This window comes from Ornithorhynchus anatinus, chromosome 16 (assembly GCF_004115215.2).
Source record: "Ornithorhynchus anatinus isolate Pmale09 chromosome 16, mOrnAna1.pri.v4, whole genome shotgun sequence".
NCBI lineage: Eukaryota > Metazoa > Chordata > Mammalia > Monotremata > Ornithorhynchidae > Ornithorhynchus > Ornithorhynchus anatinus.
Window position 1 is genome coordinate 18,831,092 of NC_041743.1, and position 72,089 is coordinate 18,903,180.

Consider the following 72,089-nt stretch of genomic DNA (forward strand, 5'->3'; position numbering starts at 1 on the left):
TTGCCAGTGGGGAGCCATGCAGAAGACATTCAACGACGGGAGACATGGAAAGCGACAGAGAGGGACCCAAGTAATAATTTTATGCTGACCTTCCAGCTCCTCCTACATCTCCCCTACTCTTCCCCCCGTACTGAGAAGCAGTGTGGCTTAGTGGAAAAATCATGGGCTTGGGAGTCAGAGGTCGTGGGTTTTAATCCCGGCTCCACCATTTACCTGCTGTGTCACTTCCTTCTCTGTGCCTCGGTTACCTTGTCTGTTAAAATGGGGATTGAAACTGTAAGCCTCATGTGGGACAGGGACTGTGTCTAACTCAATTTGCTTGTATCCTCTGCTTAGTACAGTGCATCGCACATAGTAAGCGCTTAATAAATACCATAATAAATATAAAAAAATACTTGGAGCTTCTTCTTGGCTCTTGCCTCTTGAGAGAAGAGTCAGAGGTTCTGGGCTAGGATCAGGCTGAGGGGGAATGGTGGGATTAAACAGCCCACCTACCCCTCCATCTGTTTATTTTTCTCCGCCCTCAGCTATGTGGAAATAGGAGGCCTTGCATGCAATCTCTAATCCTAAAACCAACATGTCCACAGGCTGGACAAGGGCCAGGGCAATAAGGTTACACCATCTTCTTCTCTAAAACAAATGCAGACATGGCCCACCCCATTTGTCTGATTTCTCAATCATCACAGAATATTTGGCCGTTTCCTCAATGATTAAGAGAATTCTCTTAATTCTCTAAGAATTGGCTAAGAAAAATATATCCACAAGATGAAAAACCAAGTTAGAGTAGATGTGTTGTCTGTTGCTGCTGACAGTAATTAGAGCTCCGTCTGATCTCCCACATATGGAGGAAGACAGGGTTGGAAGTTATAGAATATCCTAAAATCTCAAATGCTAAAAATTGGAGCAAGTACATGGTTTAAAGCTAAAGATTCCTCCAAGTAGCAAAGGAATGTTTAAGAATGAATTAAATGATCAGTAAGGATATTTCCCCAGAGTGAGGAGCTAGGTTTCAATGCCAGAAATCTATTCTATTCAACTCTGGTCCTTGAGGGCACGGACTGTCCTCTCCTACTGTTTTGTATTCTCCCATGTGCTTAGTAAAGTTTTCCGCCCATAATTGGTGCTCAACAAATATTACTGATTGATTGATTGATTGCTGGATTGGTCATGCCCCAAAACAGACAACGAAGTATGGCGGGAAGCTTGGACAGTTGAGAGTCAAGGCCTCCAGCTCTCCTGGTGCAGATTCTTCCCTTAAATTGGGTACCATTCCTTGTCTAGCAGAGAATCCAGAAAGATTTCTCAAGGCCAATTGTGCTTCTTGCCCCATCCTCGAAGCAAACTGGGGATTCAGCGTGCCCCACCTCGACTAAAATGATAGGATGGCCTGAATATGCAAACTACTACTTTAGCATGCCTTCGACTAGGTGAGGCAAAATGTCTGTGTTTCTCACATTTCAGAAGTCTGCTTATCCTCTTCCCTAACCCCAGTAAGAATTAAGAAAGAAGAAAGGAGAAGGAAATCAACCAGTATTTCCAAACCTAGATAATAGTACCAATTATTTAAGCTAGTTTCCGGGACATTTAAATGACAGGGGAGATATTGTTATCACCTCTTTCTGTAATACATTGGCAATGAGATCTGCTTAAAGAAACCACATGAAACACGGTATTTCCTTTTCACTAAGATACCCCTCAACCTATAGAAAAGCTCATATTCCAGGGCACGGGACTATATAGCCCTGAACACTTGGGTCTGGACACTTACTCCCGAGGCTGGGCTGAATGGAGTCTGGCAGCATGGGGACCTCAATAGCCTGCATTTGGCTGCTACTTATAAGTACAGGTACTATCCCATAGATCTCCTTTTCATTCCATTTCATATTTCTTTTCTAGTTCTCAAGTGAAGCTCTGAGTCTATGGATTAATTTCCTTGGCGGTCAGCAAGTAGAGTTGCCCAACGGTGATTGGAATGTGGAATTCAACCAAGCAAAATGTCAGATTTAGCAACTGGGCATACATACCAATCTCTGGGTCGATTCTGAATGGATTGTTATTTTGTAAGCAAAAAAATGGACTTTAGAAAATATTCTTGTGTGGCTATAAAATTTGACAGTTTGATGAGAGATAAGGTGCTTAGTCGATATCTGGTATGATTTGAGTGGTCTTGAAGATGCAACTAAACTCCTAGCCTGTGTTGATAATTCTGAAGCAACTCAGAGAATTCACTTGCAATATATGAAATGCACTAATTCCTTGGCAAAGGGCAAATATTCCTCAACAAGTGTGCCAGACATGCCACATATATATATAAAACATACATATATATACATATATATATGTAATTTTATGGTTGATGGGGTTTTTTTTTTTTTTTGTGTGTGTGTGTGTGTATTATTAGTCAAGGACTATGTGTCAAACACTATACTAAGCACTTGGATTATACAAGATAATCAGGTTAGACACCATCTCTATCATTTATGAAGCTCACAGTCTAGGTAGGAGGAAAAACATGGGAACCTCACTCCCATTTTACAGATGAGTAAACTGAGGCACAGAGAAGTTAATGACTTGCTCAAGGTCATTCAGCAGACAAGTGGCGGATCCTGGATTAGAACCTATGTCTTCTGACTCCCAGGCCTGTGCTCTTTCCACTAGGCCACAGATAAAACGAGGTAAAACTGGCAATACGCAATCTCTTTCCTGATTTTACCTAGTCAGGAGCTGGGTTTCAAGTTTACAGCAGAGTATGGAAACAGATTAACTCAGCTCTTTTTCTCATTTCCCCATTTTTTTCTTTTCTACACTTCTGTCTCCTCTATTCCCCTAATCTTTCTTTCTACTTCCTAAACTGCCACTAACTATAGGATCTTTTTAATATGAATTTCCAAAAGTTGTTCCTAGTTGATCTGGAAAAGAACTAATTTATATGAGTAGGAAGATAGCATAAGGAAATACAAATTGCCACAATAAAATCAACTCCTCTATTACAATCTGCTGGACCATTTAGAGAACAATTCTCCTTTTGTGCATCAGAATTCTGAAATTCTTTAGTTGTACTTTTGACCTCACCCTCTCTCTTAATGTTCTTACCCCGAATATGGAATTGTCTTTCAGTAAAAGAATAAACAACGCCATCTTTTAATTTCTAAATAAGTGCTATCAAGATGTTCTTGAAGTTAGAGTTAAACCTTTGAGGGATAGAGTCACTTGATATTTACTTTGTAAAATATTCTAAGGGATATTAGAATTACATAGTAACCTCCTTGGGACAGCCATTTGGCTATCTATGTTAATGAATGTAAACTTTAACCTGTGTTCTGAAAGGAACAGGATTGCACCAAATGATTTGACAATTACTTCTGTAAATAACTAGTTTCCAACTCACGATTTCAGGCATGTCCTGGGTTAACTCATGAATGAGACGAGTTTATTCATTTACAAAAGTAACGGAATTATTGAAGAATATCCAGTAACTTTACTATTCCTCGGTAGATAGTTAATAAGCTTATAATAATTTAAAATATCACTTTCATTGTTTTCCTCTGGTGAGCCACTAAATGAGTGAGAATATAACTGATTTAGCCTATCTGAAGATTTCACTTCAGTTACTTTAATAGCTTCTTCATGTTAATTCAATTTAACATAAACTCTAATAGCTTCTATGTCCTCCTATTGCAGAACTGCATAGTAAACTGCAGGACAAGAGGAATTAAATAGAGAAGTCCTGTTGTTTGTTAGGAAGAGGTTTCCTGACAATGTAATTAATCAGTGGCATTTACTGAGTGTTTACTGTGTGCTTCGCACTGTACTAAGCACTTAGGAGAGTGTAACACAATCGAGGAACTTGCAATTAGTGGGGAACTTGCAATTAGTGGTTTTAACTTGATGCGTGTAAATTTCAATATACTGGGGTTGCAAATGGGCAAGTCATTATTATCCAAAGCATGTTTAAATGCTCACTTCTGTGTGGACCTACACGAGGTAAGAAGACCTCCTCTTGCCCACTTGAAACTATCCACTCAAAACAGGCAATATTAATATAGTGCTTTATCTCCTGTTTCATAAATGACCATTACATCTTTCATGTGGTTAGAAAACACTGATAAATGATAGCATAGCCTTCACTGAAGATAGTTTGATTCCAGCATCACATATGTTACTGATTCATTCATTTAGTTGTATTTATTGAGCGCTTACTGTGTGCAGAGCATTGTACTAAGTACTTGGAAAGTATAATAGAGCAATAAAGAGAAACAATCCCTGCTTATAATGGGCTTACAGACTAGAGGGGAGGAGACAGATATCAAATCAAGTAAACAGGCATCAATATAAATAAATAGGATTATAGATGTATACATATAAACATAATGCTTTGGGGCTGGGAGACGTGGTTGGGGGGGGGAGAGCAAAGGGAGAGAATTGAGGTGATGTGGAAGGGAGGGTGAGCTGAGGAAAAGGGGGGTTTAGTCTGGGAAGGCCTCTTGGAGGAGATGCACCTTCAGTAGGGCTTTGAAGAGGGGAAGAGTGATTGTTTGGCAGATATGAGGAGGGAGGGCATTCCAGGCCAGAGGCAGGACGTTAGTCAGGGGTCGGCAGCGAGAGAGACAAGATCTAATCTTGGTTCCACCACTTACTAGTTGTGTGACTTTGGGCAAGTCACTTAACTTCTCTGCGCCTCAGTGACCTCATCTGTAAAATGGAGATTAAGACTGTGAGCCCCTCGTGGGACAAGCTGATTACCTTGTATCTACCCCAGTGCTTAGAACAGTGCTTGGCACAGAGTAAATGCTTAACAAGTACCATCACTATTATTATTATTATTACTGGGGCTGAGAAGGAGAGGACAAGTTGATGGAGTGCTTTAAAGCCAATGGTGAGGAGTTTTTGTTACCTAGGTGGATAGGCAACAACTGGAGATTTTTGAGGAGGGGAATGACATGCTCTGAACATTTTTGTAGAAAGATGAACCGGGAAGCAGAGTGAAGTATGGACTGGAGTGGGGAGAGACAGGAGGTAGGGAGGTCAGCAAGGAGGCTGATGAAGTAATCTAGCCAGGATAGGAAGAATGACTATATTAACATAGTAGCAGTTTGGATGGAAAGGAAAGGGCGGATTTTAGTGCTGTATTGAAGGCGGGACCAACAGGATCTGGTGATGGATTGAATACATGGGTTGAATGAGAGAGAGGATTCAAGAAACATGTCAAGATTATGAGCTTGTGCGTCAGGAAGGTTGGTGGTGCCATCTACAGTGATGGGAAAGTCAGGGAGAGGACAGGGTTTGGGTGGGGAGAGAAGGAATTCTTTTTGGACATGTTAAGTTTGAGGTAACAGGAGAACATCTAAGTAGAGATGTCTTGAAGGCAGGAGGAGATGCAAGCCTGGGAAGAGGGAGAGAGGTCAGGGGAGGAGATGTAGATTTAGGTATCATATGCAGAGAGACAGTAGTTGAAGCCATGGGAGGGCATGAGTTCTCCAAGGGAGTGAGTGTAGATGGAGAATAGAAGGGGACCCAAAACTGATCCTTGAGGGACCCCCACAGCTAGGGAGTGGGAGGCAGAGGAGGAGTCCACGAAGGAGACTGAGAATGAACAGCCAGAGAGATAAGAGGGGAACCCGGAGAGGACAGAGTCAGTGAAGCCAAGGTTGGATAATGTTTCCAGGAGCAGGGGGTGGTCCACAGTGTCGAAGGCAGCTCAGAGGTTCGGGAAGATTAAGATGGAGTAGAGGCTGTTGGATTTGACAAGTAGATGTTTTAGTTTAAATTATACTTTTTTTTACCCTTTTCATTATTTGATGCCAACCAGGTGTACTTATGAAGCAATCAGGACATGAATATGGATTACAAATGCTAATTCGCCATTGCCCAGGGAGACGTCTGACTCCCCATCTAGATTGCAAGCTCATTGTGGGCAGGGACTGTGTCTATCAACTCTTTTGTATTGTACTCTTCCAAACGCTAAGTACAGTGCTCTACACATAGTAAGTGCTCAATACATACCATTGATGATGATGATGATGATGATGATCCATCTTATTCCCCTCTCTTCATTCCCCTGACCACAAGCAATAGAGAACTAAGAGCTGGGCTCACTCTTCTTCTGACGGAGCTCAATTCTCTCCATTCCAGTGGACAGTGAATATCCTCCAGGAAAGCATAGGGCAAGAACTTCCTGCATCTTCCTCCTGCCCCATCCAGGGCCTAGCTGTGGCCTGATGGGCCTGAACCTTCTCTTTCAGAATTTAGACCACACAGGAAATTGGACCCCACAGGCACCTGCACAGGCAATCCCACACTAGAACCCTGGGCCATGACCCCAAACACATAGCCATCCTTCCTTTGACAAGACAGTTGGGAAAAGGAAGGTCTCCCTGCTTGCTCATTGGAAGCCCAAGCTGACCATCACACAGCATCACGCGGTCTCACTTCTGCCCCCTGCAAGAAGGACGGGGTGGGGGTGGGGGGGGTGAGAACAAGCCGGATGGTTTTCAGTCGAAGAAAACCTGAGATCCTGAGATAACTCTGTTCACCCATATTTTGCCTTCATTTGACCTTTTCCTCCCTTGTGCTCTTATAGGGGGAACAATTCTACCTGTAGAAACAGAAGGTAAGCACCATGGCCATTATTTTCTATTTTCTTCTCACCTCATGTATGGATAGACTTTGTTCGTTTGGTGAAGTCTTCCAGATCCAAACAAAGTGAACCTACACAGATTGAACTCATTGCTCACTTGTCCTAAGAGCCTCCTTTTCAAAACAGGCCTTTGATAAGTCCATGTACATACAAAAGAGACAAAAAGTAGGCCACATTTTTCTCTGCAGGAGAATTTCCCCTAATGTTTAGTATTACTTTGATATCAAAATTCAGCCATAAATCTTTTCTTGCATCAAATTTCTAAAGAACAAACATCCCAAAAACAAAAACCCAACCGCCGCCCCCTCGCAAAACTTCCCTTTAAATGGGACTTCAGCCTGGAATTAGTATCATCATTATCATTTCTGACATTTGTTGAATTCTTACTTTGTGCTCAACATTGTACTAAATACCAGGGAAAAGTACAAGGATAAAAACCTGGGCAAGGTCAGAAGGTGGGAGATTAAGCTTAGGATGTGGAATTTGCTTTATTTATTTTAACGGCTATTTCTCTATGACTTGTTGTCTTCCCATTCTTACCGCTTCCTACTGAGACAATGACAGAATAGGTTTGTGAGTCAAAGTTAATGTGTGTGTCTGGGTATGTTCTAATGTCCCAAGGGAAAAGTGAGGAGGTGGGGGGCAGTAGCAAGAACGGGCAAGCAAACAGATGAGCATGTCTCACCACCGCTTCCATCACCTCTGTCAGTTATGGTGTTGGAGGGTGTATGCTGATGTGTCCGTGAACTGACATATTGCATGTGCGTTTATGAAATACATTGCATGTACATATGTGTTTGTGGGCAATAATGATAATAGCGGTCTTTGCACTTACTTTGTGCCAACTGCTCTGCTAAGCACTGGGGTAGATAGAGTGCATCAAATCAGACACAGTCTCTGCCCCACATGGGGCTTACAGTATAAAGGGAGAGAGACCAGGCACTTAATTCCCCATTGTATAAAAAAGGAAACTGAGGTACAGAGAAATTAAGTGACTTACCCAAGGTCACACAGCAGACAACAGAGTCTGGAATAGAGCCCAGCTCTCCTGACTGCCAAGTCCTGTACTCTTGCCATTAGGCCATGTTGCTTCCACTGCATATGTGTGCATATGAATTTATGTGTATATGTAAGCATACATATCTATAGGTGTGTGAATAAGTATATTTGCATAAGACTGCGTGGGGTAGGGGGGAAAAGCTTCTTGGTATGGGGAAGAGGAAATTTACCATACAAGAAGGATTACTACTTAGGCTGTGTACCTAAGGAAAGTTGAATCAGTGCTCTGCACACAGTAAGCGCTCAATAAATACAACTGAATGAATGAATGTCAAATCAAGCCTACTTTCTGGCCTAGGCTATAGATATGAGACAGACACAACCCTCCATTTTGTACCCTGTGTTTTTGCTTCATACTGGAGTTATGTTTGGCTTCACTGATACCTACGTCATCAGAGGTTATAACATAAAATTTTCTACCTGTTACAATACAGAATTCAGCCCCTCAACCAATACCTAATCTTGATATTTCTCGGTATCTTCTGTCTCCCCAAAAGCCTGAGCTCTAGAGCTAATAGCTCCTTATTGTTTTTACTGGCTCCCTCGAGAAAGAAGGGAAAGGCTCCCTAAAGTCTTGAGAAGGAAGAGTTTTTGAACAGTGATGGACTGGGAGGAAAATCCAGCCTCCCACTCTCTTTCCCCTCCCCTTTTCTCTCTCCTCCGCCAAAGGGAGGGATCCGGAGCTATTGGTTTGATGAGAGGCACCAGGTGTTTCTGTCTCTCCCTGCAACGGGTTAAATACGCAATATTCCCTTCAGAAGGCCTGAGGTGGGGAGGAAGAGGGTGGAGGAACGGTGGAGGTAAGGGCGAAGAGATTTTGACCTGCTGGCAACTGTCCTGATAGGGAATGGGATCAGAGAGTGTGTTGAGGAGAAGGGTGGGGGAGGGAAGAAGCAAGAAATGCATCTGTTCCACCTCCATCCCCCTCCAAGCAGACAGCAAGGCAACCTATAGATTAAGATTGAACAACCTATAGTTTTTATCTCTCATGAGGACCAGGCTACCATTCCTTGAATGCAGCCTCCTCTTGGCTTTTGCCAGGACAAATTTACTGAGCACATTTTCACTTCAAATCCATCCATCTGAGTGGCCACGTTGGTGATTAATTTATTTCAGGCTCCATCTATTAAGCAATAAGTTCTCTTTGAAAGTTCAGATTTCTGATAAAATAGATCAAACTTTCTACTTGTTTACACTCCTAAAATAGGGATTAGGCAGGAGATTATATTTATTAAAGTTGGATAGAGCACAGACCTGGGAGTCATAAGGTCATGAATTCTAATCCCGGCTCCACAGCTTGTCTGCTATGTGACCTTAGGCAAATCACTTCACTTCTCTGTGCTTCAGTTACCTCATCTGTAAAATAGGGACTAAGACTTTGGGCCAGATGTGGGACAGGGATGGTGTCCAACCCGATTTGTTTGTATTCCACCCCCAGGGCTTAGTACAGTGCGTGGAACATAGTAAGTGTTTAACAAATACCACAATAAGTGGATCTAAAAGTGGCTTTTGATCATTACTTTAAGTTCGGCTCTGTGACTTTCAGCAAATCCCTGGGCATTGGTCTAATAAGCCCCCAAGTCTCTTACAAGCAGAGTTGAAAGCAACCCAGTAGGCCCCAAGACATAGTACCAGTAAAACAACGTATCAAAATGCCCTATCTTTTTTTAAAAAATTGTATTTGTTACAATGCAATACCAGTTCAAATTACTTGGAACAGGATGCCATTATGTGCATTTTTTGTTTTCTGCTCCAAGCCTCCCTCTGCCATGGATCCTGCCTCAAGTAGGCCCTAACAATAATAATAATAATTCTAGTACTTGTTAACTGCTTACTATGTGCCAGGCACTGTACTAAGTATTGGGGTGGATACAAAGAAATCCCCGAGGGATCCAACAAATTCATATGTGAAGTTGGCTACTGTATCTGGCTCATTCATGAGACCGTGAGCGGAGCTGGAAGTGTCAATGCAAAGACAATACATAAGAGAATGGAAGAAGAGGAAGTGAGAGTTAAGTCAGAAAAGGCCTCTTGGAGGAGATGGGCTTTTAATAAAACTTTGAAGGGGGTAGAGTGGTCATCCCAGTTCTGCCACTTGTCAGCTGTGTGACTGTGGGCAAGTCACTTAACTTCTCTGTGCCTCAGTTACCACATCTGTAAAACGGGGATGAAGACTGTGAGCCTCACGTGGGGCAACCTCATTCCCCTGTATCTACCCCAAATCTTAGAACAGTGCTCTGCACGTAGTAAGTGCTTAACAAATACCAACATTATTATTATCTTTCAGATAAGAAGAGGGAGGGCATTTCAGGACAGAGGCAGGACGTGGATGAGATGTTGGCGGTGAGCTAGACGAGACTGAGATAGAGAGAGTAGGTTGGCATTAGAGGAGCGAAGGGTGTGAGCTAGGTTATAGTAGGAAATCAGGGAGGCAAGGTAGGAGGGGCCAAGGTGTCTGACTGCTTTAAAGCCAATAGTAAGGAATTTCTGTTTGATGCGGAGGTGGATGACCAACCACTAGAGGTTCTTGAGGAGCGGGGAAACATGGACTGAAGGGTTGTGTATAAAAATGGTCCAGGCAACCGAGTGAAGTATGGACTGGAGTGGGGAGACACAGAAGGCAGGGAGGCTGATGCAGGAATGAAGGCGGGATAGGATAAGTGCTTAAATAAGTGCAATTTGGATGGAGAGGAATGGGAGGATTTTAATGGTGTTGTAGAGATTAAACTGACAGGATATGGTGACAGATTGAATGGGTGGATTGAATGGGTGGGTTGGATGAGAGATGAGTCGAGGACAACACCAAGGTCTTGTTAGGGAGGATGGTGGTACTTTCTACAGTGATGAGAAACAGGAGGAGAGCAAGGTTTGGATAAAGAGGACAGGGTTTGGAGGATGAGTTCTGTTTTGGATGTTTTAAGGTTGAGGTGTCAGCGGGGCATCCAAGCAGAAATGTCCTGAAGGGAGGAGAAAAGGCAAGGCTGCAGAGAAGGAGAGAAATCAGGGCTGGAGATGTAGATTTGAAGATGTAGATGTAGATTTGTACTCCCCTTCTCCCTGATGCAAGATGCCCCCTTAATAATAATAATAATAATAATAATGATGATGGTATTTGTTAAGTGCTTACTCTGTGCAAAGCACTGTTCTAAGAGCCGGGGGGATAATAGGTGATCAGGTTATCCCACGTGGGGCTCACAGTCTTAATCCCCATTTTACAGATGAGGGAACTGAGGCATAGTGATTTGTGATTACGTGATTTGCCCAAGTCACACAGCTGACAAGCGGCAGAGCCGGGATTAGAACCCATGACCTCTGACTCCCAAGCTCTGGCTTTTTCCAATGAGCCACGCTGCTTCCCCTTGCCTTTCCCAATCCAGCTCTGACCCCCCAGTTCTGTCCCCAGAGGAGAGGAGATGAATGTGGGATGGTCACTATGAATCCCTGACCACCCACCCCTGGGTGTCATGCTGAGGGAAGCCCATCCTGCCTCCTCCCCATCTCTCCCCTACATTTTACTAGCAGGGCTGAAACCAAGCCTTAGTACACTTGAGAAAGGAAATAGTTGTTTTGACAGGTCACCTTGAAAACAGTCAGTCTTTGGGGACTTTTTTTATGGTATTTGTTAAGTACTTACTATGTTCCTGTAACACAGGGGTAGAACAAGCCAAACAGGTTAAACACAGTCCAAGTCCCATATTGGGCTCACAGTTTTAACCCCCATTTTACAGATGAGATAACTGAGGAACAGATAATTTAAATGATGATTTGTCAGAGGTCACTCAGCAGACTTTGCCTGAAATTTGCCAAGCAGAAGGCCCTCTGCACAAAAAGTCAGATTGACTTCATCTTACCAGTGAGATAGCCAGCCATAGCCAGCAGTATGTTTTTGCTCCCTGGGTACCTGAGCCAAATATGAATAAAGGATTAAATTAGAGCCTGGGGAAGAGTGATTATGACTCTTGCTTCAAGCACTCCAGTCTTGATGTTTTAAATATGCCTGTGTGTCAGTAAGAAAAAAAAATCTACTTTCACCACTGCTTACAAAACTTCTTCTATCAACTTTAGGATTGGCTGAGTGTGGTGGACACTTATCAAGCCCTTCAGGATCATTTTCATTTAATACTAAAAAATTTAACTCAAATGAGTGCATTTGGGAAATACGCTTGGAAAATACCAATCATCATATAAAACTTGAAATTTCAAATCTGAGGTAAGTATAGCTGCTGATCTATTCTCATGCATTCTTCTTGCCTAATTGCTATGTTTTCTTCAAATATCATTCCTTTCGATTTGCACTTAATTTAAATTCTGAATGTAATTTTAAATTTCAATTTTAATGAATTTTGATCACATTATTTTGGGCATTTAAATTTTTTGTTTGATATTAATATCACAAGCCATTTACGCAATGAGCTGGTGAAAATCTCAAATGAAATACTGCCTGGCCTGGGCAGAGGTGATTCCTCTGTGAGTCCTGAGGTGAGTCCATAGCTGCAAAGTACTGCTGAATGATGTAGGTCAGGATCCTGGGTACTGTGCCTTCACAACTTCACAACTGCCTAAACCCCTGTATAAAGTGGCTTACTTTTTAGACTCTGATCCTGTCAACCATAGAGAATTGACAAAGAATAAAACAGGGAAATGCTTGAATCAGTCAGTCATATTCATTGAGCACCTTCCATTTGCACAACACTACATTAAGTACTTGGGAGAGTACACTAGATTACCTTCCAGGGAATCTGGGTTTACAGAGTGGAGGAGAAGGGGGATACAAGGAAGGAGAGAGGAGCATTTTGGCACTCTGCAAAGGGACCTGGGAGAATGGCAAATTACAGCTGTCAGCAGCAAATAGGGGCAGAGAGCAACAGGGAATCTCACACCTATCCTGAATCTGTCTCTTGCTCTGGCTAGAAGCCCCAAGTGTGAGAGAGGAAGGAGCATTCATGAGTGCCTAGGGGGAATAGAGCCTTTGGGTTTTCAGAGCATTACTCTGTTAAATTCAACAGATTCTTATGAGGTCTGCATCTTCATCAACCCTTAAAAGGAGGTGCCAACCACTACCTTTTTGGATTTCTCTCCCCAGCCTGGACTGCTCTCAGGAGTACATTGAGGTCTTTGATGGAGAAGCTCACACATCACCTTCCCTTGGACGAGTGTGTCATGGTTCTAATCTTCAGTACACATCTTCATCTCCCAAGATGGCAGTTGTGTTCTCTGGAGCTCCCGGAAGATCAGAGAGTCACTTTGAAGCTGTTTATGGATCAGCTCATCAAGGTAGGCCTGGACCAGTCATGGTTGTACCAAAAAAATAGCAATAATAGTAGTAGTAATAGTAATTACTAATTACTACTAATATAGTAGTAATACTAGAAATATTTAGATATAAAGTAGTACTGTATTTTAAGCACATACTGTGGACAAAGGACTGTACTAGGGAAAAATACACAGGTGAATCTTGGAATTCTAATTGACTACCTTTTGCCTTCTTGACACTGTAGGGAAATTAAGCTTTGCCTGTTTTTCTTTCATTGCCAGTAACTGTGACCTTGGGTTGAGTTTAAGCTCTGAAGCTTTGACACAACTTTGACAAATGTGAGGCATGTTATGACATTGTGGATGTGGATGTCAATGGTGGTTTTTTTTCCAAACTGTTTTGCAAATCTTTCAGAGCTTCCACCTCCTTTTCCCTCACACCAGTCTCTTTCTCAGCTATAACATCTTTTAGTTGAAAGGTAAAATGCACATCTTTGCCCCAACACTTATCCTAGGGGGAGTCCATAGCTGCAGAGTACTGAATTACATAGGTCAGGATCCTGGGTATTGTGTCTTCACAACTTCACAACTGCCTAAACCCATGTATAAAGTGGCTTACTTTTTTGACTCTGATCCTATCGACCACAGAGAATTGACAGAGAATAAAAGAAGGAAACGCTTGAATCTATCAGTCATATTCATTGAGCACCTTCTGTTTGCAGAACACTACATTAAGTACTTGGGAGAGTACACTAGACTTAGTAAAAATGATCCCTACCCTCAAGGAGCTTATAGTCTAGTGTGGGAGATAGACAATAAGGTAATTTAGAGACAAGAAGAAGGAAAAGTGGTTATGTAGAGGATTGAGTACTAATAAGATATGTACATCAATAGGTACTAGAGTTCCATGGGTGATTGTGAGTGCATAAATGCATGGTTGGTACAGAAGAGGTGAGGGAATAGAACCAGGTAAAAAAGAGAAATCCAACAGAAAAGACCTCCTGGAGGAGATGAGATTTCAGAAAAGCTTCCAAGACCAGGAGATCTGTGGCTTGGCAGATTTGAATGGGGAAGGAATTCCGGGTGGTCAGGTGGAAAGGGGTGAGAAAAGGATGTGGGATGGGAAAGATGAAAATAAGGCACAGTTACTTGGTTATTTTAAGAGGAATGAAGAGCATGAGCTGGAGTGTAGTAGGACAAGAGAGTGGAGAAGGGGAGAGATCTGATTCAATGTTTTAAATCCAAAGGTCAGGAGTTTCTGCTTGACGCAGAAAGGGATGGGTAGGGTTTTGAAGAGAGGGGAGTTCCTGAAGACTTATCACTGAGTCTGACTCCTCCCCAGCACAGGTGTAGAAGAGGCTGCCTTGACTCCAGAGTGACCCCGTGGTACAATCTGGGTTCAGGAAGAAGAACATATTCCCTCTACTCTCCCCTGGAACTCAGGGCAGGGATGTATGTGATCATGATCCAAGAGAAGTCTCCCAAAGGGGAGATCAGAGGTGAGCATTTGTGCTCTCTACTGGTGACTTTGCTCCTGCTGGATATATTCTGAATATATTGTGTCTCTTCTGATTATATTGTGCCTACCCCAGGACTTAGTATGGTGCTCTGTATGTAGTAAGTGCTTAACAAATACCAAAAAAAGCCAAATTGTCCCTGCCTTCACCTGTGTGATAACCTCCTTTATGCAGCTTTTAAAGAGCTTGGCTGCTAGGGAAGGAAGTAAGTGCACCCTTTCCCTCTTGACAGAGGGAAGATAATAATGATGTGTGTTAAGCACTTATTACATACCAAGTTATGTGCAAAGCATTGGGAATACAATCAAATCAGACGTAGCCCCTGTCCCATATGTGGCTCACAGTCTGGGGGCAGAGTCTGGACACTCATTCAGTCTTTTGTGGGCTCCTCCTCTGCCTCCCACCGCCTAACCATGCATGTCCCTCAAGGTTCAGTTCTGGGTTCTCTTCTATACTACACCCATTCCCTTGGAAAACTCATTCATTCCCATGGCTTCAAATACCACCTGTCTATGGATGATTCCCAAATCTAAACCTCCAGATCTGATCTCTCTCCATCTCTGCAGTCTCACATTTCCTCCTGTCTTCAAGACATATCTTCTTGGATGGCCCTTGGTCACCTCACACTTTACGTGTCTAGAACAGAACTCCTTATCTTCCCACTCAAACCCTGTCCTCCCCATGCCTTTTCTACCACTGTAGATATCACCGCCAACCTTCCTGTCTCATAAGCTCATAGCCTTGGCATCATCCTTGATTTCTCTCTCTCATTTAACCCACATATTTAATCCATTACTTAATCCTGTTGATTTGACCTTCCCAACATTGCTAAAATCTGCCTTTTCCTCTCCATCCAAATTGCTACTACATTAGTCCAAACACTTATCCTATCCCACCTTGATTATTCTACCTGCCTCCTTGCTCAGCTCCTTGCCTCCTGTTTCTCCTCACTCCAGTCCATACTTCATTTTGCTGCCCAGGTCATTTTTCTACAAAAACGTTCAGGTCACGTTTCCCCACTCCTCATAATAATAATAATAATGGTGTTTGCTAAGCACTTACTATGTGCCGAGCACTGTTCTAAGCACTGCGATAGATATAAGGTAATTAGTTTGTCCCACGAGGAGCTCACAGTCTTAATCCCCATTTTACAGATGAGGTAATGGAGGCACAGAGAAGTTAAGTGACTTGCCCAAAGTCACACAGCTAAGTGGAGACAGGATTAGAACCCATGACTTCTGACTCCCAAGCCTGGACTCTTTCCACTAAGCCACACTGCTCCTTTGCACCTCCAGTGGTTGCCCATCTGCACCAAACAGAACCTCCTTACCATAGGCTTTAAAGCACTCAGACACCTTGCTCCCTCCTACCTCACCTCCCTACTCTCCTACTACAACCCAGCCCACACACTTCACTCCTCTATTGCTAACATTCTCACTGTACCTCAGTCTCTTCCATCTCACCGCCAACCTCTTGTCCATGTCTTGTCTCTGGCCTGGAATGTCCTCCCTCTTCCCATCTGAGAGATGATTACTCCCACCCACTTCAAATCCTTATTAAAGACACAACTCCTCCAAGAGGCTTTCCCTCACTAAGCCTTCCTTTCCTCTTCTCTCACTCCCTTCTGCATTGCCCTGATTCACTCCCTTTATTCATCCTTCCCACATCCCCAGTCCCTCAGCACTTATAGTAAGCGCTCAATAAATACTTTTGAATGAATGAATGAATGAATGTACGTATCCGTAATTTTATTTATTCATTTTCATATCTGTCTCCCCCTCTAAACTGTAACCTCACAGCGAATGTGTCTGTTATATTGTTATGTTGTACTCTCCTAAGCATTTAGTACAGAGCTCTGCACACGCTATGATTCTTACTTTGGCTTATAAATCGTGCCACAGATTTCTGAAAGCCTTGTATTTGACTAAATTCTCAAATACCCTAAGATTATTCATTTAAACATATTTATTAAGTGCTTAGTGCTTAGTGTGTGCAAAACATTGTACAGAGTGCTTGGGAAAGAACAATACAACAATAGAGACTATCCCTGCCCACAGTGAGCTCACAGTCAAGAAGCAGTGTGGCTCAGTGGAAAGAGCCCAGGCTTGGGAGTCAGAGGTCATGGGTTTGAATCCTGATTCTGCCACTTGTCAGCTGTGTGACTGTGGGCAAGTCACTTCACTTCTCTATGCCTCGGTTCCTTCATCTGTAAAATGGGGATTAAGACTGTGAGCCTCATGTGGGACAACCTGATTACCCTGTATCTACCCCAGCACTTAGAACAGTGCTCTGCACATATATACCAACATTATTATTATTATTATTATTAGAAGGGAGGAAGAGAGACATCTATACAAATAAATAAAATTAGAGACACCTACATAAGTGTTGTGGGCCTGGGAGGCAGGGAAGAGCATAGAGAGCAAGTCGGGGTGATGGAGAAGGGAGTGAGAAGTGAGGAAAAGTTGGGCCAGTCTGGAAAGGCCCCTTAGAGAAGACGGTGCCTTCAATAAGACTTTGAAGCTGGGGAGGCTAATCATCTATCAGATTTGAGGAGGGACGGTGTTCAAGACCAGAGACAGGATGCAGACCAGGGTTGGTGGTGAGACAGGCAAGATTGAGGCACATTGAGAAGGTTATCCAAATAAAGATGTCTTGAAGGCAGAGAAGATGCGAGTCTGGAGAGAGGAAGAGAGATTGGGGAGGAGATGTAGATTTGGGTATTATATGCATAGAGATGGTAGTTGAAGCTGTGGGAGCGAATGACTTCTCCAGAGGAATGAGTGTAGATGGAGAATAGTAGAGGACCAGAACTGAACCTTGAGGGACCCCACAGTTCGAGGGTGGAAAGCAGAGGAGGAGCCCACGAAGGAGACTGCAAATGAACAGACAGAGAGAGGGGACAGAACGGGAAGGGACTGAGGAGGGGCAGAGGTGATTTTAGAGAGCTCACACCTGATGGTGTTAATTTTCTTATAAAGTAGACGGCCAGATCACTGCTGGCAAGGGATGGGGGAGGCAGGGAGACGGGGGCCTGAGGAGGGAGTTATATGTCTGGAACAACTGGCGAGGGCTATGGGCATGGGTGTCAGTGAGGGAAGAGAAACAGATTATATTAGATAGTCAGTGTTTCTCAACAAATAGGCTGGCTGTATATTTCCAAATTGTTGGCATCAAATCAGTTTTGTTGCCTTGTGCCCAATGTATTAACAGCTGGAATATAACCTCAGGGAGAAACGCCCATTCTTTGTGTATGCTGAAGTTTGAAGTTTTTCTGTGTTCTGCGGAGCAGCTGTGATGAAACCCAAGTACAGAAAGTTAAGTAACTTTACCGTGGTCCCACAGCAGTCAAATGGAAGAATGGCCTGGTGGCAAGAGCATGAGCCTGGGTTTCAGAAGGATCTGGCTTCTAATTCCGGCTTCACCACTTGTCTGCTGTGTGATCTTAGGCAAGTCACTCAAATTCTCTGTGCCTCAGTTACCTCATCTGTAAAATGGGCATTAAGACTGTGAGCTCCATGTGGGACAGGAACTCTTTCCAACCTAATTAGCTTGCCTCCCTTCCGGTACTTAGTACAGTGTTGGGCACATAGTAAGTGCTTAACAAATACCATCATTAAATATCATTATTATTATTATCATCATCATCATTAGGACTCAGGTTTCCTGACCCTTAGGCCCATGATCTTTCCACTAGACAACAGTGCTTGTAACAGAACTGGGATTGGGTATAATTGATAACTAGTCATGGATTCCAAGCTTGTAATAAGCCCTAGTGTATGCCTGTAAGGTTCCACATGATGCAATTATCTGGGACTAAGATTTTGGCTTGAGATACTATTTGCAGTAATCCAATTTCACTTATTGGATATAGTCCACAAGTTTTCATTTTTATATTTTTCTCAATATAAATTTTTATCCACCAGAAAACACAACTCTCTTAGAGGAAACAATTGCCCCCATGGAAGCAACTACCTGGGAACTAACAAGTCCTCCAGAAGGAACAACTCTAGCAGGAATAAGTGCATGGGAAATGACAATTCCTCCAGAAAGAACAACTCCTCTAGCAGGAATAACTGAATGGGAAGTGATAACTCCTCCAGAACAAACAATTCCACCTGAGGAAAGAACTGCATCAAAAGAAATGACTGCACAGGAGTTAACAATTTCACCGGAGGAAACAACTCCAATAGGGGAAACAGCCACAGGAAAATTAGGAATAGCAGCAATCGAAAAAGGTCAACAGAAATTAATAACTATAACAGAAGAAACAACTCAATTAGAACAAACTACTCCCTCAGAAGAAAGAGTTGCACAGGAAATAACTCCAGGTAAGGGAAATATTCTCTAATTTCTGTCCATTTTTTATTTAAAAGATTAATTATTTCTCTTTTTATGGTATTTGGCTATTAGTCACACCATCAGAAGACTCTGAGGTACTCTGAGGACAGAAGACTCTCTTAGTCAATCAATTGAGAAGCAGCATGGCTCAGTGGAAAGAGCACGGGCTTAGGAGTCAGAGGACTTGGGTTCTAATTCCGGCTCCTCCACTTCTCTGCTGTGTGACCTTGGGCAAGCCACTTACCTTCTCTGTGCCTCAGTTACTTCACCTGTAAAATGGGGATTAAGATTGGGAGCCCCACATGGGACAACCTGATTACCCTGTAAATACCCCAGCGCTTAGAACAGTGCTTGGCAAATAGTAAGTGCTTAACAAATACCATAATAGTAATAATAATAATTTACTGAGTGCTTACTATGTGCAGAGCCCTGTACTAAGTGCTTGGAAAAGTACAATCCAGCAGAATTAGCACATTCCTTTCATGACCTCCTCTTTTGCATGTATACATGTATGTTCATACACTCCGTCCTCCCAGTCCTCCCATAAAGCATATTTTCACTACACATTTTGGTGAGAGCCTGACCAAAAATTAGCAAAATGCTTATGTTTCATGATAATGTGATACAGTAGTGGGAGAAATGATTGTGTATACCTCGGTGTCAGACATGGGATGGGTACTACGGTGTAAGTTTTCCTTATCAAAGAGTTCTGTAAAGTTCTGCACCCATGTTAGAGGACAGCTGGTGGTGTTATTGTTATTATTATTTTTATGATAATTGTTAAGCTCTTATTATGCAGTGGGATAAGCGATCGGGTAGATTCAGATTAGTCAGACACAATCCTGTCATTCATGGGGCTTTTAAGCAAAAGGGAAGGCAAAATATTGAATTTTTATTTTTCAGATGAGGAAACTGATATGCAGAGAAGTGAAATGGCTTACCCAAGGTCACACAGTAGGCAAGTGGTGAAGCTAGGATTAGAACTCAGGTCCTCTGACTCCCAGGCCCCTGTTTTTTCCACTATTCCTCATTGTTCCTTTTTCTACAGATATACCCTATAATATGGCCAGTCCACAATAGGTGCACCCCATGACTACATCCTATACTCTTTGAGACTCAGTTTCCAGGTGCCCTGCCCTGCCTTGACCTATCATCACATCCAATCACTGCAAGGAAGTTATTTTGCTCCCTGCTCCTCTTCTTCTGCCCTTGTTCTCTAACTCCTACTTCCAGTCGCTTTCTAGCCCCTATTCCCTATACTCCAAACTTGCCCCTCTCCCTTTTAGCCTTGGTCCTTCCTCATGTGAACTCCAGTGTTATTTTCTTTGTTTGAACCGTAATCATAACAGCAGTTGTTGTGCATATTGCCAGTTCTGGTCACGACTGCCCCTTTCCTCTCCCTTTCCCAGTTTATAGCCCCTCAGCCAAAGATTGAGGAATGGGGGCATCAGGATCTCCTATAGAAGATCTCTTCCAAGATGCTGCTGCCCTCACCAACTCACCCACACCCACCACCATCATCATCATCAATGGCATTTATTGAGCAAGTACTCTGTGCAGAGCACTATACTAAACTCTTGGGCGAGTACAATACAAAAGAGATGGTAAATACATTCCCTGCCACAGTGAGCCCTTCCAACTCTTTCCTCCTTACAGCCCCATCCCCTAATCCCAGCCAAAAGGGGCTGGAATGGGGATGAGGACAGTCCTGATCTACCCCTGCCGAAAGCCCCTGATGGCTTTTCAGTCAGAAGTCTTCACCATTACCAGCATAGCAGCAATCGAAAAATCGAATCCACAGGCTTAGTGGAAATGACACGGGCTTGGGAGTCAAAGGACATGGGTTCATTCGTTCATTCACTCAATAGTATTTATTGAGCACTTACTATGTGCACAGCAATGTACTAAATGCTTGGAATGACAGTTCAGCAACAGATAGAGATGATCCCTGCCCAATGAAGGGCTCACAGTCTAGTCGGAGGAGACAGGCGAACAAAAACAAGACAACTTAATCATGATAAATAGAATCAAGGGGATGTACACCTCATTAACAAAATAAATAGGGTAATAAAAATATATACAAATGAGCACAGTGCTGAGGGGAGGGGAAGGGAGAGGGGGAGGAGCAGAGGGAAAGGGGGGGAAGGAGGCTTAAGTTAGGGGACGTGAGTGGGGGGCAGAGAGGCAGCAGAGGGAGCAGAGGGAAAAGGGGAAGCTCAGTCTGGGAAGGCCTCTTGGAGGAGGTGAGCTCTCAGGAGGGCTTTGAAGAGGGGAAGAGAGTTAGTTTGGTGGAGGTGAGGAGGGAGGGCATTCCAGGACAGCGGGAGGCCTTGGGCCAGGGGTCAATGGTGAGATAGGTGTGAACGGGGGATGGTGAGGAGGCGAGTAGCAGAGGAGCGGAGCGTGCAGGGTGGGCAGTGGAAAGAGAGAAGGGAGGTGAGGTAGGAGGGGGCAAGGTGATGGAGAGCCTTGAAGCCCAGAATGAGGAGCTTTTGTTTCGGGCGGAGGTTGATAGGCAACCAGATGAGGTTTTTAAGGAGCGAAGTGACATGTCCAGAGCGTTTTCGCAGGAAGATGATCTGGGCAGCAGAATGAAAAATACGAGAGAGTGGGGAGAGACAGGGTTCTAATCCTGGCTCTGCCACTTGTCTTCTGTGTGACCTTTGGGCAAGTCACTTAACTTCTCTGTGCTTCAGTTACCTCATCTATCAAATGGAGATTAAGAGTGGGAATCCTATGTGGGACATGCATAGTGTCCAACCTGATTATCTTGTATTTATCACATGCTTACCTCAGTGGCTGACAGGAAGCACTTAAATGCCTTAAAAAAGGACATTACCTAATTGCAAACCTGAATCACCAGGGAGACACAACACATTCATTTTACTTTCAAAGTAAAAATCTGCTACCTTCTCATGGAACCTCTCTGACTCAATACAAATAACAGTAATAATAATATTAATAATGGTATTTGTTAAACACTTATTTTGTGCCATGCACTGTTCTAAGTGCTGGGATAGTTACGAGGTAATCAAGTTGTCCCCCATGGGGCTCACAATCTTCATCCTCATTTTACAGATGAGGTTATTGAGGCACAGGGAAATTAAGTGACTTGTCCAAGGTCACACAGCAGACAAGTGGTGGAACCGGGATTAGAACCCACATCCTCTGACTGTCAGCCCGTGTCATTTCCACTAAGCCACACTCCTTCTCTCATACAAATACCTCAGTGTACCTGCATTACTCATCTATAATTGACTGCGTATACCTTTTTGGGTAATTTTGATAAAAATGGCATTTCATAAGTTGTTTGAGGAGCCAATATTGCTCCTAGGAGATAATTGCTTTCAATTATAACAGCTAAATCCAATGGCCACCCTAATCCTCCTCGATCTCTCAGCTGGCTTTGACACTGCTGACCATCCCTTTCGCTTGGAAACATTATCCAACCATGGCTTCACTGACACTATCCTCTCCTTCTTCTCCTCCTATCTACTGGCCATTCCTTCTGTCTCTTTTGCAGGCTTCTCCTCTGCCTCACACCCCATCAAGGGTCAGTTTAGTCTGTCATTCAGTAAATCATGCTCATTGAGTGCTTACAGCGTGTGAAACACCGTACTAAGCTCTTGAAAAAGTACAATATAACTGTCACGTTCACTCCCCACAATGAGCTTACAGTCTAGAGGAGGAGACAAAGATTAATATAAATAAATAAAATTACAGAGATGTACATAAGAGCTAAGGGGCTGGGAGGGGGTGACTAAAGGGAGCAAATCAGAGCAACCTGGAAGGGAGTGGGAGAAGAGGATAGAACGACTTAGTCAGGGAAGGCTTTTTGGAAGAGATGTGCCTTTTATAAGACTTTGGATGAGGGGAGAGTAATCGTCTGTCAGATATGAAGAGGGATGGCAGTCCAGGCCAGAGGCAAGACACGGGTGAGAGGTCAGCAGTGAGATACATGAGATCAAGGTACAGTGAGAAGGTTAGCGTTAGAGGAGTGAAGTGTGTGGATGGGGTTGTAATAGGAGAGGAGTGAGGTGAGGTAGGAGGGGGCAAGGTGATTGAGTGCCTTAAAGCCAATGGTAAGGAGTTTCTGTTTGATGTGGAGGTGGATGGACAACCAATGGAGGTTTATGAGGAGTGGGGGAACATGGCCCAAATATTTTTGTAGAAAAGTAAATAATCTGGAGAGCAGAGTGAAGTATGGACTGGAGTGGGGAGAGACAGGAGGCAGGGAGGTCAGCAAGGAGGTTAATAGGATAACCAAGGCGGGATAGGATGTGTTTGGATTAATGTGTAGCAGTTTGGATGGAGAGGAAAGGGCGGATTTTAGCGATATTGTGAAGATAGAACCAAAAGGATTTAGTAATGGATTGAATATGTGGGCTGAATGAGAGAAAAGAGTCATGGACAATACCAGAAGTACAGGCTTGGGAGACAGAAAAGATAGTGGTGCTGTCTACAGTGATGGGAAAGCCAGGGAAAGGACAGGGTTTGGGTGGGAAGCTAAGGAGTTCTGTTTTAGACATGTTAGGTTTGAGATAATGGTGGGACATCCAAGTAGAGATGTCTTGAAGGCAAGAGGAAATGCAAGACTGTAGAGAGGAAGAGAGATGAGGGATGGAGATGTAGATTTGGGTCCCCTTTTATTTTTCATCTACACCCACTGCCTTGGAAAACTCATTCACTGCCCTGGCTTCAACTGCTATCTCTATGCAGATGTTCCCCAAATCTATATCTTCAGCCCTGATTTTCCTCTTTCTCCGCAGTCTCGCATTTCCTCCTGCCTTTCCACAGACACCTCAAACTTAACATGCCCAAAACTGAACTCCTTATCTTCCCCCCGAAAATGCTTCCCTCCCCTAACTGTTTTCCATTTTTGTTTCTAAAGCAGTTAAAATTAAGGAAGAAACTCCATCTAAGGAAACAACTGTACCACAGGAAAGAGGCTTCCCAGAAAGAGCATATATACAAGTATTAACACCACCGTCTGAGGGAAAAATTGTACCACCGAACATAAGTTCTCCCAAAGAATCAAATACACAAGAATTACCCACTCCCCCTGAAGGAACAGCTCCTCCAGATATAGCAACTACACATGAATTAGCAACTCCTCCTGAACAACTAATTTCACAAGAATTAACAACATCTAAAGGAACAATTCCAACAGAAGTAGCAATTACACAAGAATTAGCCACAATACAAAAAGAAACTATTTTCCTAGAGGAAGCAATGGAATCAGAAGGAAAAACTTCAACCAAATCAACTCCATTTGAAAGAACAACTATACAAGAGGGAACTATTACACCAGAAGATGTAAATTCTCTACAAGAAACAACTATACCAGACCTAACAACTCCATCTGCAGGAACAGCTACTACAGAAAAAGCAACCTCACAGGAATTAACAATGCAAAATGAAACAAATTCAGTAGAGGAAAGAATTACACCACAAGAAATAATATCATCACAAGGAACAACTCCAGGGGAATTGACAACACCACCCAAGGAAACAACTTCTTCAGAAGAAGCAACTACACAAGGCTTAACAAATCCAACTGGAGGAATAAACCCACTAGATGTAGCCAACACACCAGGATTAATTACTCCACTTGGAGAAACCACTCTACCAGAAGTAGAAATGACAACAAATTTAACAACTCCACCTAATGGAACACAACCACCAGAAGTAGCAACTACACAAGAATTAATAACTTCAACAGGAGTAACAACTACACAAGAGTTAGCAACTTCAACCCAAGGAACAAACCCACCAGAAGTAGAAACTATACAAGAATTTACTACTCCACCTGAAGCAACACCTGTGCCAGAAATAATAATTACACAAGAATCAACAACTCCACTTGAAGGAACAACTCTAAAAGAATTTACACCACATAAGGGGAAAAATTCCCCAGAAGAAACAACTGCACCAGAATTAACAAGTCCACCTGAAGGAACAAACCCACCAGAAGTAGCAAATACACAAACATTAACAGCTCCACCTGAAGTAGAAACTATAGAAGAATTAACAACTCCACCTGAAAGAACAACTCCACCAGAATTAGCAGTGACACAAGAATTAACTGCAACACAAACAGAAACTACTTCACTGGAGGAAACAACTACATCTGAAGGAAAAATTACTAGAAAGCCAACCAAACCAGGGGAAACAATTATACCAGAGGAAATAAAACCACCAAAAGGAACAATTCCACAAGAATTGACATTGTCACCCAAGGAAACAATTTTCCTACGAGAAACAACTACACAAGAATTAACACTTAAAGGAACACATCCAAGAGAAGTAGCAAATAAACAAGCATTAACAACTCCACTAGATGCCGAAAGTACACAAAAATTAATACCTGTACCTGAAGGAACACAAGCAAATACATGGGCATTAACAACACCTGAAGAAACACTTCCACGAGAAGTAATAACGAGAGAGACAACACCACATGAGAAAACAACTGCACTACAAGAAACAACTCCACCAGAAGTAATGACTACACAAGAATTAACAACTTCACCTGAGGAAACCAAGCTACAGAATAAAAGTTTCCTAAAAGAATCAACTGCACAAGAATTAACAAATCCACCAGAAGTGGCAACTCAACAAAAATTAACAACTCCCCAAGAAGCAGCAACAACACAAGTAGTAACAACAACTCATGAGAAAACAACTGGACTGCAGGAAATGAGTCAACCGGTAGTAGCAACTACACAAGAAGAAACAACTCCACCTGTAGGGATATCTCCGCCAGAAATAGTAACCACACAAGCATTAACAACTTCATCTGAGGAAACAACAGAACTGCAGAATAAAAGTTCCCCAAAAGAATCAGATATACAAGAATTAAGTCCAGCCAAAGTAGCAACTATACAAGAACTAACAACTCCACAAGAAGTAGCAACAACACAAGAAGAAACAATTCCACTTGAAGAAATAACTGTGCTGTTGGAAACAACTCCACCAGAAATAGCAACTATACAAGAAGAAACAACTACACTAGGTAGAACATCTCCACCAGAAATAATAACTAAACAAGAATTAACAACTACACCTGAGGAAACAACTGAATTGCCAAACAAAAGTCCTCTAGAAGAATCGTCTGCACAAGAATTAACAAATCTACAAGAAGTAGCAACAATACAAGAATTCACAACATCTTATGAGAAAACACCTCCACCGCAGGAAACTAGTCTACCAGTAGTAACAACTACACAAGAAACAATGCCACCAGAAGAAATAACACCACCGCAAGTAGTAACTACACAAGAATTAAAAATTTCACCTGAGGAAATGAGTGAACTCCAGAGTAAAAGTTCCCCAAAAGAATCAGCTCTACAAGAATTAGGTCCACCTGAAGCAGCAACTATACAAGAATTAACAACTCCACAAGAAGTAGCAACAACACAAGAAGACACAATTCCACCTGAAGAAATAACTGTGCTGCTGGAAACATCTCCACCAGATGTAGGAACTACGCAAGAAGAAACAACTCCACCAGGAGGAACGACTCCACTGGAAGTAGCAATTACACAAGAATTAACAACTCCATCTGAGAAAACAGCTGAACTGCAGAATACAAGTTCCCCAGAGGAATCAACTCTACAAGAATTAACAACTCTGCCAGAAGTAGCATCTACACAAGAAGAAACAACTCACCTTGAAGGAATAATTCCTCCAGAAATGGTAACTACACGAGAATTAATAACTACATCTGAGGAACTGCCGAATAAAAGTCCCCTAGAAGAATCAACTGTACAAGAATTAACAAATCCACAAGAAGCAGCAACAACACAAGAATTAACAACATCGCATGATAAAATAACTGCACTGTGGGAAACAACTCCACCAGAAGTAGCAACTACACAAGGAAAAACAACTCCACCAGAAGTAGCAACTCCTCAAGATTTAACAACTCCACCTGGGGAAACAACTGAACTGCAGAATATAAGTTCCCCAGAGGAATCAACTATACAAGAATTAACAATTCTGCCAGAAGTAGCATCTACACAAGAAGAAGCAACTCACCTCAAAAGAACAACTCCTCCAGAAGTAGTAACTACACAAGAATTAACAACTACACCTGGGGAAACAACTGAACTGCAGAATAAAAATCCCCTAGAAGAATCAGCTGTACGAGAATTAACCAATCCACAAGAATTAGAAACTGTACAAGAATTAACAACTCCACAAGAAGCAGCAACACCACGAGAATTAACAACATCACGTGATAAAATAATTGCACTGTGGGAAACAACTCCACCAGAAATAGCACCTACACGAGAATCAATAACTTCACCTGAGGAAACAACTAAAAGTTCCCCAGAGGAATCAACTATACAAGAACTCACAACTCTGCCAGAAGTAGCACCTATACAAGAAGGAACAACTGTGCCAGAAGGAATAACACCACCAGAATTAGCAGGTACACAAGAATTAATAACTCCACCTGAGGAAACAACCGAACTGCAGAATAAAAGTTCTACAGAAGAATCAATGATACAAGAATTAAATCCACCAGAAGTACCAGGTACAGAAAAAGAAACTGCTTCACCTGAAGGAACAACTCCTCCAAAAGTAATAACTACACGAGAATTTATAACTCCATCTGAGGAAACAACTGAACTGCAGAATAAAATTTCCCCAAAAGAATCAGCTCTACAAGAATTAACAAATCCACGAGAAGTTGCAACCCCTCAGGCTTTAACACAAGGAGTAGCAAGCGCACAAGAATTAACAATGCCACATGAGAAAACAACTGGACTTCAGGAAACAACTCCACCAGTAGTAGCAGCTACACAAGAAGAAACAACTCCAACTGTAGGGATATTTCCACCAGTGGTAGCAACTACACAAGAATTAACAACTTTGCCCGAGGAAACAACTGAACTGCAGAATAAAAGTTCCCCAGAGGAATCAATTCAAAAACAATTAACAAATCCACCAGTAGTAGCAACTACACAAGAAGACACAACTCCACCTGTAGGGATATCTCCACCAGAAGTAGCAACTACACAAGAATTAACAACTTCCCAAGAACTAGCAGCATCAAAAGAGTCAACAACACCACGTGAGAAAACAACTGGGCTGCAGGATAGAATTCCACCAGAAGTAGCAACAACACAAGAAGAAGAAACAACTCCATCTGAAGGAACTACTCCACCCGAAGTAGTAACTATACAAGAATTAACAACTCAACTTGAGGAAACAAGTGAACTGCAGAATAAAATATCCCCAGAACAGTCAACTATACAAGAATTAACAACTCTGCCACAAGTAGCAAATAATCAGAAGGAAACAACTCCAACTAAAGGAACAACTCCACCAGAAGTAGTAACTACACAAAAATTAACAACTGCATCTGAGGAAATAACTGAACAGCAGAATAAAAGTTCCCCGGGGGAATCAAATATACAAGAATTAACAAATCCAGCAGAAGTAGCAACTACAGAAAAAGAAACTGCTCCATCTGAAGGAACAACTCCTCCAGAAGTAGTAGCTATACAAGAATTAATAACTCCTTCTGAGGAAACAATTGAACTGAAAAATAACAGTTCTCCAAACAAATCATCTGTACAAGAATTAACAGGTCCACCAGAAATAGCAAGTATACAAGAATTAACAACTCCTCAAGAAGTAGTGGTAACACAGGTATTGACAAGACCACATGAGAAAACAACTGGGGTGCAGGAAACAACTCCACCAATAGAAACAACTACACAAGAAGAAACAACTCCACCTGTAGGGAAATCTCCGCCAGAAGCAGTAACTATACAAGAATTAACAACTCCATCTGAGGAAACAACTGAACTGCAGAATAAAAGTTCCCCTAAAGAAACAACTAAACTAGAATTAACAAATCCACCAGAAGTAGCAACTACACAAGAAGAAACAAGTCCACCTGAGGAAACAATTGAACTGAAGAATAAAAGTTCCTCAGAGGAATCAACGTTACAAGAATTAACAACTCTTCTAGAAGTAGCATCTAGACAAGAAGAAATGACTCATTTTGAAGGAGCAACTCCTCCAGAAATAATAACTACAAAAGAATTAACAACTCCACCTGGGGAAACAACTGAACTGCAGAATAAAAGTTCTGCAGGGGAATCGACTATACAAGAATTAACAACTCTGCCAGAAATAGCAACTATAAAAGAATTAACAACTCCACCAGTGGTAGCAACTACACAAGTATTAACAACTCCCCCTGAGGAAATAACTGAACTGCAGAGTAAAAGTTCCACAGAAGCATCAACTATACAAGAATTAACAACTCCACCAGAGGTAGCAACTACACAAGTAGAAACAACTCCACCTGAAGAAACAACTGATCTGCAGAATAAAAGTTCCCCAGAAGAAGTAACTATACAAGAATTAACAACTCTGCCAAAAATAGCAACTATACAAGAATTAACAACTCCACCAGAGGTAGCAACTACACAAGTATTAACGAGTCCCCCTGAGGAAATAACTGAACTGCAGAGTAAAAGTTCCACAGAAGCATCAACTATACAAGAATTAACAACTCCACCAGAAGTAGCAACTACACAAGAATTAACAAATCCACCAGAGGTAGCAACTACACAAATATTAACAAGTCCCCCTGAGGAAATAACTGAACTGCAGAGTAAAAGTTCCACAGAAGCATCAACTACACAAGAATTAACAACTCCACCAGAAGTAGCAACTACCCAAGAAGAAACAACTACACAAGAAGAAACAACTCCACCTGAAGAAACAACTGAACTGCAGAATAAAAATTCTCCAGAGAAATTGACTATACAAGAATTAACAACTCCACCAGAGGTAGCAACTACACAAGAAGAAACAACTCCACCTGAAGAAACAACTGATCTGCAGAATAACAGGTCCCCAGAAGAATTAACTATACAAGAATTAACAACTCTGCCAGAAATAGCAACTATACAAGAATTAACAACTCCACCAGAGGTAGCAACTACACAAGTATTAACGAGTCCCCCTGAGGAAATAACTGAACTGCAGGGTAAAAGTTCCACAGAAGCATCAACTATACAAGAATTAACAACTCCACCAGAAGTATCAACTACACAAGAATTAACAACTCCACCAGAGGTAGCAACTACACAAGTATTAAGTCCCCCTGAGGTAATAACTGAACTGCAGAGTAAAAGTTCCACAGAAGCATCAACTATACAAGAATTAACAACTCCACCAGAAGTAGCAACTACACAAGAAGAAACAACTACACAAGAAGAAACAACTCCACCTGAGGAAACCATTGAACTGCAGAATAAAAGTTCTCCAGAGAAATTGACTATACAAGAATTAACAACTCCACCAGAGGTAGCAACTACACAAGAAGAAATAACTCCACCTGAAGAAACAACTGATCTGCAGAATAACAGGTCCCCAGAAGAATTAACTATACAAGAATTAACAACTCTGCCAAAAATAGCAACTATACAAGAATTAACAACTCCACCAGAGGTAGCAACTACACAAGTATTAACGAGTCCCCCTGAGGAAATAACTGAACTGCAGAGTAAAAGTTACACAGAAGCATCAACTATACCAGAATTAACAACTCCACCAGAAGTAGCAACTACACAAGAATTAACAATTCCACCAGAGGTAGCAACTACACAAGTATTAAGTCCCCCTGAGGAAATAACTGAACTGCAGAGTAAAAGTTCCACAGAAGCATCAACTATACAAGATTTAACAGCTCCAACAGAAGTAGCAACTACACAAGAATTAACAACTCCACCTGAGGAAACCATTGAACTGCAGAATAAAAGTTCTCCAGAGGAATTGACTATACAAGAATTAACAACTCTGCCAGAGGTAGCAACTACACAAGAATTAACAACTCCACCTGAAGTAGCAACTATACAAGAATTAACAACTCCACCAGAGATAGCAACTACACAAGAAGAAACAACTCCACCTGATGAAACAACTGAACTGCAGAATAAAGGTTCTCCAGAGAAATTGACTATTCAAGAATTAACAACTCCACCAGAGGTAGCAACTACACAAAAATTTACAACTCCACCTGAAGAAACAACTGATCTGCAGAATAACCGGTCCCCAGAAGTATCAACTATACAAGAATTAACAACTTCACCAGAAAAATCAACTATACAAAAAGTACCAACTCCACCCGAAGTAGCAACTACACAAGAATTTACAACACCTGAGGAAACAACTGAACTGCAGAATAAAAGTTCCCCAGAAGAATCAACTATACAAGAATTTACAACTCCACTAGAAGTACCAACTATACAAGAATTAACAACTCCACCAGAAGTAGCAACTACACAAGAATTAACAACTCCACCTGAGGAAACAACTGAATTGCAGAGTAGAACACCACCTGAGGGCACAATTTTCCCAGAAGGAGGAACTACACCAGAATTAAGAACCCCACCTGAAGTAATGACTCCACCAAAAGTAGCAACAACAGAAGAATCAACACGGAATGAAACTGTTTCTCTAGAGGAGACAACTTTATCAGAAGAAAAATCAACAAGAAAATCAATCCAACCTGAAGAAACAGCTCCACAAGAAGAAGTAATTGCTCTACAGGGAACAGGTTCCTCAGAAGAAATAATTACACCAGAATTAAAAGCTCCACTTGAAAGAAATGCTTCACCAGAAGTAGCAACGACAGTAGAATTAGCAACTATGCGAGAAGAAATTATTTTACCAGAGGAAACAAGTGTACTCAAAGAAAAAAGTACAAGAAAACTGACTCCACCAGAAGAAACATACCCACAAAAGCAATCAGTTACACAAGACGAGATAACTACAACAGAATCAAGAATGCCCCGTAAGGAAACAAGTTCAACAGAAGAAAATATTACACAAGAATTAACTCCACCTGAAAAAATAATTCCTTCAAAATTAACAACTACACAAGAATTAACAACTCTACCAGAAGAAACAACTCCAGGTAAATGAACATTTTCTATATCTGCTTTCTTTTGAAATTAATCATTTATTATGTTCTTGAGTACCTGGCCAAACTTTAGCCACTCCACTTCAGGACTGAGGTAACTTCTTTCCCTTTTGTCCCTGTACACTGACTGGGACTTATCAATCAATCAATTATATTTATTGAGTACAAACTGTATTCAGAGTACTGTATTAAGCACTTAAGAGAGTACAAAATACCAATGTAACAGACACATTCCCTGCTCACAGCGAGCTTACGTCACCGAATTCTTATGTCAATGGAAATGAAAGAGGAATCTTTTTGAAAAGCGAGGTGATGTTCCTGATAATGAATTTTTATCTGGGTTTGCAAGTATAACTGATAATTCTGCAGACCCATTATCATTCTAGGTCACTTTCACTTTGGCCATGATACTGTTGATTCATCAACATTTAATACAAAAGATCTTGAATGAGAGATTTGAGGCTATTACTCTCATACCAACAATCTCAGTGAAACTTTTTTAACAGATTCAAAAGAGTAGAAGGATATGGCCAAAGATTTCTGAAATTTTGCCACTTTATATGAAGAAAGGGAGCAAGAGATTCTTCTTACTAATCCTCAAGATAACCATGTACATGGTTAATCATTTTACAGTTGGGCTATTTCAATATTTTACCGTAGTTCTAGAATTCTAAACTCATATTCAATTTGAGGTGTGGAGTTGTCTAGAAAAGTGATAAAATTATTTTGGGTCATGATTTTGTGTTAAGGTACTTGTTCTTTTACTATGGATATGTTGCCCTGCACTAACAATAATAATAACAACAATTACAGCATTTGTTAAACTCCACTGAGCACTCTAAATTGGTTCTATGATGGCTGAGTGTTCACTGAAAGGGTGCCTAAAAAAAGAAGCAAAACTAGTTTTGAATGGGGATAAAGCACATTGCTTTGACCTCTGCACATAGTAAATAGTCAATAAGTACCACTGATTGATTAAAATACTTCAAGGTTTGAAAAGTATGTACAAAAAGAATGATATTTTTATCCCATTACATCATGCTATCTTTAAAGAACTTTTAGTATCTAACTTGGAAGGTTTTTTTTCTCAAAATAAATTTCATTTGTATAATAGGTTTACTTTTAAAAATGGTAATAAACCTGTTCCTGATATCTAGGATCCAATCTCTCTCCTTTTCTTCACTATTAGCAATTTGAGTATCGAAACCTTCTGACCCAACAGCAGGGAATGTATATTTTGTTAATGTGAAAAGTTTTCTTTTTGTTAGCTGGACTTATAATGGCCTCTTGACCATCTACAATTGTCAGTTTCAGAAATGTCATTGCCGGCTCATTTGGAGATATTTTCCCCAAACTGTAAATTCACAGATGTTGAGATGCACTCACTTCTCAGCCTCTAGAAGAATATCTGTATTAGGTATTAGAATATCTCCTTCTAACAGCCGCCATACCAAGTTCTTAAGGAACTGACTAAAAACCCAGGCCACACGAGCCCAAATGGGCATATTATGTCTTTCCAACATGGAATTCTGTTTTAGGGTCTCATTTAGGAATTTCCATTTTCCAATTTTCCTATTTTCAAAAGAGAACACCTGATTCTTCCCTTTCTTCTCTTTCCTATGTGGGACAGAGATTGGGTCCAATGCCACTTGTACCTACTCCAGCGCTTAGAACAGTGTTCGCCACATATTAAGTGCTTAACAAGTACCATAGTTATTAATTATCATTATTATTTCCTTTAGCAATTCTATCAAACACAAAACTACTCCAAATAATTTTCATTTAATGATACAGTTTTAATGTATTTTTAAAACAATTGTTACAAGGCACAAAATATGATTAAGCAAGGGGTTTTAGAGCCCTTTCGTGTTCAAACTCTAAATGTCAAACAGAACTCCTCATCTTTTATAATAGGCCACCTAACATGTGCAGCATTGGAAGAAACAAATAAGTGATGTATGAAGAGTTCCTCTAATTAGTAGGTTTTTGGTATCGGGATTTTTTCAGGGCAAACGAGAGAAACATGCTTTGTGAACTGACCAGGTAGGCCCAATGTTTTCTCCCTTCATCAACCTCCTGACTTGCCCTCATCCCTTTACTTAACAACAGCAATCAGTCAATCATATTTATTGAGTGCTTACTGTGTGCAGAACACTGTACTAAATGTTTGGGAGAGTATGATATAACAAGAGTTGGTAGACACTTGCCCTGCCCACAGTTTCACTGAGATCGACTCATTTGCAGTGCAGCATTTCCTAAGGAGTTCTAGAACCTGTTGTGGTCTAATTTAGATGGTTTTTTTCCCACCTTCCTATTGGTTTCTTACGCATGATCCAACCAAAACATTTGCTTTTAACAGGCCCAAGAGTAGCACGTTATTTAGTAAAACATTCTCTGATCACTGTAGCGTAGCTTAGTGGAAAGAGCATGGGTCTGTGAGTCAGAGATCATGTGTTCTAATCCGGCTCTGCCACTCGTCTGCTTTGTGACCTTGGGCAAGGTACTTAACTTCTCTGTGCCTCAATTACCTCATCTGTAAAAGGGGGATTAAGACTGTGAGCCCCTCCCTCAGGCCATGCTGAAGCTTGGGTCCTGGGCTAAAAAGATCTCAGCCATTTTGAGAGAGAAATACATTAGCAGAGATGGAGTTCTACACACTCTAGGGAGACTGTTGGGTGCTTAAGCTTGACATGAAAGGGTTCCCAAGGTGGAACCAAGAAGCTAATCTGATATTGTGGCAATCTTCCTCTTTGGCAGATTCCACCAAGATTGCTTGTTGTAGAGATGATGTTATGAAGTGGTTATTCTCTTTCTCATCTCTACTAAACCTTAAGTTTGACATTCCTAGCAAAGAGGAGGTAGGATGAGGAGGAGGCAGGGTGGGACAGGATTCTGCTCACCTCTGCCACAGGACCACTGCTCATTCATTCATCATTCATACATTCATTCAATAGTATTTATTGAGCACTTACTGTATGCAGAGCACTGTACTAAGCATTTGGAATGTACAATTCAGCAACAGATAGAGACAATCCCTGCCCATTGATGAGCTTAGTCTAATCAGGGAGGCAGACAGACAAAAACATTAGCAATAAATAGAATCAAGGGGATGTACATCTCATTAACAAAATAAATAGGGTAATGAAAATATATATAAATGAGCAAATGAGCTCACCTCCTCGGCGATCACCCATTTATCCCCAATCTCCCAGAGTTGGAAGTCTGAATCCCGAGCAACTGTGACTCAGATCAGAATCACCCTCTCATTTGCCTGTACTTAACAATAGACTACAAACCTTGAGCAGAGCTTGACAGCATGTTCTGCTTTTTCTCCCATTTGTTTGTGGTTTTTGTTGGACTTAGTTCTTACCCACTGCTACAAAATATTGAAGAAAAGCAGCATGGTGTAGTGGATAGAGCATGGGCCTGGGAGTCAGAAGGTCATGGATTCAAAATCCAGCTTTGCCACTTGTCTGCTATGTGACCTTGGACAAGTCACTTCACTTCTCTGGGCATCAATTACTTCATCTTTAAAATGGGGATTGAGACTGTGAGCCCCATATTGGGACAAGGACTCTGTCCAACCTGATTTGCTTGTATCCACCCCAGCCTTTAGTACAGGGCATAGCACATAGTAAGCACTTAAAAAATATCATCATCATATTGAAACTCCACCAGGCTTGTAAGAGTAGCAAAACACCTCTCTCCCCTCCCACCCCTCCATGCTTCCAGTAGCAGCATCTCCTAAAACTGATCCTCTCCCCAAGGCCACCAGAAATTCACCATGCAGTTTCAGTTATCCCACTATACAGAGTTTTTGCTTTCCTATGGAAAGAGCCTGGGGCTGGCAGTCAGGAGACCTGGGATACTGAGAGACCCTGCTGCTATGAGAAACAAAATACAGTGTTGCCTAGTGCAGTAGAGAGCTGATAGGGATGTCTTGGTGTGTATGGGGAAACACTGAGAGATGGCATGAGATAAGGACCTGCTGGGGGCCAGCCCCTCTCAGAGAGCAGATTTTCCCATCATTTGGAACTGACATAAGGAGGGTGACCACTCGACCAGCAGGTTTGCCTGCTTGGGTGAACCAATTAGAGATGAGGCAGGAGGAGCAGATTGTAAACCAATATTTTAATTTAAGGAATATGAAAAACACAAGTTGCCAGAAAGTCATCTGTTGTCATGGGAGTCGAAGATTAGCAAATCACTCCCATATCTCTTATCATATATGGTGGATTTAACACCAAAGGTAATCCCTATTCCTGCAGCTCACCTTAATGACAGAGCAGTATGGTTGATCTATCTCACATGAATGTTCCAGGCAGAGATTGTGTGAATTAACCTGGTAGGAAATTTGCTTGATTTGATTTGTTACATTCTCACCACCTCTACTTCCATGAATATCTAAAACAAAACCTCCCCCTTCACCATCTTACAAGCACTTTGGGGTTTAGGGTATTTCAATTATTATTTGGTGTATATCTGAGGTAGCGTGCCTTGTGGATTGGCCTAAAACAGAACATGGGAGTGGAATGTATTCATTCTGGGAATGGGACTACATGGCTAATTTGATTTGCATCCGGTGAGATGGATTGTATTCTCAGAGTGCAGAGAGGATCTGGAATTTTATTTCCATCCTCATTCCCCTTTCTTGCTGGGCCTTCCCCATCTGGTTTGGATAACCGAACACCAGCTACCAAAGACATACCTAGTTTACAATAATAGCTCCATATCTATTTTCCATTTGACACTGTAAACCCTAGCCTATCAAGAGGTGAATAAGCAAATCTGCAAATATAAGATGTAGGAAACTAATGTTTCCTTTCATACCTACCTGAAGAAATTATTACCGGAGCAACGCCTCACATTTTGCTCAGACAAATGAATGACCGTAATATTTTCTCTTCCAGCCTACAGCAACATAAATTGATTTTGCACAGCACAAAGCCAGATATTTGTTTATTTTTCCTGCCTGTATCAAGGATGATGTTAATCATTTACTTATTCTTATATGGCTGTCCTTTGTATTCAAAGACGATGCTAATAATGAGGTCTCATTGTACCATTGTGCCTGGTAAGCATCACACTGTTGCAAGATTAGGGTTCAACAGGCTCAGTTCTCTAGTGAGCTATTTTTTGAGCCTGGTGAAGCAGACATTGTTTGGGGCACCTTTTTGAGTCTCTAAGTCCCTTCTCTATTCAGGGTGAGTAGTGTATCTCTAAATAGTGCTCTTCAGATAGCCAGAGTGTCACCAAGTGATGCTTTTGCTTTGTGGTAGAGGGAAGAGTCATTCCCTTCCAGTAGGACATACTTTTAAGTGGCTTTTCCAGTAGTTTTTCTTCTGGTCTCCCTGTAGTGAATACTGGATGTCTTTAGCAGAAAAGGCTATATAGGTCATTTCAGAGGTCTTTTAATTAATGGGTGTATTGCAGGGTTTTAGGACAGGTAGAAATTCATAGATCCACTTCATTCCCAAGAACAGTTCCACTTCATCCTCTGGACACTCGAGACAAGCTTCTTGGGAGAAGGAATAAAAAAGGGGGACATACACCCCAAACCAGGAAAGTAGATAAGACATCCCGGGCCTGGCATGCCCAGACTAGAAGTCAACCAGCCTCCCAAAATCCCAGCTGACAGTCTTGTCCCCAGTCCCTTAAGTTGATGACAGAAAATATGTTAAGTCAGTTGTCCTGCAATGCAGGTTTTCATTAGGAATTTTGGAGACGAAGCTTTGAGAAATTAAGGAAAGTTCTTTCCCCAGGGCCAGGTGCAACACAATGCCATGTTGGAAGAAGTGATTTTGTGCAAGCTCACAGCATCTGTTAAGACATGAGTATTATAATGTGATTTTTTTGAGCCCCTAACATAAAGTTCTTCAGGAAAGCAACCCCCACATTATAGAAGAAACAACTGTATTATCATGTAAATGAATCACGTACAGTTTTATATTGGCCTGTGTAGAGGCTAGAATAATTATGCTGGATTGTTAAGCATTTACTATGTGTCAAATACTGTTCTAAGTGCTGTAAGTTTAACAGTTTCTTGGTTTGTTTGGTTTTTTTTAACACTAACAGAGCCTCTGTCAGTGACATGAGAAATGAGCAAGAAGTGAAACCTCATTTTCTCAGCTCATGGCCTCTTTTTTCTAGCCATCCTTTTTTTGAGCACATAGTTACCTTACATTGCTCTTTCCATTAAGGAGTTAGTAGGGAGATTCCATCCAATCTGCTACCTCTGAGGAAAGCGAGCTGTGGTACAATTCTGGTCTCTTCAGGGCCTTCTGATCGCTATAGACTTTAAAGAGGATTCAGAAAATAGAATTCTGTCCTGTGACATTCTAGCAATAGTCCCTGTTTCCTCCCTCTTGGGGACCCCATTGTTGACTCCCCTAGGCTGTCAACATTGTGATACTTGGAGTTTAAAAGTGCCCAACCATATTTCCAAGGTTTAGGAAAAGGAGATTTATTTCTATGTCATGGAGACTGATATCATGCATACATTAGACTACCAGTTATAGAAATTTCAAAATCTTAAGTGCAATGAAACTTACTTATATTATGTCTTCATTCCTCCCAAGCTAGCATATATGAACATGACATTTCTATGTTCTGGACTTCCAAAGTCCTTAGTACAATGCACTTGACCCAGTGGGTGCTTGAAAATCATTACTACTGCTATTACTTGGTTCTTGGAAGGAACCAACAACAGAGGAGTTCATTCATTCATTCATTCATTCAATAGTATTTATTGAGTGCTTACTATGTGCAGAGCACTGTACTAAGCGCTTGGAATGAACAAGTCAGCAACAGATAGAGACAGTCCCTGCCGTTTGACGGGCTTACAGTCTAATCGGGGGAGACGGACAGACAAGAACAATGGCAATAAATAGAGTCGAGGGGAAGAACATCTCGTAAAAACAATGGCAACTAAATAGAATCGAGGCGATGTACGTTTCATTAACAAAATAAATAGGGTAATGAAAATATATACAGTTGAGCAGACAAGTACAGTGCTGAGGGGATGGGAAGGGAGAGGGGGAGGAGCAGAGGGAAATGGGGGGGAAAGAGAGTTAAGCTGCAGAGAGGTGAAGGGGGGGTGGTAGAGGGAGTAGAGGGAGAAGAGGAGCTCAGTCTGGGAAGGCCTTTTGGAGGAGGTGAGTTTTAAGTAGGGTTTTGAAGAGGGGAAGAGAATCAGTTTGGCGGAGGTGAGGAGGGAGGGCGTTCCGGGACTGCGGGAGGACGTGGCCCAGGGGTCGACGGCGGGATAGGCGAGACCGAGGGACGGTGAGGAGGTGGGCGGCAGAGGAGCGGAGCGTGCGGGGTGGGTGGTAGAAAGAGAGAAGGGAGGAGAGGTAGGAAGGGGCAAGGTGATGTAGAGCCTTGAAGCCTAGAGTGAGGAGTTTTTGTTTGGAGCAGAGGTTGATAGGCAACCACTGGACTTGTTTAAGAAGGGGAGTGACATGCCCAGATCGTTTCTGCAGGAAGATGAGCCGGGCAGCTGAGTGAAGAATAGACTGGAGCGGGGCGAGAGAGGAGGAAGGGAGGTCAGAGAGAAGGCTGACACAGTAGTCTAGCCGGGATATAACGAGAGCCCGTAGCAGTAAGGTAGCCATTTGGGTGGAGAGGAAAGGGCGGATCTTGGCGATATTGTAAAGGTGAAACCGGCAGGTCTTGGTAATGGATAGGATGTGTGGGGTGAACAAGAGAGACGAGTCAAGGATGACACCGAGATCGCGGGCCCGAGAGACGGGAAGGATGGTCTTGCTATCCACGGTGATAGAGAAGTCTGGGAGAGGACCGGGTTTGGGAGGGAAGATGAGGAGCTCAGTCTTGCTCATGTTGAGTTTTAGGTGGTGGGCCGACATCCAGGTGGAGACGTCCTGGAGGCAGGAGGAGATGCGAGCCTGAAGGGAGGGGGAGAGGACAGGGGTGGAGATGTAGATCTGCGGGTCATCTGTGTAGAGATGGTAGTCAAAGCCGTGAGAGCGAATGAGTTCACCGAGGGAGTGAGTGTAAATGGAGAACAGAAGAGGGCCAAGAACTGACCCTTGAGGAACTCCAACAGTTAAAGGATGGGAGGGGAGGAGGCTCCAGCGAAGGAGACCGAGAATGATCGGCCAGAGAGGTAAGAGGAGAACCAGGAGAGGACAGAGTCCGTGAAGCCAAGGTGAGATAAGGTATGGAGGAGGAGGGGATGGTTGACAGTGTCAAAGGCAGCAGAGAGGTCAAGGAGGATTAGAATGGAGTAGGAGCCATTGGATTTGGCAAGAAGGAGGTCATGGGTGACCTTAGAGAGAGCAGTCTCGGTAGAGTGGAGGGGACGGAAGCCAGATTGGAGTTAAGGAATTCTAAGCATCGATTGTAGACGACTCGTTCTAGGATTTTGGAAAGGAAGGGTAGTAGGGAGATAGGGCGATAACTGGAGGGGGAAGTGGGGTCAAGAGCGGGTTTTTTTAGGATGGGGGAGACATGGGCATGTTTGAAGGCAGAGGGGAAGGAGCCCTTGGAGAATGAGTGGTTAAAAATAGAAGTTAAGGAAGGTAGGAGGGTAGGGGCGATGATTTTAATAAGGTGAGAGGGAATGGGGTCCGAGGCGCAGGTGGAGGGGGTGGCACTTGCGAGGAGGGAGGAGATCTCCTCTGAGGATACTGCAGGGAAGGATGGGAAAGTAGGGGAGAGGGTTGGTGGGGGAGAGGGGAGAGGCGGAGGGGTGACTTTGGGGAGCTCAGACCTGATTGTGTTGATTTTCGTGAGGAAATAGGTGGCCAGATCATTGGGGGTGAGAGATGAGGGAGGGGGAGGAACAGGGAGCCTAAGGAGAGAGTTAAAACTAGAGGAAAAAAACAGAATATTCTAAGTGCCAAACATGCAATAGGTTAAAAAGAAAAAAAAATATGTCATTGAATACAGGAATAGAAAAAATAAAGTGATGGCATATGAGTGCTTAAATGGCTAAGAGGGTGAACTGACCCTAAAAGTTGACCCAGGGAAGAACCCCTAAAAGAGGTGATTTTTACAGGACTCAGAGGGGAAAAAGAATATAGTCTGGCAGATTTGAGTTGGAGGGAGATCCATCCAAGGGGATGAGAATTCATCATGGGCCAGAGATTGGAGAATTGCAAAGTTTGAAGGTTATCTTAGGAGGAGCAAAAAGTATGTGATAAAACGGAAGAAAAGAGCAGAGTGTTAAGCAATTAGAGAGCCTGCAAGTCAAAACCCAAGAGTTTCTTCAATCTAAAAATAGATGGCCATTAGCAATTTTATTGAGAATGGGGGAGTAATGTATTCTGACTGGAGTTTTTAAGAACATGACCCAAGCAGACATATGAAGAATATCTAATAGAAGGGAGAGGCTCTCCAAAATAATGACTATACAGTAAAGAATAAAAGAACCAGGACAAAGCTTTGTGGGACAGCCACAGTTAAAATCTGGTGAATGAAGAGGAAAGGGAATTGAGATGTTGAGGAGGAGTGGAACAAGCAGAGCCCATTATACTTAGTCGAAAGCAGGGGATTCATTCATTCATATTTATTGAGTGCTTACTGTGTGCAGAGTACTGTACTAAGCGCTTGGAATGTACAATTCAGCAACAGATAGAGACAATCCCTGCCCAATAATGGGCCCACAGTCTAAATGAATTATGAATGTGGTCTCAGTAAAGTGAAGGATTTAGAATCCAGCTCTCTGCGGGGGGGGGTGGGTCTAGAAAAGTACTGGTAGGCAGAAAGAAGAGATAACCGGTGAATTCATCCCGTCGAGTAGTATAGAAGAACAGGAGCTCAGAGAGTGATGAAAACTGGAGGGTGTGGTGGGGTTGAGGGATTCTTTTTCAATATGGACACTCTATCTTATTTGAAGGAAAGAGACCAGAGGACAACGAAGGGCTGAAGGCGAAGATAAAACTAAAGAAGAAGGTGGAAACAGGTATTGTATTTGAGCATGAGAGGATGGGATCCAAGTAGGTGTTGTTGCTGTTGTTGAGATAGTGGTGGTATTTACTGTGCACCCACTGAGTTCAATGCACTAAAGGAGACACGTTTCCTGCCCTCAAGAAGGGTAGACTGTAATTGGGGGTGGGAAGAAGATAAAAATATTTACAAATACTCTGTAAATACACATGCATATACATAATAATAATAATAATGTTGGTATTTGTTAAGCCCTTACTATGTGCAGAGCACTGTTCTAAGTGCTGGGGTAGACACAGGGGAATCAGGTTGTCCCACGTGGGGCTCACAGTCTTAATCCCCATTTTACAGATGAGGTAACTGAGGCACGGAGAAGTTAAGTGACTTGCCCACAGTCACACAGCTGGCAAGTGGCAGAGCCGGGATTTGAACCGATGACTTCTGACTCCAAAGCCCATGCTCTTTCCACTGAGCCATGCTACTTCTACATATACACACATAAATATGGAGAGAGAGAGAGAGAGAGAAAGGGGTGGGGAAGGAAGCAGCATGGCCTAGTGAATAAAGCCCGGGCCTGGGAGTCAGAAGGACCAGGTTTCCAATCCTGGCTCTGCCACTTGTCTGCTGTGTAACCTCAGGCGAATACTTATCTTCTCTATACCTCAGTTATGTCTGTAAAGTGGGGATTAAGACTTTGAGCCCCCTGTGGAACGTGGACTGTGTCCAACCTGATTAGCTTGAATATACCCCAGTGCTTAGTACATAACAAGCTCCCCCCCCCCGCAAAAAAAACCAGAGTAATCAGAATGAGTGACTGTAAAATTAATTTATATAATAAATAGATATATAAATAGATGTGTGAAGGGGTATAGATATAAACATAAGTACTGAGGATGGGTAAGTCCTAGAGAGGACAGTTGCGCTGGGTGTTAATCAGGAAATGTAGGAGGACCAGATTTTAAGAGCGGGAGACCTCCTTTTAGGAAACAACTTGGAAAGAGGAGACTGGAAATAGGGCAGGAGATCATCAAGGAGGGATAATTACTTCTAATGGTCTCTATCTATAGAACAAAATAGTCAGTGGGTCATCAGGGAAAGAGATGAAAGAAGATGATCTTCAGGAGGAAATGGATGATATAGGGAGGGGCTACAAAAGCCTGTGAGTTAGCAAGAGCTGAAGAATGATGTAATTAGAGAATCATTGGTTTAAATTTATGCATTTTTTTCTAAATATATCTTTTGTTTTTCTGAATTTGTAGCTCTCAATTCTCCCTTATTTTCTCCAAGTAAGTAACAGTTTCTTGTTTGGCCATTGACCTATCTTTGAGGATCAGAGATAGTAATTCACAAATCATCTAAATCTTTGTGGTCCAGCTGCACTGGGTTTTTTAGGTTGGGATACAAGAATATTAGTTAAAAGTTTTCTTCTAGATTATAAATGTAATACGCTCAATTTCTCCCTTCATACTGGATAACCAATCTGTTTCATTCAAACCATGAATAATGTAATAACGCAGTGTGTGTTTGTGTGTGTGAGTGTGTGTGTGATTGAATGAATGAATGAATTAATGTTTGTGTATGTGTGTATATAATTAAATTAGGTATATAGCCCCACTTCACTGCATATAGTTTACCTCCTTTCTTCAGGGTGGATATATAGATTTTGCCTAAAAGGATCAGGTATCAGAGACTATGCCACAATTCTCTCCACCTGCAAAAAATGCAGTTACATTTGGTTTAATTAATTTGTTGAGAATCAATGGAAAGTGGAAAAAGTAGAGGGAAGCTGTTCTACAGGATTCAGAACAAATACAATTCTAACATCTTTCGTCTTTCATGTCTAGCCAGTAGTGTTTGTGGAGGCAAACTTCTGAATTCTTCAGGATCATTTTCCAGTCCATTTTATCCAAGACCCTCCCCTCCCAGAATCCAGTGTATTTGGGAAATTGAAGTTCCAGAGAATTTTCAAATAAAACTCATCTTCAACAAAATTAGGTAAGTTAAAGAAAACTAGGCACTTACAAGTAATTTAGTCATTGTATCTTGTCACTTTTCACTGATTTTGAAGAAATGGTTTTCTACTTTCACTGACACGCATTTGGAAAATCATTTGGAAATTCTGGTTCTGCCGTCAGTTATGCCATCTAAATATAATCAGGATATAAAAATGCTGTATGATGTCATAGCAATTCTCCAGTCAATCTAATATACTCCTCCTCCAGTGGAATTTAAGGATGCTGTGGAAATAGAATTATGCCTGCCCTCAATGTCATTCATCCTCTTGACTAGTAAGAACTATGCGGCTATAGTATTTTTAAAGATTTGTATGCTAAACTATGCTAAACAATGGAGTAGCTACAAGATCATCAGATTAGATCAGTGAGAAGCGGCAAGACCTAGCAGAAAGAGCCCAGCCTAGGAATAAGAGGAACTGAGTTCTGGTTCTGGCTCTGCCACATACCTGCTGTGTGACTTTGGGCGAGTCACTCAACTTCTCTGTGCCTAAATTCCCTCAACTGCAAAAGAGGGATTCAATATCAGTTCTTCCTCCTTAGGCTGTGAGTTCCATGTGGGACTTGATCACCTTGTATTTACCCCACTGCTTGGCACATAGTAAGCACTTCACAAATATAGCACTTGTTATTTATATGCCATTGACCATCCCCCATCTTTCCAACTATAACTCATCATGGACTTATCACCCATAAATTTATTTAGCTCACTGAGACTTGGGACATCAGTAAATTTGCCCCTAAAATCTTTTACTTTCCAATGGAAAACCCATTTTTGATACTTCTTGCATAAATTAATCCAAACTCCTCTAGAACCTCTTGATATTTTATGTCTACACATCTTTCAGTGGCATTATGTTCTGTATTTTTACTATCCATATGGGGAAGGAAATGTGTCTGTTATATTTCTGTGTTGTACTCTCCTAAGCGCTTACCACAGTGCCCTGCACATAGTAAATGCTCAATAAGTACAATTGATTGAATGATCGATCGATCTTGCTTCTGTTTTTCTGAAGTGACTTCATTATCATAATTAACAAACCCACCTTGTCATCAACCGGCAGGACAAGATTGCCAATAATGAGTTCCTTTAATATACTAAGCTCAATAAGATTGAGGGGCAGTGCTTACAAAAATTCAGCTTTTCTGAAAAGAATGATAAGGATGTTTAAATTTGAATCATTAAGTCAAATTATTTGAGGCAAGATCGATTTCCAGATGACCAGGATTAAATATCATTGATTGATCATTCATAATTTATCTGACCCATATCCCAACTCTTAACACAATTTTGACTTAAAACTCTCATGAGATTTATTGTTCTTAAGTAAGAGAGTTGTCCTCTCTATGTAAATACGAATGAAGATGATGATGATGATGATCACAGAACACTGGTTGAATATTTTCTAGCAAGTTCTGTACTAGTGATGGGGGGAAGGGACAAAGATAATGATTCAAACAGAGGCCATGGCTCACAGTCTTAAAGCAGGGTGGAGTGGCAAATAAACTGGGGAAGAAAATCCTAGGGAAATTCAGTAAATAACAGTAGGAAAGTACCAAGAAATAGGGTCCTTCCTTGCTAGAGAGACGAGGTCCTGTTAGGGCTGACTCCAGTCTGAATATCCGTAGCTTTCTCCCATGTTAACAATTGTTAATGGTGATGATAATTAATGATGATAACATCTAATATATTTTAACTTTAACTTCACAGGCTGGAATTATCCTCTGGCTGTAAATATGATTATATTGACATCTTTGATGGCTCTCAAAATTCATCTCCTCTTCTTGGGAAAATCTGCTCTGCTTCAAATGAGACATTTCTATCCTCCTCCAACAAAATGAGAGTTCAGTTTTTTACTGGTTCAAGGTTTGCCAACTCTGGATTTGAGGCATATTACTATACAATTCATCAGGAAAACAATGGCACAGGTAAGAAAAATCACAGATGTGCATGAATAAATCCATAGTTTTTCAGTCTTTCTTTGGTCATGTTAGTTTAGAGCAACTCTCTCCAAACTGGGGCCCAGGAAGAGTCTTTGGGAATCCTCTCCGTCCCTCCTCACCCTTCCCCTTGGCTTTGTATATATCATTTGTCGTTGCTGTAGACTTCTAAATTAAAGGTCAAAGAGGGATGGGAAGGAATATCACAGCAGAAATTAAAGAAATGATCTCTGGAAAATAACTGTGAAGTGTTCATTTGAAAATGACTAAAAACTCTGCATCCTGCATGTGGAAATGCATTCATAGCTAACAGATAGGCAAGTCATAAATATAAGGGACTTGCCCCTTCCTATGTAATAGCAACAATAATAATCGTGGTAATTAAGTGCTTGAGAAGCAGCGTGGCTCAGTGGAAAGAGCATGGGCTTTGGAGTAAGAGGTCATGGGTTCAAATCCCGGCTCGGCCACTTGTCAGCTGTGTGACTGTGGGCAAGTCACTTAACTTCTCGGTGCCTCAGTGACCTCATCTGTAAAATGGGGATTAAGACTGTGAGCCCCACGTGGGACAACTGATTCCCCTCTGTCCACCCCAGCGCTTAGAACAGGGCTCGGCCCGTAGAAAGCGCTTAACAAATACCAACATTATTATTACTATGGGCTGATCACTGTACTAAGCACTGGGGTAGGTACAAGATCATCAGGTCCCACACTGGTGCTCACACACTAAGGAGGAGGGAGTTTTTAATTCCTCCTTTAGACCAAAAGTTCCTTATGGGCAGAGAACATGTCTACCAACTCTACTGCATTGTATTCTCCCAAGTGTTTAGTATAGTATTCAGCACAGAGTAAGAACTCAGTACATATCATTGACTGATTAATATTTCTCTCAGGAAATCCTTCTGGATTTCAGAATGAGTAACAGAAAATAAGTATGGGAGTGAACAACATTTGTGTATCCTTAACCACCTACACACAAAAACACATACACACACGCACAGATAATGCGGTAATTTATTCCTCCCAGGACTACTGTTTGGAAGATTAGATGCATTCCACTCTGTTTTACACAAGAGGCAGAGACTTTTGCGAGCTGCCCAAGTTAGCAGGAGACATTGTCATATATCGCAGCCCTGAAGGTTTCCAGTCCACTGGCCACCCCTTCAAGGAGGATCATCCCTCCCTTCCTTCTGTGGAATCACTTCCTGATTTGACACTCACTGGGGAACTGGAACTGAGGATGATGATTCTCATCAGGAACAAGGAACCTTGTCAGGAGTGTATGAGGAAATTTGGGAATCAAACAAGCCCATTATAATGAGCTCTAGATAGCACTATCAGAAAAATCAAAGTATCTGATTCATATCAAACTGGGGTTAGTAATAGTTGTCCTTGTATTTGTCTAGCGCTTTTATTCTCCACAATGCTTTGACATCAAAGATCTCATTTATCCCTCACAATGTCCCTGAGAGGCAGGGAAATATCATATCTATGATGTTATTATAACATTTCCAATCAGGTGCTATGAAATCTGGGTGGTTGGAAATTTGGTTTAATCTTTCCTAGTATGTAATTCAATCTAAGCCAAACAGGTTTTATATAATGCTAATCTTCTCTTCACTGTGTTCCAGCACTCTCATGTTCAGAAGATCAAATGCAGGCAACAATTAGCAGGAAATATCTTCAGTCGTTGGGTTACAACCCTCAAAATTTGCTTTTGTCCAACTCATCTTGCGAACCACATATCACTTCAAAGTACGTAATATTCAACATTCCATTCAATAGCTGTGGAACAGTCATACAGGTAAGAAACTCCGCACTTTAATCTGGTAGCCAAATCACGTCACTTTGACTTTTACTCCTCTGCTCTCTATTGCACCTAAAATGATCAGTCTCAAACTCAAAATCCTTAGGGAGGCAATCCTTGTATTAGAACACCTTTAGACAATTTAATATGATTGTTGATACTTCATTATAGACTGGGCTTTCTGTATCAACTCTAAGATTGGAAGCTTGGGAATGAGATAGGAATGCTTTCAGTTCTAGGTCAAAAGATTTATGTGAGCAACTTGCTAGCAGGGAAAACATCTACCAACACTATTGCATTGTTCTCTCCCAGAGGCTTAATACATTGCTCTGCATCCAGTAAGTGCTCAGTAAATACTTCTGAATGAATAATATGACTCAGAAAATCCTTCTGTATTGCGGAATAAATAGCAGATGATAAATACGGGAGTGAGCTTTTCCTCCCAGTCCCCTGTAGAGCTGAGACTAGAAGAATTAAAATCTTATTGCTATTAAAGTCTTTGCTAGCACATTATTAAGAGAAGCAGGGTGGCTTAATGGAGAAGCAGTGTGGCTTAGTGGAAAGAGCAAGGGCTTGGGAGTCAGAGGGTGTGAGTTCTAATCCCGGCCCTGCCACTTGTCTGCTGTGTGACCTTGGGCAAGCCGCTTAACTTCTCTGTGCCTCTGTTACCTCACCTGTAAAATGGGGATTAAGACTGTGACCCCCACGTGGGACAACCTGATTACTTTTATTTACCCCAGTGCTGAGAACAGTGCATGGCACATAGCAAGTGCTTAACATGTGCCATAATAATAATTATTATTATTAAATACAAGAACAGAGGACAAGAACTCAATCACTTCTCCCTATCCTCCCTAGGGTTTAGTGGATAGAGTGTGGGCCTGGAGTCAGAAGATCATGACTTCTAATCTCTGCCAGTTGATTCATTCATTAAATTGTACTTATTAAGTTTTTACTGGATGCAGAGTACTGTAGTAAGTACCTGGGAAAGTACAATGCAGCAATAAAGAGTGACAATCCCTGCTGCCAGTTGTCTGCTGGGTGACCTTGGGCAAGTCATTTAACTTATCTGTGCCTCAGTTTCTTCATCTGTAAAATGGGGATTAAGACTGTGAGCTCCAGGTGGGGCTTAGATTATCTTGTATGTACCCCCAGTGCTTTATACAGTGCCTGGCACATGGTAAATGCTTAACAAATAGCACAATTATTACGATCTTGCTGATCTCCTACTACAACCTAAACTGCACTCTTCACTCTTCTAAAACCAACCTACTCACTAAACCATGATATTCTGATCCCATGCCCACATCCTCTCTCCAGTCTGGAATTCCCTACTCTTTCATATCTGAAAGATGACCATTCTCCTCATCTTCATACCAAAATTATGTCCCCATGAGGGAGCCCTAACTTCTCCAATTAGCCTTCCCATCTATGCCCTTGAGTCTGTACCTCGAAGCACTTCAGTACTCACACCACCCCCACGCCCACAGTATTTATGTACATGTCCACCTGTAATTTCTTTTAACGTCTGTCTCCTGTAGTTTTTAAACTCCTTTTGGGCAGGGATTGTTTCTCCTCGGTTCACGGGATAGAGTAAGCAATCAATAAATAGCATTTGATTGATTGAAAGGGAGAATGAAACTTATCAGTGGGAGAGGGTAGAAGAGTATCAGTGGGATAGGGTAGAGGGGGGAGAGGAGGAGGACCTGTTCTAGTCTGGAGTGACAAGACATGTAAAAGTAAAGAGTTGCTGGGATGGAGAAAGAGTGGATTGATTTAGGTCTCTGAAGCCAAAATATGGAGATTTGATCTACTATGTTGAGTGGTAGGGAAGGTAATAATAATAATAATAATAATGGTATTTGTTAAACACTTACTATGTGGCAAGGACTCTTCTAAGCACTGGGATAGATACGAGGTAATCAGGTTGTCCCACATGGGGCTCACAGTCTTAATCCCCCTTTTACAGATGAGGTCACTGAGGCACAGAGAAGTTAAGAGATTCTCCCAAGGTCACACAGCTGATAAGCGGTGGAGGTGGGATTAGAACCCACAACCTCTGATTCTCAAGACTGGGATCTTGCCACTAGGCCATGCTGCTTCCCTACCATAAAGGTACCATAAAGCCAATCCAACTTTATACACAGAGGTACTCCTGTTGGGCAAATTCTCCGAAAAATAACCATTTTTGAAGCAGCATAGCAAAGTGACTCTTCCCTTCTTCAAGCCTGCTAAGGCTCAGTTTTGGCACTGTTAGCAAAGAGCAGGTGGGGCAGGGGGAAAAGGTGGGGTGGGAATCCCTCCACAACCATGGCAGGGATGGGCAGATAGGGGTTCAGAGATGTATGACCCACATTTCCTGAAGGACTCACTTCTCTCTCTCTGTAGGAGCCTCCATAGAGGCACACCTGGGTTTAGGACCAATCAGTCAATGAAACAATAATATTTATTGAGCACTTATTGTGTAGACAGCACTACATTAAAGCACTTGGGAGAGTACAATACAACAGAGTTAGTAGACACGTTCTCTGCCCACATCAAGTGGAAAGAGCCCGGGCTTGGGAGTCAGAGGTCATTGGTTCGAACCCCGTCTCCGCCACTTGTCAGCTGTGTGACTGTGGGCAATTCACTTCACTTCTCTGTGCCTCACTTACCTCATCTGTAAAATGGGGATTAACTGTGGGCCTCATGTAGGACAACCTGATTACCCTGTATCTACCCCAGCACTTAGAACAGTGTTCTGCACATAGTAAGCACTTAACAAATACCAATATTATTATTATCATCAAGCTTACGGTCTAGAGAGGGAGACGGATATAAATACAAATGAATAAATTATGGAATGCACATAAGTGCTGCAGGACTGAGGGGTGAATGGAGGGTGCAAATCTAAGTACAGGGGTGACACAGAAGCGGGTGGGAGAAGAGAAAATGAGGGCCTAGTCAGGGAAGTGCAGTGCTCTATACATAGTAAGTGCTCAATAAATACGATTGAATGAAAAGGAAGTCCTCTTGCAGGAAATGTGCCTTCAATAAGGCTTTGAAGGTGGGGAGGGTGATCATATGTCAGACATGAAGAGGGAGGGGGGTTTCATGCCAGAGGCAGGATGTGGACAAGAGGTGAGCCATGCAATAGATGAGATCAAGGTATAGTGAGTAGGTTAGCATTAGAGGAGCAAAATGTGGTGGGCTGGGCTGTAATAGGAGGGCAGGAAGGTAACGTAGGAGGGGGCGAGGTGATTGACTCTTCCAATTGACTCTAAAACCAATGGTGAGGAGTTCTTGTTTGAGGAGGAGGTGGATGGGCAACCACTGGAGGTTCTTGAGGAGTGGGGAAACATGGACTGAACGTTTCTATAGTAAACTGGAAGCAAAGTAAAGTATAGATTAGAATGGGGAGAGACAGGAGGCAGGGAGGTCAGCAAGGAGGTTGATGCAATAATTAAAGTGGGATAAGATAAGTGGTCGGATTAACATGGTGGAGTGGAAAGGGAGGGTTTTATAGTCTTGTGAAGGTTGAACTGACTGGATTTGGTGACAGATTGGTAAATTGAAGGAGACAGATAAATTGAGGATAACACCAAGCTACAGGTTTATGAGAAAGGGAGGTTGGTGGTGCTCTCTACAGTGACAGGAAAGTCAGATGGAGAACAGGGTTTCTGTGGGAGGATAAGGAGTTCTGTTTTGGATGTGTTAAGTTTGAGGTGTGAACAGTAGATACAAGTAAAGATGTTCTGAAGGCAGGAGGATAAGGGAGATTGCAGAGAAGGAGAGAGATCAGGGCTGGAGACACAGATTTGGGAATCATCCACAAAGAGATGGTAGTTGAAGCCAGGGGAGCAAATGAGTTCTCCGAGGAAGGGAGTGTAGATGGAGAATAGAAGGAGATCCAGAACTCAGCCTTGAGGAACTCTCCCAGTTAGAGGTTGGGAGGCAGAGGGGAAACCTGCAAAAGACTGAGAATGAGCAGCTAGAGAGATAGGAGGAGAACCAGGAGAGAGAAGAGTGTCAGAGGAGCCAAGGTTGGGTAACGTTTCCAGGAGAAGGGGGTGGTCAATACTGTTGAAGGCAGCTGAGAGGTCAAGGAGGATTGGGATGGAGTAGAGACTGTTGGATTTGGCAAGTCGGAAATCATTTGTGACCTTTGAGAGGGCGGTATCTGTGGAGTGAAGCAGATGGAAGGCAGATTAGATGGGGTCAAGGAAAGAATTGGAGGCCAGGAATTGGAAACGCTTAATCAGATTCGCTTACCTATCAGAGCCTGCATGAGGGAACCCATCAAAGGAGAGGGCAGGAGGGGTGATATTTTCATTGGAAGACTCCAAACAGATTTTTCCCCAAAGCCTTTCTCCAACTGTGGGAGTCATCGTTTAGCGAGCAGCTAACAGATTTTGTACTTCAAAATGCCAGCAGCAGTTTCTGATAGGGGGAGTGGAATGAGGAGAAGATTTCCATTCATCAGACTCAGTTGCTTTATTGTGTTTTTTAATGTTGCTTTCTCTGTCCCTGTGATCCCTCAGGAAACAAACACCACAATCACTTATTCCAATGTGATCACCACATCACCTTCAAGCAGTATCATCACCAGGAAAAGAAGCTTCCGGTTACATGTCTCCTGCAGAATGAGCCAGAATACAGTGGTGCAAATCATGGACTTGGTTGACAATGCCCTTGAGATCAGCAGAACTCAGGACGGCCACTACGGGATGAGCATCTCTTTTTACAACTCTGCATTGTTCCAACACCCGGTGACTGCCTCCCCATACTACGTTGACCTAAACCAGGACTTGTTCCTTCAAATAGCACTCCTCAAGTCTAATCCAGATCTGATGCTGCTTATGGATACATGTATGGCATCTCCTTACGCCAACGATTTTAAAACTCTGACCTATAATTTAACTCAAAATGGGTAAGGATTTTGAAAAGTAATGAGGTCATGGGAAACACCCAATAATTATAAAAATAGGCCCATTTGTCCTTCGGATTTATGTTTTACACAACAGAGTCGTGGAGAATGAACTTTTCCTCAAGGATTTTTCATCTCTACATGAATAATAATAATAATGGTATTTGTTAAGCGCTTGCTATGTGCAAAGCACTGTTCTGTGTGCTGGGGGGGGATACGAGGTGATTAGGTTGTCCCACGTGGGGCTCACAGTTTTAAGCCACATTTTACAGATGAGGTAACTTAGGCACAGAGAAGTTAAGTGACTTGCCCAAAGTCACACAGCTGACAGGCAGCGGAGCTGGGATTAGAACCCATGACCTCTGATCCCAAGCCCATGCTCTTTCCACTGAGCCATGCTGTTTCTCACTTTGAATACATCTCAAAGAATCAGAAGATATTTAAAATTAAGATTGGTCCATCCAGTTTGGCCCCACCTTTCTTTTTCATCCCTAAAGTTGATGCAGAAACTAATTTAAATCCCCGGGTCATTCAAAATTAAAAACAGCCAGGCTCATGGCTTGCACAACTTCTTTTTTTTCATTAATTATTATCCAGTTTCATTATCGTTTGGACTACTGGATGAATATGTAACTGTCACTCTCCTATTTAGGATCTCCAATGTATTAGCTTTGCAATAAAACTAATTGCCTTTTGGAGTTTGCACTTTTTCTTCCCAATCAACCAATCAGTGGCATTTGTTAGCACTTGCTATGTGCAGAGCATTGTACTAAGCACTTAGGAGAGTACAGTGCAATCGAGTTGGTAGAAATGATACCTGCCCACAAGGAGTTTATAATAATAATACTAATAATTATGGTATCTGTTAAATGCTTACTATGTACCAAGCACTGTTCTAAGTGCTGGGGTAGATATAAGGTAATCAGGCTGTCCCACGCGGGGCTCATGGCACAGAGAACTTAAGTGGCTTACCCAAGGTCACACAGCAGACAAGTGGCAGAGCCGGCATTTGAACCCATGTCTCCTGACCCCAAGCTCGTGATCTTTCCAGTAAGCCATGATTTGTCCCATTGGCTTCCCAGTTTTGGACTTTGGTACTATCCACCCTCTATTGTCATTCCAGCTGTTTTCTAATGTAAGACCGGTGTTTTATCTCTTGTCTTTTTTTGGTCTATAGGTGTGTAAGAGATGACACGTTCAGGATTTACTCCTCCCCGAGCCCTGACATCATCAGGTTTAAATTTAATGCATTCAAGTTTCTTAATCAGCACAGTGAAGTTTACCTGCAGTGTAAGATAGTTGTGTGCAGAACAAATCAGCGTTCTTCTAGATGCTTCCAAGGCTGCACACCAAGATCCAAGCGAGAATCCAAGCAAGAGGCACAGCCTGGCCAGGAAAAGGTGTCCCTAGTGGTGGGCCCTATCAAGCTCCAAGGGAAAACCATTAAGGAGAAGAGATCTGGTAATTCTAACTCATCCACATCTGTTTATCCTTGCCAGCTTCCCTAATGATGATGGTCTAGTGGAAAGAACATGAGCCTGCGAATCCGAGACCACAGGTTCTAATTCCGCTCCACCACTTGCCTGCTCAGTAATCCAAAGCAAGTGTTTTAACTTCTGTGTGCCTCAGTTTCCTCACCTGCAAAATGGGGATTCAGTACCTGTTAAGCCTCCTTCTTCAATTTAGGAATGTGTTCAACCTGATTATCAACTATCTACCCCAGATCTCAGAGTGTTTGGCCCACATTAAGCAATTAACAAACACCACAGTTATTATAAAAGGTGTTTGTAACTAATATTAAAGATATTTGTTTTCATTTTTAATGGTATCTGTTAAGTGCTTACTCTGTGTCAAACACTTTCGAAAGGCTGAAGTATGTAGATCAATGAGGTCGAATTTAAGTGCTTACCAGGTTCCAACCACTGTACTAAGCACTAAGGTAATTACTAGATGATGGAGTCAGACACAGTCCCTACCCCACATGGGGCTCACAGTATAATTAAGGAAGGAGAAGGGGTAATAAATTCCCATTTTATAGATGAGAAAACAGAGTTACAGAAAAGTGAAGTGATTTGGCAAGCATTATTCAGTGGGCAAGCATTGGAGCCGGGATTAGAAACTAGGTCTTCTGACTCCCAGGCTCACGTGCTTTCCATTAGGCCATACTGCTTCTTGCCTGATTACCAAAGACTTCATCACCTACCCCAAGTGGCCTAGCTTTGGGAGGAAAAATCTCCTGCCGTTCTTGGACTGACCCAACTTTCATCTTGAGTTTTAAATTGCAGTTTTCTATGTAGGGGGTTTGAACCGGATCAGGTGCAAGCTAGGTAAGGGGTATCCCTGAAGCAAATGGGAACCTGAATTGGTCTTCTGAGGGCTTTATTGCTGTTCCAGGTGTCCAGGGAAGAGAGGAGCCCATCCGGGAGGACTGCTGGTTGGATTCTGCCTCCTGAAATCACGAACTTCCCCAGTTCTCTGCTTTGAAAGAACCAGTTCCCTACTGCTCATATCTAATAATAATTATGGCATTTGTTAAGCACTTACTATGTGCTGAGCACTGTTCTAATCAAGGTGGGATAGGATAAGTGATTGTATTAACACGCTGAGAGTTTAGATGGCGAGGAAAGATGGATTTTAGTGATGTTTTGAAGGTCAAACTGATTTAGTGATGGATTAAATATGTGCATTCAATGAGAGAGAGGTGTCAAGGATAATGTCAAGGTTGAGGGTTTGATGAGACAGGAAAGATGGTGATGCTATCTACAGTGATGGGAAAGTCAGGATGAGGATTGGGTTTGGGTAGGAAGATAATAGGTTCTGTTTATGTTTGAGGTGATTGGAGGACATCCAAGTAGAGATGTCTTGAAGGCATAAGGAAATGCGAGACTTCAGAGAGGAAGAGGGATCAGGGCTAGAAATGTAAATTTGGGTATCATCTGCTCTGATCCCCACAGCAGTGCTTTTTTCTTCTGGACCAATTGCAGAGCTCAAGTATTATCATAGAGCCTGCTGATTTGGTGCTTGAGGGGAATACAGTGGTATCTGACAGCTGACCTATACCCTGTGTGGACAGCTAGCCCACCCCAGCCTGCCCCAGAGAAGCATGGAACAGCTCAGAGCAACACAGGAGAGCAAGGCCTCGCACAGGAATTCTGTAGCACGTGCAGCTCAGGAACAAAGGGGACACACTGGATTTCCCTCTTCCCATTCATGTGAATCCTTGCAGGTTTACTTCTGCCAACTCTTCCCCTATTGGAAAAGGAAGGGCCCTGCTCAGTGTTTCTATTAGCATGAATTTCTCCTTAAAGCGATGTCTTCAGTTGCTTTGACATCCTCTGGCTCCACTGACAGAATTTCATTCAGATTGGGCAATGATAAGTTAAAACTATTGAGCTACTTTGAAAATGGTCTTTAGAAGAGTTTTATTTTTCTTTTACTAACAGCAATGGCTAATTTCAAAGGTCAATCCAATTTAGAAGGGTGTTTTCAACAGTGAGCCCTACTGTGTGTGGAGAGAAAGCACTGTGCTCAGCACTTGGGAGAGTACAAGAGAGTTAGAAGACAAGATCCCTGTTTTCCAGTGAGTGACACAGACCCTAAGTACATTGCAGATAGGAGAAAGAAGTGAATGAAAAGATGGAAACACAGATGATTAAATACTTAAATAGAAGAATATAGAAGTCAATAGTATGGAAGTTCCAGGGATGGTTGTAAGGATATTGAACATTTCGGTCCAAGGCCTGGTATCTGAGCAACTGGAACAGTCTTCGTTGCCCACAGTTCAGATTTTGACTATCACCAAATCCATAAAATGATTAGCCTTTCTCACCTTATTTTCAGGCTTGGCGAAAGATGTTGTTCCAGAACCTGGTGGCCGAGGCAGCTGGCTGGAGGCCTTAGCTATGCTTTTGGGAGCCATGACTGTGGGCTTGGCTGCTTCCCTTTTGAAAAGCAAATCGTGAAGGGTGACTCATGTCTTGGACATCCAAAAAGAGGAAACCAGAGCACATCATATCCAGACACTTGTACTGTATTTGTCGGCTGGTCTACTGAGCCTCTTTAATGTGTCCAAAATAGAAGACGGGTGAATAACAGCAACATAAATTTAGTTTGGGGCAATAAAAGAATTTGGGCTTCTTAGGCGGAGCTGGTGACTTTGTTTCTACTGACTCAAATATAAATGCTTGGTCTCATTTCCCATGACATAGAAATCATGGTCTGACCTTCCAGCTGCCCGTACAATTACCCTTCAGACAGCACTAGGGGCAACATTCAGGAGGCGGGCGGAGGTAACCCAAAGGCTACCTCAGTAAATTAAATGTAAGTCTAAGGGCAGGTTAGAAGGGTGAAAACCCAGGTAGTTTCTTTACGGTCTGCTGAAGCCAAATACAGGACTTCCCTTTCCAGAAAATATAACAAAATGGCAGCCACAAATCTGTCATGCAGATTGCAGAGATGGAAGCAAAGGGCTGGGTCCAAAGAAGTGATGGGTATCCAAATTCAGTAAAAAAGCTCCATTCTCCTCAGCATTCTTCTTCTGTGCCACTGTTCTTTATGCATTCTCTTGGAGAGAGAGGGAGGAAAGGATGACGGGAAAGAGGGAAAGAGGAAGGGAGAAAGGAAGAAAAGCAAGGAGGGAGGGAGCTGCTGAGGGAGAGGTGCTGGCTGCTCCTGGAGCCATGCTCTCAGCTGGGCAGCAGAAAACAACAGAGAACTGTCCTTTTGAGAGCCCTGGGGTCAGCACAGGTTAACTCTATACCAAACAGCAAGTCTCAAGTACAGCCTAGAGTGGGCTCTCCCAGAACCACTGCTGGCAGCTCACAGATTTCAGGTCTGCTATTTGTCATGCTCATGACTCCTAATTCTGCCTCCACTCAGTAAAGCCCAGTGGGTGGATGAATGGGTGAAATGTGGGGTCCCACATAGGGATCACAATCTTAATCTCTATTTCACAGATGAGGTAACTGAGGCACAGAGAAAGTAAGTGACTTGCCCAAGGTCACACGGCACATAAGTGGCAAATCTGGGATTAGGATTTAGGTCCTTCTGGCTCTCAGGCCTATCTCTATTTACTAGGCCATGCGTCTTCACATTAGAAGTGTGCAGGCTGATAGTAATTATTGTTATTAATACACTAGAGAGGTAAGGTAGGAAGGGGCAAAGTGATTGAGTGCTTTCAAGTCAATGGTAGGGAGTTTCTCCTTGATGTGGAAGTGGGTGGAGGTTCTTGAAGAGTGGAGAAACATGGACCAAATGCTTTCATAGAAAAATGATTTGGGCAGCAAAGTATGGACTGCAGTGGGGAGAGGCAGGAGGTAGGGAGGTCAGCAAGGAGGCTGATGCGGGAGTCTACGTGGGATAAAGCAAGGGCTTGGATCAATGTGGTGGTTGTTTGGACGGAAAGGAAAGGGTGGATTTTAGCAATGTTGTGAAGGTTGGACTGACGGGATTTAGTGACAGACCAAATGTGTGGGTTGAATGAGAGAGATGAATGGAGGATTATGTCAACGTCATGGGCTTGTGAGACAGGGAGGTTGGGGGTGCTGGCTATTTTTTTTATGATATTTTTAAAGCACTTACTATATGTCAGACAATGTACACAGTAAGCACTCAATAAATATGAATGAATGAATGGATGGTGTAGCTACAAGCTAATCAGGTTGGACACAGTCCCTGTCCCACACGGGGGTCACCTTCTTAATCCCCACTTTACAGATGAGGTAAATGAGGCACAGAGAAGTTAAATAACTTGCCCAAGATCACACAGCAGACAAGTGGCAGAGTCAGGATTAAAACCCAGGTCCTTCTGACTCCCAGGCCTGTCCTGTATACACTAGGCCATGCTGCTTCTCATAATAATAGTCTACATAATAATATAATAATTGACATGCATATATAACACAATACTTATTATTGTGATAATAATAATGATCATAATGATGGTATTTATTAAGCACTTACCATGGGCCAAGCACTGTACTAAGTATTGGGGTAGATACAAGATAATTAAATCGGATGCAGTTCCTGTCCCACCTGGGGCTCACAGTCTAAATAGGAAGGAGAAAGGATAATGAATCCCCATTTTACAGAGGAGGAAATGGAAGTATACAGAGAAATGAAGTGACTTGCCTAAGGTCACCTAGAAGGCACCTGGTTTAGAATTTATGCTTCCAACTTATCAGGAGATTATTCCAAACCAAAGGGAAATGCTGGATGTTGAAGTGCCATGGAAACCATGAACTATTTTATTGTCAGAGCAGACCAACATTAAGCCTGAAGAAAATCAAGATTACACACTCTACAGCAGGAACACTATTGCTTACTCTTAATTTTTAATCATTTGCACTACTTGTTCACTTACTCTTTTGTTTAGCATGTATTTAATCGCTTACGCTTGCCAGTCCCCCCATTAGACTGAAACTCAAAATAAAAATAATGATAATAATAATAGTAATAATAATGATAGCCTTTTGTTGAGCGTTTAATATGTGCCAAGCATTGTACTAAGCACCGAGGTAGATATAAGATAACCAGGTCCTACGTATGGCGCGCAGTCCAAGTAGGAAGTAGTACATGTATTGAAAATCCATTTTGCGGGTGAGGAAACTGAGACACAGAGAGAGTAAATGATTTGCCCAGTGTCACACAGCAGGAAAGTGTGGAACCGGAATTAGAGCACAGGTCTTCTGACTCCCAGGCCTGTGTTTTCTCAGGTAGGCTTCCCTGCTTCTTGATAAAATCCTACACAAAGTCAAACTTTTCATTGGCAAATCTGAAATGAATAATATTCCTCAATCCTTCTGTCTAGTGGGGCACAATCCAAAGGATGTACACAAAAATAGAGAGGCAAATCAAAGTGGGGCAATGTAGGGGCATAAAGCTTCAGATCAACGAAAGCGCTACGGAGATGCACTGAGGAGGTGTGTTCATTCTCCATTCTTTCCCTGGGCTTTGGCTTAGGCCCCAGGGGCTTTGATTTCTGGGGTTCAAGGGCCAGGTTTGGACACAACCTGCTGCTGGGACAGTTTTTATAATCAGGGACAGTTGATGTACCAGCTCCCATTGATTCCTCGGGGAAGAGTGCAATAAACCCTTCACTCCAATACTAATACAGCTCTTGGGATCAGAGTGTAGGGAGATCTCAGCCCCAAACTGGGGTCACTGTCGGCATTTTTCTTTTTGGTTGAACTCAACTGAAGACCTGTGTCATGCCCTAAAGGTGGGGCCAGGAGAAACAGTACCTGGCAAGGTGCATTTTGATAGCCTATGCTTATGAAAGGTAAAGCTTGCTTGAATGACATATAATCCACTCTTTTCTAAAGTTTAATAAGGAAGTAGGAAAGAAATAACCTTATTGTTCATCGACCAGATTATTTGAAGAAGGTGGAAACCATGGTTTTCTTTATCTTTTAGAAACTCCTTTCTGGGACACTGAAAGGAGCATATTAAAGATCTCTTCAATGTTCGTTCTGTGGCTTTGGTATTCTAGACTGAATATCAGGACATGGAAAGGGGCCTTTAACATGAATTTCTAAAAAATACAACAAAATCTGTTAGTGGTCCCCAAAAAGGACTAAGGAAAGCTTAGCATTAGATTTTAGCTTCTAAGCAGCGTGGCTTAGTGGAAAGATCCCAGGCTTGGGAGTCAGAAGTCGTGGGTTTTAATCCCAGCTCCACCACTTGTCTGCTGTGTGACCTTGGGCAAGTCACTTCACTTCTCTGTGCCTCAGTTCCCTCATCTGCAAAATGGGGATTAAGATTGTGAGCCCCGTGTGGGACAACCTGATTACCTTATATTTACCTCAGTGCTTAGAACAGTGCTTGGCACATAGTAAGCACTTAACAAATGCCTTTATTATGATGTACATATCTGTAATTTTTTATATTGTCTGTCTCCCCCTCTAGACTGCAATCTCACTGTGGGCAGAGACTGCATCTACTAATTCTGTTATAATGTACTCTCCCAAATGCTCTGTACAGTGCTCTGCACAAAGAAGGCACTCAATAAATACAAGTGACTGATTGATGGATGGATTAAGCTGCAGCTAAGTGGTGCTCGGTCTCCCTCACACCGGGCAGCCATACTGCCTCTCTCGGAACCCACACCAGTTCACTGTGAAGTCTCTATCTTATTCTTCCTTCTACCAGAGAAAAGCACCCCCCAGCAAGAGGCCTCCACAAAGTCTATGGACTGCAGGTGGCCTTGGACTCTCAATCACAAGGAGCCTGATATTCTGCTCCTCTAGCCAGGGCATCTCACTGATTTTTTTTTAAAAATAGTATAGTTGTCCCTGTCTTTATGGTTGCTTTAATGTTGCACTGTTTCATCACTTCTCATCTGTCTGCCTCCAGGCTTGCTTCCCTCTTATATTTTTTGATCATATTTTTTCCCAGAGCCTACAACTGTGCTCTGCCCATAGTAAGTGCTTAGTAAATGTGATGATTACACCTACCACTGCATTTTCCATTTTTAGACTTTGATAGAGATGCCCTGCCTTTTGTTACTTTCAGTTTTCCACCAGGGAGCCATTTTCCAGTAATACATTCAGCTTATTTGAGCATCTAATCATCTACTAGTACTATTAGGTAGCTATAAACTATAATAATAATGTTGGTATTTGTTAAGTGCTTACTATGTGCAGAACACAATGGTGATGATAGTATTTAATAAGTGCTTACAATGTGCCAAGCACTGTTCTAAGTGCTGAGGTAGATACAAGGTAAGCAGGTTGTCCCACGTGGAACTCACAGTCTTCATCCCCATTTTACAGATGAGGTAACTGAGGCACAGAGAAGTTAAGTGACTTGCCCAAAGTCACACAGCTGACAAGTGGCATAGCCGGGATTAAAACCCACGACCTCTGACTCCCAAGCCTGGGCTCTTTCCACTAAGCCACGCTGCTTCTCTACCTCTACCTATTACTACCTCGGGGTTGCCCCTGGAGAATTTCTAGTATTTTACCAGTCTCAACTATAGGAGAGAGAGTCAAGCAGAGGCCTATCAATTCCATTCCTAGCTTGGCCAGTGGCTAGCGAGTGGAAAGCAATCTGCTACAAGTCAAAACTCACCTGTGCTGGACAGCAGCAGCACGGAAGAGAGGAAAGGACAGACTCGGGTTTACTGCGCAGAAGGAGGAACTGGTAAACCGCTTCCGTATTTTTACCAAGAAAACTCTATGGATACAGTACCACAACGATTGCAGATGGAGAGTTCTGGGAGAGAGGTGTCCGTGATGTCGCTACGGATCGGACAAGATTTGACAGCGTCAGATGATAACTATTACTACTCATATGATTGGTGTCGGGCACTCCTGGACAGGTCCCAGGTCCTCCTAATGACAACACACTTACCTCACTGTCAGCTTGGAGAATTAGGAGGAGGAGGAGTAGAATATTATTTATTAATTGTACTCTCTGTTTCCACCCCACCTCTCAGCATCTCTACCCACTTCACCCGCTGCTGTGCTAGCTAGGCACATAGCAGACCCGGAGTTCTGGACCATAGGAGGGTAGAGAGCTTAAAGAATCCCAATTGAATTGTGAGCAATCACGTCTTAAGAGGTTGGCTGGGGTGCTGAAGCAAGTGGCTGGAAGTAGGTTGAAACAGACACATTCTCTTACAGTGTAGACGGGGAGATGGGCGTTAATATTAGGTAAATAAATTACAGATATATCAGACTGGATCAGACTGGAATAATCCTAGGTTCAGGACCTGGAGTGTTGCCAAATTGTTTTACTGCTGACATCACCACCATCCTCCCCGTCTCACAAGCCCACATTATCCTTGACTAATTTCTTTCTATCAACAGCCATATTTTGTCAACAAATCCTGTCGGTTCTTTCTTCATAAAATCTCCAGAATCCTCCCATTCTTCTCCGTCCAAAATGCTACCATATAAGTACAACCACTCATCATATCATCTTTATTACTGCATAGGCCTTCTCAGTGACCTCCCTACCTCCATCCGCTTCGCCGTCAAGTCTATACTGAATAATAATAATGATAATAATTGTGGTATTTGTTGTTCTGTGCCTCCTTTGTGCCAAGCATTGTCCTATCCTCTTTCCTCAAGCCCCTTGTCTCCCGGCATCCCCCATCCCTTGCCCTTAATGACCTGACCTTCTGCTTTAGTGAGAAAATTGACAGTACCAGACATGACCTCCCTAAAATCTCCCCAGCTCCTCCCCAGGTCCTCCCCGCTCCTGTCCCTTCTTCAACTCTCCCATCTTTCCCAGTAGTATCTCTAGAAGAGATCTCTTGCCTTCTTTCAAAATTCACCCCCTCCATCTGCACATCCAATCCCATTATTTAGCACCTTATCTAAATACTTGACCATCCCACCTTTCCTCCCTATCTTCCACTGTTTGCTCTCCACTGCTCTCAAACATGCCCATGTCTCCCATCCTAAAAAAACTCTCCCTTGACCCCTTGGGTCCCTCCAGTAATCACCCCCATCTCCCTCCTACCATTCCTCTCCAAACTCCTCGTGAGAATTGTCTCCACATACTGTCTCAAATTGCTTTCCTCCAATTCTTGCCATGACCCCCTCTGATCTGGATTCTGTCCCCTTCATTCCACAGAAAGCACCCTCTCAAAAGTCAATGATGATCTACTTCTTGCCGAATCCACCCTAATTCCTCGACCTCTCAGTCGCCTTCAGCATTTCAACCATCCTCTTTTCCTGGAAACATTATCTCATCTTATTAGATGAGATTAGATTAGATTAGAGAACACTGTCCTCTTCTGGTTCTCCTCCTAGCTCTCTGGCAGCTCCTTCTCAGTCTCTTTTCCAGACTCATCCTATGCCTCCCACCACCTAACTGTGGGGGTCCCTCGAGGTTGTCCATCCACCCACTTCCTTGGAGAACTCATTCACTCACAAGGCTTCAACTACCACCTTTATAAAGATGATATCCAAACCCACATCTTCAGCCCTGATCTCTCTCCTCTGTAGTCCCACAATTCCTCCTCACCTTCACGACATCTCTCCTTGGATGTCCTGTTGTCACCTCAAACTTAACAAATCTAAAACAGAACTCCTTATTTTCCTACCCAAATCCTGAACTTCCCCTGACTTCCCCATCACTGTAGACAGCGCCACCATCCTTCCTGTCTCACAAGCCTGTAACCTAGGCATTATCCTTGACTCCTCCCTCATTCAACCCACACATTCAATCCATCACTAAATCCTGTCAGTTGCCACTTCATAACGTTGTTAAAATCCACCCTTTCCTCTCCATCCAAAGTGCTACCTCATTAATACAATTAGTTATCCTACCCAGACTTAATTGCCTATACAGACTCAGTGACTGTATCAGCTTCCTCACTGACCTCCCAGCCTCCTATCTCCCCACTCCAGTCCACACTTCACTCTGTTGTCCGGATCATTTTTCTACAGAAAACATTCAGGGTATGTTTCCCCACTCCTCAAGAAACTTCAGTGGTTGCCCATCCACCTCTGCATCAAACAAAAACTCCTCATCATTTGCTTCAAAGCATTCAATTACCTTGCCCTCTCCTACCCCACCTTGCTACTCTCCTACTAAAACCCAGTCCACATACTTTACTCCTCTAACACTAACCTTCTCACTATTCCCGGATCCCATCTATCTCACCGCTGACCCCTCGCCCAAGTCCTGTCTCTGCCCTGGATCATCCTTCCTCCTGAAATCGAACTGATAATTACTTTCCCCCATTTCAAAGACTTATTGAAGGTAAATCTCCTCCAAGAGGCCTTCCCTGACTAAGCCATCCTTTCCTCTTCTCCCACTCCTTTCTGCAATGCCCTGACCTATTACCTTTATTCATCCCCCCTCCCAGCCCCACAGCAGTTATGTACATATCTGTAATTTATATATGTATTTATATTAATGTCTTCTTGTCTAGACTGTATTGTACTCTCCCAAGTGCTTAGTACAGTGTTCTGTACACAGTAAGCACTCAATAAATATGATTGGATGAAGGAATGAAGGAATTCCCCATGTCTGTAATTTATTTTGGTGTCTGTCTTCCCCGGTAGATTATAAACTCCTTTTGGACAAGAATCATGTCTAGTCACTCCATGGTACTCCTAGTACAGCTTTCTGCAGAGTAAGAGCTCAGTAAATACAACTAATTGTTTGGTAGTTCCCAAGTCTTCTCTGCAAAATTACCTTTACAAGAGGTTCTCCAATTAAGATGTTTAATTGGTTCCATGACATTACATTGTTAAGCAAAATCGTGAAGTATGATTTCCCCAGGGGAATAATTTACAGGGAATGAATGATTCCAAAGTTAAAAAAAAATTGACTAGAGAAATATAAATATATTTTAAAATTGTGATCAAAAACCCAATAAATATAGCTAAACAAATTAGTAGTGATGAGAATGTATGCCAATATAACATTTCAAATATATATTTTTATGTGCAGCTATTTAAATCTTTAGGGTTTTTTAAAGTGTGATATTTCACAACCTATGCAGAAAAAAGATTACGTTGTGCCTCTGTTAAAAATGCATCAAAAATTCAATGCCAAACGGAGAACAAACAGCAATTGAAATGGGCTTTTAATCTCTCTATTAAATCAGGTAAAGTACTTCAAAGCTTGAAGAGGTGGAGCAGGAGTCAGATTGTGAATGGCAGAAGGTATTTGAGCTAAAGTAAACTTCGCCAAGGTTGTAAAACCAGAATATTATTAGGACTGAGAAGGTGCTATAAGAAAGGCTGAAGTTTAAGTTCAACAACCCTGTCACGGAAGAGCAGCAGACAAAGCAGGGGCTCTCTGCCTAAGTGTTGAAGACATTTGTTGAGCATTTAGAGAGTGCAAGGTTGGTCCCTGTAATAATAATAATAATGATAATAATAATAATAATAATAATGTTAGTATTTATTAAGTGCTTACTATGTGCCAAGCTCTGTTCTAAGCACTGGGGTAGATACAAGGTAATCAGGTTGTCCCACATGGGGCTCACAATCTTAATCCCCAGTTTTCAGATGAGGGAATTGAGGCACAGAGAATTGAAGTGAATTGCTCCAGGTCACACAGCTGACAAGTGGCATAGCCGGAATTAGAATCCATGACCTCTGACTCCCAAGCCCGTGCTCTTTCCACGGTACTTCTGTAGAGACCACTTATTTAAGGACATTGCCTGTGACTTGACCCTGGACCCCAGTGGGCTCACCAAATAAAGCCAAGGAAGCTCAAATGGCTCCAGACACCCCAGGAAGAAAATAACACCGTACAAAAGCAAAGCCAGTCAGTCAGTCAATCGTATTTACTGAGTAATTACTCTATGTGGAACACCGTAGTAAGCACTTGTACAGTGCAACAGAATTGATAGACAAGATCCTTGCCTATGAGGAGCTAAAATTGGAGGGGAGGGTGGGTAGGGGGAGGCTGGAAGGCGGCATTAAAAGCTGTGTGGCCTATTTATTGGATAGAGGGGATAGTGAATACAGTAGATGGTGGAGGGACCCTGAGAGTCAGAAGGACCTGGGCTCTAATCCCAACTCTGCCACTTGTCTGCTGTGCGACCTTGGGCAAGTTACTTCATTTCTCTGGGCCTCAGTTACCTCATCTGTAAAATGGGGATTAAGACTATGAGCCCACTGGAGGACAGGGACTGTGTCCAGGACGGTTATCCAAACTAACTCGCTTTCCCTCTTCGAAGCCCTACTGAGAGCTCACCTCCTCCAGGAGGCCTTCCCAGACTGAGCCGTCCCTTTCCCTCTACCCCTCCTCCTCTCCCCATTCCACCTACTCCCTCACTCTGCTCTACCCCCTTCCCCTCCCCACAGCGCTTGTGCATATTTGTATGTATTATTTATTACTCTATTGTATTAATGATGTGTATATATCTACGATTCTATTTATCTTGATGGTATTGATGCCTGACTACTTGTTTTGTTTTGTTGTCTGTCTCCCCCTTTTAGATCGTGAGCCTATTGTTGGGGAGGGATTGTCTCTATCTGTTGCCCAATTGTACATTCCAAGTGCTTAATACAGTGCTCTGCACACAGAAAGCGCTCAATAAATACGATTGAATGAATGAATCCAGTATCTACCCCTGTGCTTAGTACAGTGCCTGGCATATAGTAAGTCCTAAACAAAGACCACAATTATTGTTACTGTTATTATTATAATATTGTTGTCATTATTATTACTATTGTTATTAAAATACATTTGGGATGGGGAAATAGTAGAGTATAAGGCTGTGTTCATCAGTGCTGTGATGTTTATCAGAGTGCTTAAACAGTACAAGCCAAGAGCATAGTTGGCACAGAGGGGTAATCTGCAAGCTGTCTGCGGGCAGGGAATGTTAGTTATCCTGCTATTTCGTACTCTCCCAAGTGGTTAGTACAGTGCCCTGCACAGAGTAAGCACTCAATAAATATGATTGATTGATTGAATGAGGGTGGACATATGATATCACCACCTCAGAATGCTTCTGGGCTTCTGCACTCCAGCCAGGCCAAACGGTGGCTCCAGAGGAAGGAGGGTCCAAGATCCAGGCTCACCTCTGCATCCTCTGGGCCTCCGCAGGAAGGAGGAGAGGGATAAGGCCCATCCAAATCCCCGAGAGGTCCAAGGGGTAGGAGATGTTTTGGGATAGACAGGTGGCTGGGGATGTCTCCGTCTGCCAGAAACCAAACGCCAACCTCTCTCTTCATTTTTAATGGTGCTGCTGCTTTTGTTCCAAGCAAGCTTCCTGGGAGAGCTGCTTCTTCATTCAAAGCTGAAGCAAAATGTTTATGCACCTCCCCCCTGGGCCCTGACTGCTGTGGTGAACAAAGATAATAATCAAAATTGTGGTATTCTTTAAGTGCTTACTCTGTGCAGAACACTGTGGTAGATATGGTAAATGCAGAATGGACACAGTCCCTGTCCCACATGGGCTCACAGTACAGGCAGGAAGGGAGGCCTGACAGGCATTGAGTCCCATTTTACAGAAAGCGAAGGACAGAGAAGTTAAGTGACTTGGCCAAGGTCACACAACAGACAAGTGATGGAACTGGGATGTCCTTTGACTCCCAGGGCCATGCTCTTTCCACTAGGCCATAATGCTTCCCTAATCTGAAGATTAAAGCCAGAGTCACTAAGAGCAAAAGAAACCATTTCCCAGACCAACCTATAAGGCAAAACACACCAGATGTCAAACATCTTGAGAACAGGGATCATAACCTCATACTTCTTAAGTTTGTGCCCCATGTCCCTGCAGGACTCTGCATTAAGTAGATATTTCCTCAATTCTGTCGAAAATGACGCAGACAGTTACTATCCTACCTAACAGCCTGTCTACATAACCTTTACCTTAAGGTTTTTTTCACCACTCCGGGTTAAAAAGCGTCAATTAGAATAATGATACCATTTCCTATTTATTCAGCTGAAAATGGGAAAATAGAGGCCTTATGAAACTTGGACTGGGTAGTTTTTTTTTTCTTTCTAACAGATATTTGTTGTTCTCTTTATTTTTGCTAATGTGAAGGAATTGGTGCAAACATAGTTTCAATTGTTTGGGTCTGTTTGTAACAGACAAAAAAAACCCTATTGAATGTCAACTTATCCCTAGTTTTAATTGTGTAATAAGGAAGTGGAAAAACAAACCAGCATTGTGCATTAATAGGGAACTTTACTTGGCAGAGGTCTTATCATTCCAAGGAGTAAACATGCCATTTAGAAAACTCTTTCAGGAAAGACACGATCTCCAAGATAACTACAAGAGCTTGGGAAATCCAAATATGATACTTGATCACTATAGTCTTTAGGCCGGGGTCATAATGGACGTCATACTTTTAACTACTGCCATTCCTCATTTCCTCTTTTCAGTTGAAGGTTAGTTCACTGAAGGAACTGAAGCAGCCAGATCTTCATTTTGGAGACATGTTTCTTTTAGATATTATCGGCCCTTCAATCTATCTGACTGTTCACCAATTAAATTAGTCTGATAGAACTTGTTCTTGCCTACATCCAGGTCTTTTTCAACAGCCTCATTTGTCTGGGGCGGTGACATTTTGCAATGACCCCCGTGTGACACGTGATGCCCTGAAAGATGATATTAGAACTGTCTCCCTGATCTAGAGCCTGGCTCAGACCTCCTCATTCCCCAAGCTGGCTCTCCGGTACTATTCTTCCTATGCCTGGAATTGCTCCCATTAAGAATTGTTAATCTCCCCGCTATTAGGACTAGCTAATTTGTGGGGTTCTTGGATACTGCTGGAAGTATTTTAGCCTTGGTGGAAAATGTTTTCTCAGACACAGAGAGTGAGGGTCCTCCTGGTCCAGGTCAGCTCCCGCAAAATCCATGGTTTTGGGGGGACAAGAGAACTGGTGGAGTACAATAATAATAATGATGATAATTGTGGTATTTGTGAAGCACTGTACTAAGCACTGGGGTGGATACAAGCAAATCGGGTTGGACACAGACATAGGGCTCACAATCTCAACACCCATTTTACAGTTGAGGGAACCAAGGCACAGAGAAGTGAAGTGACTTGCCCAGTGTCACACAGCAGACAGTTGGCAGAGCTGGGATTAGAACCTCCTCCCCAGGCAGGCCTCTTTCTGTCTCCCAGGCCCGTGGTCGAAACATTTGACCATGCTGTTTCTCTGGTATATTCTAGGCTAAATCAATTGAAAGAAAATACAATGGTTTGTACCTCAGCTCAGTCTTTAACTGCTCTCCTGGCAGAGCTTCTCTCATGCAGAACAATCAGGGGCAGCAGTAGCAAAGAAATGAGGAGGAAACACATTTGGTAAAGCTCTGCCTGTGTTAGAAGTGATGTTCTTTGCTTTGGTACAGATGAGGTCAGGAAATAATTCCACTTCTAGCCTATGCTCTCCAGTTTGAGGACTAGTAATGAATGAGCTCCATGTAAATAGCACTTTCATGTCAGAAGGTTCCGGTGCTACTGGCTTATAAAAGTTCCCAGAAGTTTAATGTTGTATCTTCTAGGGACCAACAAAACAGGGTGTACAAATATGCATTCAGGTATCCATCTCCTCAAACAGCACGACTTTCCTTTAATCTAACAGAATCACCTCCATTGTTCCCTACCCACGGAGGGAATTATTTAATGTAATTTCTGCCCTTGGTCCCACAGACTGTGATCAGAATTTATTATCCAGAATCCATGGCCCAATGGAACTTGGGTTCTAATTCTGGATCTGCCACTTGCCTGCTGTGTGAACTCGGGCAGGTCACCTAACTGATCTGGGACTCAGTTTTCTCATCTGTAAAGTGGAGATGAAATACCTGATCTCCCGTCCACTTAGACTGTGATCCTCATATGGGACAGGGACTGTGTCTGACCTCATTATCTCTATCTACTGCAGGGTTTAGCACAATTCTTGACACATAATAAATGCTTAACAAATACTACTCTGATTGTTATTATTATTTCTAAAGTTCCAATATAATTTCTATATGACAAGTCAGATTAGAAACTACTTTAGTTTTAGGATAACTTTTTCATTTATTCATGTCAAGGAAGTAAGGATAAGAGAAATTCACAGACAATCCCCCCCAAAGTTTGTTTTTATAAACAGCAATGTCCTGACCCATCGTCAGTGATTTCAAAAGTTGTCTACAAATAGAAAAACTGACAGATTTCAGATTCTTTCTTCTCCCTACCACAGGCACATCTTTTTTAAAGGAGCTATAACCAGTAAGGATGTCAGAGGGGAAGGAGGAAGGGAAGGAGAAAAAAGCACAAAGCATATACAACAAGCCAGTTGTACATAGTTAAATACAACAAAACAGAATAGCGTAGTAGATAGATCAGGGCCCTGGAAGTCAGAAGATCATGAGTTCTAATCCCGTTCCCCGACTTGTGTGCTGAGTGACTATGGGCAAGTCACTTCTTTGTGCCTTGGTTATCTCATCTGTAAAATGAGAATTAAGAGTGTGAGCAGGACAGGGACTGTTACTGTGTGCTTGGCACATAGTAAGAGCTTAACAAGTGCCATAATTATTTGTTATTATTTTTTAAGAAAGTTAGCTGTTTTTTTATTTACACCAGATGGTGACAGGAATTATTTGTGGATCCTTTCATAACAGTTATCCAAAATCCTCTCTCTCACAAGGAACAGGTGTTGGGGTCGGGAGGGAACTGTTTCAGCTGACCCAGGTTTCTTCCTCAACTTGTGTGCTAAGTGAGACTGATCTTCATCAGTAACCCGAGAACTGAATGGGGAGAGAATGTGTAAATGTTTCATGTTTATAAAATAAACAGCTCATTTAATTTAAAACGTGATTATGGGGCGATAATCTGCGCTCTATCACAATTGTAGCATTAACAACAATAACCCCGGAAAGTACAAACTTCATTTGGACTTCTTGGTCCAAGAAGGGAAAGTGCCAAGCTGCCCAGCACCCCTACACAAATCTATAAATTTTAGCTCCCCTTTCACCTCATTCCAAAGGAAGACAGCGAAAATGGGTGCTTCGCTCATGTTACTGGGGATTCTAATCCTGAACTCACAAGAGCCACCCAAACCAGGTATCGTACCCTCTGTGAACAAATCTATCATTCAATCAATCAGATATACTGAGCACTTGCTGTGGGCAGAGCACTGTGCTAACAGCTTGGGAGAGTACATTATAATAGAGTTGGGAGACACATTCCCTCCCTTCAATGAGCTCACAGTCTAGAGGGGAAAAAGACACTAATATGAATAAATTACAGATATGTACAGAAATGCTCTGGGGCCAAGGTAGGAGCAAATAAAGGGACCAAATCAAAACGATGTAGAAGAGACTGGGAAAAAAGGAAGTGAGGGCTTAGTCAGGGGAGGCCTCTTGAAAAAGATGTATCCTCAATAAGGCCTTGAAATTTGAGAGAGTGTCTGTTGGATATGAAGGTGGAGAACATTGGAGGCTCCAGGCAGGACGTGGGCAAGGGGTCAGCTGCACATTAGATGAAATGGAGGTAGAGTGAGCAGATTGGCAATAGAGGAGTAGAGTGTGCAGGCTGGGTTGTAATAGGAGAGCAGCGAGTTAAAGTAGGAGGGAGCAAGGTGATTTAGTGCTTTAAAGCCAAGGGTAAGGAGTTTCTGTCTGATGCAGAGAATGATGGGCAATCACTGGAGGTTTGTGAGGAGTGAGGAAACATGGACCTAACATTTTTGGAGAAAAATGTTTTGGGAAACAGAGTGAAGTGTGGACTGGAATGGGGAGAGACAGGAGACAGAGAGGTCAACAAAGAGGCTGATATGGTAATTGAGGCGAGATAGGATAAGTGCTTGGATTAAAGTGGTAGCTGTTTGATTGGAGAGAAAGGGCAGATTTTTGTGATTTTGTGAAGGTTGAATTGACAGGATTTAGTGATAGACCGATTGTGTGAGTGGAATGAGAGAGAAGGATAATACCGAGTTTACGGACTCGAGAGACGCGAAGGACAGTGGTGTCGTCTACGGAGATGGGAAAATGAAGGGGTGGCTAGGGCTTGAGTGGAAAGATAAGGAGTTCTGTTTTGGGTATGTTAAGTTTGAGATATAGTGGGATATTCAAGTAGAAATGTCTTGAAGGGAGAAGAAAATGCAAGATTTCTAGAGGGGAGAGAGAAGGACTGGAGACTTGGGAATCATCTGCATAGAAGTGATAGTTGAAGCCATGTGAGTGAATGATTTCTCCAAGGGAGTGGGTGTAAATGGAGAATAGAAGGGAACCCAGAACTGAAGCTTGTGGGAGTCGGGTTGCAGAGGATGAGCCCCTGAAAGTGACTGAGAAAGAGCAGTCAGAGAGACAGGAGGAGAACCAGAAGAGGATGGTGCCAG

The 72,089-nt window shown here is 42.4% G+C and overlaps 1 protein-coding gene and 1 non-coding gene across 2 annotated transcripts; both read left to right on the forward strand.

The window, feature by feature from the left end:
- Positions 1–35,859: 35,859 nt before the first annotated feature.
- LOC120638889 (deleted in malignant brain tumors 1 protein-like) lies at positions 35,860–56,458 on the forward strand. The gene is made up of 9 exons (XM_039914356.1): positions 35,860–35,993; positions 37,196–37,368; positions 41,622–41,687; positions 43,516–43,666; positions 45,395–45,612; positions 47,253–47,425; positions 51,949–52,337; positions 53,512–53,795; positions 56,175–56,458. Exons 1-9 carry the CDS (start codon positions 35,860–35,862, stop codon positions 56,294–56,296), a joined length of 1,710 nt encoding a protein of 569 aa, XP_039770290.1. The 3' UTR covers positions 56,297–56,458.
- Positions 56,459–61,255: 4,797 nt separating this feature from the next.
- LOC114817561 lies at positions 61,256–61,393 on the forward strand. The gene has a single exon (XR_003765424.1). It is a non-coding gene; the product is annotated as a small nucleolar RNA SNORA7 (small nucleolar RNA).
- Positions 61,394–72,089: the final 10,696 nt, after the last annotated feature.

What these genes read in the sequence shown, in the direction of transcription:
- LOC120638889 (XM_039914356.1), top strand. Translation starts at nt 35,860, where the DNA reads ATGAGGCAGGAGGAGCAGATTGTAAACCAATATTTTAATTTAAGGAAT. An exon ending in AAAGAAGAAGGTGGAAACAG is followed by an intron (nt 41,688 to 43,515) that starts GTATTGTATTTG and finishes TTTCATGTCTAG; the next exon opens with CCAGTAGTGTTTGTGGAGGC. An exon ending in CTCATCTTCAACAAAATTAG is followed by an intron (nt 43,667 to 45,394) that starts GTAAGTTAAAGA and finishes TTAACTTCACAG; the next exon opens with GCTGGAATTATCCTCTGGCT.